Genomic DNA, 72,089 nt, shown 5'->3' on the forward strand with positions numbered 1-72,089 from the left:
GCATAACATATGTTGTGAAATGCTGCAGAATGAGTCACATAGAAATGTGTTTTTTTGTTTTACATTTGTTGTTCTGAGGATTAGTCATTTATTTTGATCCTTCTTTGATCCATCGACCCATTTTGTCTTTCTGGACTAAATTAAAATTCTACTGTGACATGGCAAAAGAAAGTTGTTTTTAAAATGCTGCCCTAAACAATAGTCTTGATGACCTGGACTGAGATCACTACATGTCTGTTACAGGAAGATTTATTAAAAGGGGCAGTGCACTCATCTTTACACGTTTGGTCTAGTTTACTTGTGACAATGAACACTATTAGCCCATGGATACAGTTGTAGGCTACACTGTTTTATGTTGCTATGAAAACAGATTTCCAAAGTTTCAAGCAATTATTACTCTGATGAAGGTAGAGTGACGTCATCAGGCTTATGACATCATAATCCTGTCATAGTTTTTTTGTCCTGACCCTGGGCCAACCCCTATGACAGCGCTTGGGCCTGAGCCGTCATTACAATCTGGAGGAGTCGTGGGGTTTTGAAAAGAAGCAAGCAATTAAGCAGGCATTGAAGATCCAATGAAAAGACAATATCGGGTTACAATAGGGGCTATACAGGATCCAGCATTTGTAAAGCATGACCCGCCCTTGAGCCTAAAAAATCTAATATCTGAGCTGCTGCTACAATTGTGTCCATTCCTTTTGAAATGTCTTATCTTGCGAGTCTCTAAAAATGTTGCGGGAGTGTAATAGAAAAAGGCAAAACCATTTCAGCTACTACTTCAACTAAAATCAATCCTACCTATAATAGCAAGGCCTTCCTCTGGACTGCCTACATCAGACACTTAGGGTAGAGCTGTTTGGCAAAGTGTTTAGTTACAGCACATGAAAAGAGGCATTCTGTTGTTCAGCTATGTTCTAACTACAGAATGTGATCAACATGGCCACCTAGAGGTCACATACAATAACACCAACATCTGCTCTCATTTTAAGGCAACACAGCAACCTAAATCCTCCTTAATAACAGGATCGTGCTTTTAAGAGTATTGGCAAAATAATCATAATTAACATAAATTATGAGGGTATTATGCCAACAGACTTCTAATCCACATGGGATCTGGTAACTGCACCCTACATATGTCTGATAACAGCAGTCAAAAACAATAATCCTATTCACATGTTTTAACCGCAGTTTTTTCCCAGCACCAGTGTTCACACTACATTACAACTATGTAGCATTATACATTCATGGTGCTGGATATTCCTGTACATGTACAAATTCACTCGACATGGCACATAGTGTGTGAGTTAATGCTTGACTGTGTTATGTAGAACAGAAACTGAACAAAGGTGAAATGAGTGAACGCATTAACAGGGTCTGTCTGACTGCTTTAGAAAATGAGACAACGTTATGGAATGAAACGTATGAGATTAACATGTCTATATTTACATTATGCAAAAAGGTGCATATGCACAGGTCTTAAAAATGCATTTTACTTATGTTTTTAAGAACACATTTGATCAGACAATTGACAACATAAGAACAAATCCGTCTGTTAAAACCTTTAGAATAGTGCTAAGCAGGATTATGTTGATGATGTTGTTGCACTGTAAGTTCTTTAGAAGCTGAGATTTTTGGTTCAGAGTATTAAAAAAAAATCATTTTGAGATAATGGCCGATCAGGATGGTTGCCAAGGGGCAAAATGCAGAGGTTTAGTCAAATTAACACATTTTGGACCTTAAATTTACACTTGTTTGAACGAAGACATGTTATGGAAGCAAAATAAACAAAAGAACTCAAAATTGACCGGTGCTTGAAAAAATATACAGTTTTGCCTGCAGTGTCTTGCCTCAATCATGTTCAATCAATCTGGCACAATAAATAGCTTACCCAATTAAAAGCTGTGTCGAGCTAGTAAAGTCAACAGTGGTATGGCCTGCACTTAATCTGGTGAAGGAAGCACTATCTGATGAAGTTCCTTTAATTGTAGCCTCAGAGTTAATAGTTAATGTTCCAAGCTACTTGGCATGAAATTATGCTATTGGTAGAGATGGAGGTTCTGCTAAAAAAACTGGGGGGGAAAGATGAGGGGCTCACCACTGCCAACCTCTGTATTAACACCTACCCAGCATGGTTGTGTCAACTTGTGAATTCATGTAGACTGATGGAAACTCTATACGAGGTTCATACATAACCACACTAAATAAATGACACCTGTCTGCTTGGGCAAAAGATCAATTTCCTTTACATATACATTTCTGCAATTTAGTCCGTACTCGTTCCCAGTACTGTGTCCACAGCCTCATGGTTATAACATGACAACAGCTATAGCTCCCCTGGTCATTTGATCCCTAGGAGCCATCTAGAGATTATGAGGTTGCATCTGACAAATTGTTAGAGTGGTTTACTTTGATTTTGAGGTTAGCGATTCCAAAAAAAAAAAACGATAAACTGATTAGTTCTGTCCTTATATTTGCAACAGATGGTCATGTTTGTAATATTTTGAGTGTTTCTCTTTTCTGAACACAGTCTGCTAAGTGTTATTTTCCAAGTTGCACATTTTCAGGATCATTTTTGGAAACGTTGCTCATGGGTAATTTTGTAATTGTTGTTGTCATTTTAAATATATAATAATAATAATAATATATAATATTTCCTGCATCATTACTCATTCTTAGTAACCATGTTAAAAGATATAGCTAACCAGCCTTTTACTTTGATGACACTACATGCTCATATGGTCTAAATGTACAGTCTACATGTGCATGTATTGTATGTAAGGTAATAGTATTCACTTGTTCATAAGCGAGGGGAATAACCCAATAAATAGCACATGTTCTGACAACATTAGTATTCACTCCGACCTCTTATTACATCTTTTAACACTGTCTCTGGCCATATGTAAAATATTTCCCAACCCACTGAAGCAGCAGCCATCTTTGAAAATGTCATATCTATAGAAATGCCGAAATATTCAAAATGAAATAAACATGAAACACAAAACAATGTATTTTTTTTCTCTTTTGTATAACTTTAGTAGAATAGGAAAACAAATACTCATACCACATACAATGAGCATTGTCTAGTTTTGTAACAGTCTGATGAACTTTGTCTCCCTCAAGTGGTCTATAGGTAACCTCACATCATTATACACACTGTTGTGTAGATCCAATTACAACCTCTTTTTATTTTCAAATGTTCTACATATAAATAGTTTTTTGTATAGTAGACACATCTACCGGTTATATAAGGAAAAGCACAAGTGTAAACATGTACTTTCCTGTAGCCATTATGTCAGTGTTATTAGTTATCAGAGGGCCATATTACAGAAACTTCCTATCTTAAGTCCTAAATTAAGATAGGAGAGTCTAAGATTGGACTTTTTCTGATTTGGTATTTCATAATGTGGGTCATTCCTTTCCATAGCCTTTCAGTAAATAAATTAACTCTGTCTCCATTGACTTAGTTTAAAAAAAGAAAAAATAGAAACACACCCATGAGTCTAGCAAAACAGTCAGGACAATGCACATTAATGAACATGTACAGCAGTACACGTAAATACACGTGCTGCTTGGTGGTCTGACGATACAAAATAAAAACACTCATTAACCATTTTAGCTATATTTGAATAGAAAGGCCAACTACCATCCAAGAATAGAGCTGAAACTAAACCACCAAGTATTGATCAAAGGAAGAACTTTGTTGCCAACTTTGGTGGATTGAAAGGGCAGACTATTTAAATACACAGTGATAGTGGCCTAGTGATTCTTTCTTCCGCTGCATAACTCAACCGAGTGGTAAAGATGAATCAGTCAGGTCAAGTGTAATAGGGTATACAGGGCTGGCCCATATACCATTTTACAGACTTCGATCAAAACCAACATTAATAATCCCAATGCACTCCCTGAAACAGAGTATGTGACCCGAGACAGCATGCTGCGTAGTTTGTTGATGCTTTAATAACTTTCGAACAGTAATAAAATCGAAGTTCCTTACTTTTTCCCCACAGCTGTTGTTCCGTTCCAAATCAGCTGTCCTCTGTGCCATCATCTACCTTTTACAGGAGCTTTTCAATTCATCCCGGAACGTGCATCTTTTCGGTGATTTATATATCCATACAAAGATCCAATATTGATAGACTTTTGTGTCCATATTATACCCATTATTGACCGAGTATTCCCATGATGCAAGAAGCAAGTCACAGTTGATGAGCATGGCAGCGCTGCATACCAAACGTACACAAACAGCTAAGCTAACGTTAGCATTTCACTGAACATTGCTTTTTTCCTTAGGAGTTTGCGCTAATGTTGTGTTATAAAGTTAAGAGACACATATTATATTCTTCCTCCATCTCTCTCTCCCTACTGAGCTTGGTGCAGCATTTAGTTTGCCTTGTTCTGGTAGCCTACAGCTGCTTCGCTTTGAAAGGTCAGGGGCAAACTAGGTCAAAGATCAAATAATTTGATGATGTTAAGTTGAGTGTTAAATTTGTATCTTAACAATTGTTTTATATATAACTTGTATATCTGAATATTATTTATTATTATTATTATTATTATTCTTTCGGACAATTCCACACAATACACAATTATCTCTTTCACATCATACTTTGTGTTGTCCGAAGGGTGACGGAAGAAGCCAAAGGCTTATTATCAGGTCCCGCCCCCATTTTCATCAGATTCAGATTCAGATACACATTTACTGTTACAGAAAAGAAGAAAAAAAAGAAAAGAAAAAACTATTTTTTTTTGATGATTTTGCTATTTTTTTTTGTTAAGCAGCTGCAGTCCAATACACAGTCAATTTTCATTCTCATTATTCATTGACCTTGCACAACTGACATGCTTTCCATTTTCCCAATGAATTTTAATTACTCATCGTTATCCTCTCTTTCCACTGTAGCCATTTTTACGATGTCTCCTTTGATATCAGCGATTCCAGCGATTTCTCCTTAGATAGCTGTGATGTCTCCTTTGATAGATGCAATACCGGATACAATTTTTGCTATCCCCTCCCGAACAGCAGTAATAGCCTGTTTTGTTCCATCCATACCTTTCGACGCTGTATATCTTCCATCTCTCCCTTCCGCTTGTGCAACAATGAGTTTCTTCAGTTTGCGATACAGAACATACAAAGCAAATCCCAAAGCAAGCATCCCCACAGTCATGCCAGCGAAGATGTATACATCTTCGACATCCTCAATGTCCATTATCTGACAACATATGTTGCAGTTTAAAATACTTTTGCGAAAAAATCAAAAAATACAAATATTCCGAATAGGCCTACTGAATTGAGCTTTGAATACTAATCGAATATTCGGATAATACGGGCGAGCCCCGATATGCCTACTACATCATGAATGTATCATGAACATGAAGTCAGTGTACGTTTACTTCACAACAGTATTTTATCCAGAAAACCAATTATGAAATTAATAAAACGTCCTATATGGTGCCATGTAAATCTGGGAGTTGAGCCCTGGGAATTTTTGGAAGACCCTGTATCATATGTACGATCGGACTATTGTATAAGCCTACATAGGAAGTCTTGTGATAAAGTGCTTTTTAGTTTACTAGACCAACCTTTCCAGCATAAATAATGGGCCATATTGGAGTCATATGCAGCATTTAATGGCTGTGGTGATGCATTTTTATATTGTGGCACTGGCATTAATGTGTTATGGCAAACTGATTAGGGGGTTGTGGTTTGGAAAACAACAAGCGGAGTAAACCCATTTATTAAATTACATTGACTTTAATAAAACTGGCAGTAAAAACAAACATCTTACAATGAAGGCTTTCCAAAGAGAAATGGAATCCAACTTTGAACCCTGGCAAAGTCCAAGGGGGTGGATATCGTTGATTCAATGCAATACATTGTAATCCTATTTAGAAATCTGTCTACACCTTTACAGTCTACACAACCCTTGAAAACAGGATAGCGGTCAAAGTCTGGGGAGCAGACATTTTACTAATAATACTACTACTACTATTAGCTTTTTACCCATTCACAGTCCGTGCACATCAAACCTGTTCCTTAAGCGGCAGAGATGTCCCATAGCATAGCTTTAAACCTTATTCCAGTTTTTTAAGATGGCCTCCGCTGCATCAAGAGTACTGTCTCGCTGTTGAAAAAAGGAAGACAATTGACGGTTACAAAACATATTGTGATTTTCAACCGAGTGCCCCTCCTCAGCCAACATCTAGCGTACCTTGATAATTTTTTATTTGCTTTGTTTTTTGTTTGTTAACAGACAGTTTTGGACTTACCTTTATGAAGCACAGGCGAATATATTTCTCAAACTGCTTCCTGGACTCATCTCCAACAAATGCGGTGACTGGAATAGCTGCTAGTTTCTAGGTATTAAAAGTGTTATTGTTAAGAAGATTGATAAAAGAAAAAAAAAGTATTGTACAGTTGTTGTATGGAACAAAATTTGAATGAACTCAGTTAATTTACCTTTTCTTTAATCATCCACTTGACAAACTTGTAGTCATAGGCTTCATCCTCGACCATGTGCGACAGGTCCAGATCTACAATGAACACACATTGAATAATCATTTTTAATATCCTCCTTGTTTAACAGGAAATACAACAACGATAAAGTATTTAATTGGTACACATTGTAAAGTTTTGTTCAAGCACACATATATGCCCAGGAGGAGTAATCTCTGAATTCCTCACATTAAAAGGTATTTCCTTTCAAACTTGTTTTACAAACACACTTTTTTGTTCTGTATTGCAGTAGTTATCCCCTAGCCTGGCTTCGCCCGCCTACCTACTTCCACCCAAATTTCATTTTCCCTTCAGTAGTCAGTCTGGGGCTAGGGTGTATTAGTGGGATCTAGCTGAGGAAAATTTCCGGCTGTCCAATCAGCGAACAGAGTGAGTGGCTGAGAACGATGACGTCGAAGTCGCGCTCCAGTTTCAGTTGAATGCTGCGTTCCTTTATACTCTGAGATTTCGGACTTGGTAGTTCCGAGTTAAGACCTGTCTGTGTTCCAGTGCATCTGCTCGCGAAAGTATGGACGCCTACAACCTTTCTCATCCAAATAACTAAACGTTAGTTAACTTTCTAGCAAGTTACCGTTGCTAGGTACCGGTAGATCCTTTGACTACAATTTGTAGTGAAGTCGGAAATTTCCGAGTTCCCAGTACAACCGGAACGCACCGTCAGAAGCCGGCTCATGACATACGTCACGACCAAACGTTATGCGATTGGTTGGCTGATCCAGAGTGGCACTAGGCAGATCCAATAGTTTTAAACTTCAACAGACACCCGCCTTCAAGTGAGTGAACGTTTGCCAAATAGAGCAGTTCCAGACCTTCTGTACAAATGAAATGAAGTACAATGGTCTGGTTGGACCAGGCTAGTTATCCCCTGGGCAAAACATGAGTTTAAAGCTTCATGAATGTCAATCATTGAGTCAATCACACATTTTTCAACTCCAAAATGAAAAAAGAGGGACTTCATATTAACTGATGCTTTCAAAGTCAAGTCAAGTTAAGATTTAATTATATAGCAGATTTAAAAACAACCTCACTTGCCCAAAGTGCTGTACAGGAGAGCAGCTAGTCATCGTTCACGGTTACAGAGACTCGCCTCTTTATAGCGCTCTGTCTCCTGATTGGATAAAAAGAGCTGGATACTCTAAATTTTAACTGGCAATCCTGCAAAGCTGAATGACTGGGAGACCTGTGTTATGAACTGTGCATACTGTTTAAGTGAATGCTGTATGAATATAGAGAGATTTAACACATATAATAACAAAAAGATTTCACTTACTTCCCCTTTAACATAACAAAGTTACAGTTGGAATGAGCGATTATAAGCTTTACTTGCACGCAGCACCAGTGTGAATGTTTTAGATGTGTCGGTCTAAATGTTCAGTTTACTCACTGAGAGATGTGACGTCCACGAGCATGAAGTAGCCTCCCTCTGGGATGACAGGAGTCATGCCAGCATCCTGCAGGATGGCAGCCATGCGGTCTCTCTTACCCTCCAGCTCCTGTGCCAGGGAGGAGAAGTAGCATTCTGGCTGACCCATCAACTCTACGTTATAGAGCAAGCCTTGAGCCACGGCCTCCTGAAGAGAAAAACATTATCAATTTTAAAAGGGGTGGTTCAGTATTTTTTAAGTGGGGTTGTATGGGTTACTTGAGCATAGTTAGTGTGTTACCTTATGGAGCTGGTGGTCGGCACAGTCACATGTCCCTGTAGCAGAAGTCAGCCTTGTATTGTTTCTCTACCTATACAGTATAAATCCTAACTTAAAACCTAGATATATGTTCAATTGTACGCTAAACTGAGATTTTTTTACCACAGCTTTAGTTTGCCACCAGACTTTTTTTCTTCTTCTATCACTCCTCCAATCAGCTTCTGGACTCAGATCTACTGCAGAGTATTCAAGGGACACAAGAAAACCAAAACAAACAGCTGTCTGGCTGCAAACAGTGGGGAAAAAATCTCAGTTTAGCGTTTAATTGAAGGGATATTTAGGTTTTAAGTTGCAACAGTACAAGGCAGACTTCTGCTACAGCAAAATCTTTCCCTCAACTCCTTAAAATGACTGCGTTGACAGCCAGCTCCATAAAGTTACATAATAACTTTGCCTGAGGACCCCATACAACCCACTTCAAAAACACTGGACTATCCCTTTAATACTAAAAATTTTATGAAATGATCCTTTGTCCTCTTTAGTGGATTTCAAATGGGCATTTGTAAGAGCTGTGCGTACTTGCCTGTAAAGGTGTTGGGCACGTGTACATAGTATTCTGCATGACGGTCTGGAGATGCTTTATCAGGTGCTCGGGTCCTACAGACCAACCAAGCTAGGAGACACACATTTCATCGACATGATGAGCAACTGAAGTGATGTTTGATATTAGAAAATGTTGTTCTAAAATTCATAGACGTCTTACCTTCCATCCCGTAACGCTAAATGTTTTGCCTGCACTGCTGATGGTGATCGTTCTATCCCACATTCCAGGGAGAGTGGCTATAGAGAGAGAAGTTGATAACAAACCTCAACTAGTTGAATATTACTTGAGAAAAACAAATGTCAGAGCCATATTGTATGGATTATCAGTGACAAATTTTTTTAAATTGTCAATGTTAACAATATAATTTCATTAGTCCACAATAGCACTAGCATTTCTAACAGTGACATTTCTGTTGTGTTTCTTCTATGAATTAAAATGGATGATTTTCTCTCCAGCCACTTCTTCCTCAAAAACAAGTATGTTAGGTTAAGGACGTACCAATCTTGATGTGTTGGTGTCCCCTGTAGATGAGCCACTCGTACACCTCATCACTGAAGCACAGAGTGTCATGTTTAATACAGAGGTCGGCAATCATCTGAAGCTCGTCTCTGGTGAAGACCTGCAGTAAACAGACAGGAAATACTCTAAGCTTTTTCTGTTATGTCAACTCACTGATACAATTTTTAGAAACTATAAGTGATTTCAGATTTTGCAGATATGTAAATTTAAGGCGGTTCACTGCAGGTGAATAGGGTAACGTTTTAACTTATAGACATCATCGTGAAAATGTGCCAGTTCATTACTTACATTAAAACAATTCTTCTTTGTATTACACATTTTTCAGAAATGTTTGTATAACTAGGCAAATGTGGCCATATCGAACTAATAATGCGTTCTTATAAAGTTCTTACAAATATATAGTTCTATATGATAAAAGAAATTAACAATAACAATAAAAGAGTACAATAAACAAACCATGCTTCTTATGTTATAACAGGCCAGCAATTGGGGGGGGGGGACAATACAAGTTTATTGCTAAGTGCTAAAATGCTAAGGTATTAAAGTGTTATTGCAGATTCCCATAATGCCTTATAGTGATGATTGTGCCGTATATACGTACCTTCCCAATAGGATTGTTGGGCGTGTTGATGATGATGGCCTTTGTCTTAGAGTTGAATTTACTTGCAAGCTCATCTGGGTCAAGGAACCAGTCGGCACTTGTGATCGTCTTATTTCCAGACTCCTTCTAAAATATTGCAGAAGACATAATGCGTCATGGCTCCTCAAATCTCCAAACAGCACACATGAAGACGTGCAGTAATTCAATGGACCATATGGAGCACGAATGACCAACAGCCATAGCTTTAAACTTACGAGGCGTAGCGGTATCAACACAGGCTTGGCGCCCGCCATTCGCACCATGGGCACATAGCAGTCGAAGAAAGGTTCTATTATGATGACCTGGAGAAAGAAACATTAAGTTCACTGGAAATATTGGGAGCATGTGTTGTGAATGTGTGTATATGATTGAGTCTTCACCTCATCTCCCTCTTCCACTAGGCCTTGCATGGTGCTGAATAAGGAACCATAACCTCCGACTGTCACCAGGATTTCTTTGAAAGGGTCAATTTGGCGCCCACACACCTTCCCATACACCTGAGAGAGGGCCTTCACCAGAGATGGATGACCCTGGCAAATCAACACAAGTTATAAAAAAAATCGGTCTGCTAATAGCTTAGGTTTGAACAAATACTTTACTATGATGTACATTTTAAGTTGAGCAGGTCAATCTATACACAACCTTTTTTTATACTGCTACTCAAACGAATGGAGGATGTCAGTTTATTATTGAGTGTGTCAGCCCTTACAAAGCCCCTGGTGTACTGGTTCATCCTGTCATCTGATGCAGCCGTCGCTAGCGCTTCCTTGACGTAAGAAGGAGGAGGGATGTCTGGAAAACCTTGGCCCAGGTTAACAATGGAAGGGTCTGCTGCCACTGACGTAAAGGCCACCCTGAACGCACCATGAAATAAAGCATTACTGGACAGGACAGAAACCACACCAAAAACCAAAAAGGTGAACAGCCACATGATATCACCAGCAACTAGTGAAGTGAAGTTCTCATTAACACTGATCTGAGTGTTGAATAATAATTAGACTGAGATAACCTAATTGGAAACATAATAAAAAAATAAATAAAACACTTCCTCGTTATGATTTCTAACGGAAACCTATTGCTTTGCTATTTCTGTGCAGTGAACCAGCTGTGTTTTCCTTGCATGCTGTTAATAGATTACTACATGCTAAGGTGAAACACTGCAGGCAAAGACAGTGTGTTGCCTTGATGGGAAATGACTAGGTGTAAACTGTAGAAGGTTGATAAAAAAATACATCAAGCATCTCATTTGATTTTACATTTCTCAACTACCTTTAAATTGGCTAAATTGATTACATCAAGAATATAGGGCCCTTAGTTGTACTTCACACCCTAGTAGCCAGACCAACTGTACTCTTGTATAACACCATACATCTGTCTGAACCTTAAATGTATTAGTACAACAATACAGTATGGTGATAAAATGGGCACCTGATCAGAGGTCAGAACTCCCCTTTACAAAGGCATTATTTTGTTGATCCATTCACATACCACACATTCTTGTCCAGTCCTTCAATTCTTTTGGAGTTTGTGTGCCGTGACATCATTAAATGCTGCAACAAAAAACCAACATACATCACACACACACACACACACACACAACCAAATCAACATCTCACTGTGTATTTACATTTTTACATTCTTTCTGCAATGACACAACTATTATTTTTAAGCCAACGAACTGCATGGTACAAGTCAAATACTTTATGGACCACTCACAGATGGTTCTGTAAATGAATATACTAAGACTTGACTCAGTGGTTTTGGACTGTTATGTATTGTTAAGACTTACAAGTTGTTTATTACAAGACTATATCATGTTTTTTTTTGAGCAAGCACTTACTTGTGAAGTACAGAACCTTCTTTTGCAGTGTATGTGAGCCGAGTGACATACGGACTTGGAGCAATTCAGGACGTGTCGTGCTATGTTCATGCTGTACAAAAAGAAAAAAAGAAAAAAAGATATATATACATACAATGAAAATTTGATTTACTTATCATGCTCTCCTGTGATAACTGGTGGTGTTCTGCATACATGATGATTTTCTCATATCTCACTTGGATTTTGACAGTATGTTGATGTGTATGGATTGGCTTGACATGACCCAAACCAACCACTGCCACCAAAACTCTTCTTTACTTTCAACCCATTTTCCAGGACTAAGGTCATGGCATAGCCTACAGTGTTGTTTAATGCATTAGCAACTCAAATAGTAGAAGCAAGCAAAGTTAATGACGATGCCCTTACCTTTGCATAAGTCCGAGGTGTATGCCAGTTATGAATGCCAGAGACAGGTTGGAATATAGCTGAATATCAAGCGTTTGTAGTAGCCTACTCGGACGGAAAAGGGGCAACCTTGGGCTTCAGGGAAAAGCGGGTGCTAATTGAATTTAGTACAGTAGATGGCGCCAGTGTGCTAGTCTTACATTAGTGCAGCACTGGCTCTTGACACAGATTCAGAAGCCCTGGGCAATCAGTGTTTTACCGTTACTGAGTGTTTATTAAGTGGGAAGTGTTTTCAACCCACAGTTTGCCCTCAGGGTTTTTTCTTGAAATAAAGTAAACATGAAGGTTGTGAGTGAACTATCGTTGTGCTATCGTTAGCTACAGCCACACACAAGCGTCATATAAAGCTAGCCGCTCGTGGATTTGTGCCAGCGGTAGCAACATTTTAGTTCGTCATGGCTGCAAAACGGACTTTCCATGAGTCACAAAGATAGCAGCTCCTGTCCTTAAGAAACACGTACCATGAAATGATAGAAGTTCAGCCAGTAGAGGGTCAGCAAACGTCACTTACTTGTCCTGCAGTTTATTTCCCAAACTGGCCTCCGGTGCAGTGCATGGACCTATTAACTGTACAATACTGTCAGGAGGAGGAGTCGACGTCACCACCGTGCTGCCTTCACTGTCCTCGGAAATTATCAATGCAATGGGGGTATACTATCTATATGGTGTGCACCGATCATTCCATGAAACCGACAAGACAAACGTGTCTTTCCATTCTTACCTACAGTAGGAATAGTCAACTCTATTGTGAACATCAAACGAATTGCAAATGCCAAATAGCATAATGCATTATTAATCTAGGCTATTTGATTGAATCCTTGATTTGGCTTGCAAGATAATATGAATTTAACATGTATGGCTGTACAATGTATGGTGATCTTGTTAAAAAAAACAATGGGAATCTCTCTGAAAAGAATGAAAGATTACTTTTTACTGATGCAGTTTATATTAACAAATGTCTAAAATGTATTAAAGGTGGGCTTTTTTAATGTCTGGTATTGACTTACAGATGGTCCCACATTCTTGGATCCAGCTCATGTTTCTTGGCTCAGTTACAGATGTGTTGACATTTACTTTGCATAAACCTTTTATACATCGAACTAGTGTGATGCAGTGGTCGCATCGTTCAGCATATTAAACTGTGATTAATAAGAGTAATTGTCTTTCGCTCCTAGTTGATGCATAGGCCTAAATTATAAGCGAAAGGCCACTTGTGTTCTAAAGTTATTTTAACCTTCTGTTTTTCCTCCTTCAGAAACTGATTGGCACGTACACATGTCCAATTGAAGGTGAGCTGATAAGCTGTACTGAGTACATGGATCTTAAATGATGCTCCATGCTATGATGATCAAACAGTTCAGCAGATTAAACTGTGACGAATGAGAGCAATTGTCTTTTGCTCCTAGCTGATGTGTCAACTTAAAAATATTCCTTCAACCCTTAAGATGTTTAAAACACCACACTGATATTTCTCTTGTCCCATCCAGACACTGTGAAACCCTGCCGTCAGAATTGGAAGTCAGCCTCGTTGGTATAAGCATTATGTCAGATTGAGGATGTGCAGATACAGTGAATCACTTCTTCTGATCTGGATTGTTTCAACAAAAGCACTCAATAATTGTTTTGCTTCAGTTTGCAGAGAAACTGGGGTCATGGCGGTCGCAAGCATTTTCACCAAGCATGGTAAATATAAATATGAGTGTTAGAAGCACCTCAGACACAGATGACAAGTGGTGTTTTATACTGATCTACTTTTTGAACACATTTTAGAATGGGGCGGAACCAATTTAATTCCTGCTATGATTTGGAAAAAGCATTTTCAGCACCATAGTTGCCTAACTTTGTGCCTAATTTCCCCCTGAACTGTCTCATATGGGCCTGAGCTGCACATTTACATGATTTGGGTTGCTTTTTACATGTACACCTTTAGATGTCTGAAGGCTGACCATGGTAATGACCGAGTAAAGACTGACAACAAACCATGGCCTCCGTTACATTAGCTCTAGCTGACATGGTTTGATATTTGCTGTGGACACTCATCTTATACTATTGTGTTTTCAGGTTCTGGTTGTTTTCCTTTGGCTTTGAATAGTGCAGATGAGATCAGGTGAGGTGAGGGTGCAAACACTACCACAATATCAAAATGACTCATGGTTTCAGTGATGTCTTGACAAATGTTGACCTGAACTTCCATCTTGCCATAATATTATCAAAAATATGGGTGGGGTGAAGGTCCAATGCCTGGTTGATACACAAGTATATCAGGGTGTTAAGCTGTTAACTAGGGGCTGACAGTATAGGCACTCCTTGGCATAGCTTGCCTCAGCTTTCATCTGGTAGGTTTTGTTTTAGTTTGGATTGCTATTTTAGATTAGATTGTGACTTTTAGACTTTATATATAAAATATTTTACCCTTACTTGGTTATCTTTGTTCATTTTGTACACTAATCATTTTTCATCTGCAGTTCAAGTTTATGCATAAATTAATTTACCAAATAATTAAATAAAGATTTGGTTTATTCTCTCGTCTCTGTCCATTCACTTAAACACATCTGCTTGCCTTATCAGCACTGTTGATGATATTCAACACAAAGGTAACATCCCATATGGTACTGTATTTCCTGGGGTGTAGTTCCCCTGGTGGCGTTGTCGGTTCTCCCCCTATTGCCCTCTCTACTTATTGTTTACTAGGTTGGTGTGTTTGTCGGAGAGCAAGCAAAGTAAGAATAGTATTGTAGCCTACAGTGCAACTGCCTGTTTACTGCACGCGACAATACTATCTTTAGCCACTTACGACCCACACTTTCTAATAAAGGTTTCCAGCATTTCTGGGAAAACATTCACCAAACTTTGTGTAAGAATCACCTGCCGTGTGTAGTGTCGCTCACAAATCTGAGAAGGCCATGCAGCTCTTCCTCAGTTGTCTCTCATATTTAGCCGTTTCTTTTTAAATAGCTTGACCTATGATGACCTATGACTTAAAAAAATGTCTCGCTTTTAGCAGAACAATAGGCTACATAAAGCTAAGGTCATACAACACCCTAATGATAGGCCTACAGTATTTGCTACCAGTGATGCTACTGACAATGTAACTCAAATCAGCCTGTTAAAAAGTCTTATTTTCTGTTAGTTGGGAATATGGTAAGAATTAGCAGAGAATAATTGCAACACAAAGCTATGAAGATTTTGGTTATAGGCTACTTTACAGTGCTGTTGAAATATGGGCACAGGATATATTTCACATTTCAATCCAAAATAAATGAATGTTTTGAACTGATAAAATGACTTTGTAGAGGGGGTCAGAGGGCAGGGCATTAGGCTCAAGGTAATGGATTCATCAGATTTTGGAGGTAGAAGTTGATGATTCTATAGGTATATTTTAATATGTTGAGCCCAAAGGCAGCACAGTAAGTCACAATAGTGCTTAGGAACGGTACGGAACTTAGTGTGAGTGCGTCCTTAAAGAGCTATGACGGAATTGTTTAAAGTAAAGGACACTTCCCATATGGTAATCAGTTAGATTCTACATTATCAATGTGCTACATTGGACCTGTACACTCTATGTTCTGCATATAGCAGCCTCAAAGGAGATATTCAAATGGCAGTCATACTATTATACTACTATTAGGTCATTATAGTCTGATAGCCCCAAACAGCTGTAAAAGCAAACAGTGCTCAAAACAGCTGGAAAGCTTCCTGCAGAGGGAGAGGTCAGGAAGGGGGAGTGTGAAGGAGTCAGTATTTCACAAACATGGAAACATCAGTCTGGAAAGCTGTTTAACATATTATCACATACATCTGGCATGATGCATGTACACACATCTACTGTAATCATCTATTCCATGTGTATTGATGTAATGAAAGTGTACTGCTACTTGGTAGTTTTCATGAGTATTGTTAACTTGTTATACAATGTTTAAAGGTATATTGAGAATCAACTGATTGCAACTGTTGCAATATTGACAAAAAAACTATTTGATAACCCAATTGTAGTCTTTAATTGATTTGGTAGTCATTAGGCACATTGTTTGAAATAATTAATATGTTTATGCATTTGAGCCCAGTGCTTTAAAACATTACATTAACTCGGAAACTTTAGTTCAGCTTGTTAAGAAAGGCATGGCTTTACTAGGATTCTGAGTAGTATACCCTTACACACTACTTTTACATAGTTGTCTTGGTACTTAAGAACAGGATATGAGTTATTCTTCCATTACATCACTAGAAGGCATACATACTCTTTTGCAGACTTGACCTAAATAAAATAGATATACTAGCAGATTGAAAACGCAAATGAGTAAACAGTGTCATGTACTGTAGGTGCATTTACTCCCGCACTGTAATGAAGTTTAATTTTGAGGCACTGATCTTCTCAGTCAACTTTAAACTTTGCAACACTGTAACATTTGGGAGGCACATGGTCACATAATAAACTTTGTACACCACATACATTGTATTCGATGGATACTCTGCAGATTCAATACAAAGTATCAATCAACTAATAATTAACGTTACATAATTATAGGCAAAGCTATACCCAGCGGTACTTAATCTAAATAAAGATATAGTCCCACCATTACCAGCTGCCACATAAAGGTATCCATCATTATAATCCAGAAATATAATGCAGATGGTTCTGAATTGGGGCATTCTGCACAATTAGTACTTTTTAACTTTTGGTATTATAGGTAGAGCCTGTAGCCTATTTGAGGTATGGTCATGATAGTAAATAATAGGGTATGGTTCTGTACTTTTAGTGAGTCAGATTTTGAATGCATGAATTCAACAGTGCACTGTATTGGTCAAATGTATGGATGCTTCCACCACTATATAGCTGCTCTTTCTTGTCCGTATGTTATTAGCAGAGAATTGTTGCAGTTTTGTTGGCCTTTAGTTTAGTTTAGTTTATTTATTTAGCACACATTAACAATTAATGGTGCAAGGAGGTAACGAAGCCCAATGGACTTGTACAGAGTTCCACCCCTATCAATAATCACAATGAATTCATATTCAGGCTAACAAATAAACTCTAGAAATTAAGGAGACAAGGTACATAAATACTCAAAATAATCAAAATTAAATGGAAAAAGATAATGAAAAAAAATAGAAAGAAAAAAGCAATGGAGAGGACAGGAGGTGATTAGAAGATTCACAAAAAGATAAGATGTCTTTTAAGCTGCTTTTTAAAGAGTGAGTGGGATGATATGGATCTTAAAAGGGGAGGTAAAACATTCCATAAAGCTGGGCCTCTATAATATATACTAAATTGATGATGTGATGTGCGGGAAAAGGGTAAAGATAAGTTGTTATTGTTGCTCTGTCTAGTGCGATGTCCATGTATGTTAAATGAATAAGTAAACAAAGTCTGAAAGCTTTCCGGGAGATCTTGGTTTCTGTAAATAAACTTGTGAATGAATAAACATATGTGATAGATATTCAATTTGTGAATTGGAAAAATATAAAAATTTATAAAAAGTGGTGCTGACGGAGCATATCTGTTTGAATGTGAGATGAATCTTAAAAATCGCTTCCGAATAATACATACTTTTTTGAGATGGTTGGGATATGAAGCTGCCCAGACCAGATTACAGTAGTTCAGGAAAGGAAACAAAAAACTATAGTATAAAGTTAAATGGGCAGAAGGATGAATTAAAGGACAAACTTTCCTTAATATGGCCATCATCTTCGTGGACCTTTTGCAAACCAGGTCTATGTGATTTGACCAGTTAAGTCTTTCGTCAACTAAAATTCCCAAAAATTTGGTAGCCTTTACTTGCATAATTTCTGATCCGTTAATAAGTACTTTTGCTTGTTCTTTGGGGTAAGACTTGTTTATGTTGGAAAAGATCACAAAGTTAAATTTCTTCACATTAAGTGTTAATTTATTAATTAGAAACCATTTGGCAATAGAGCATAATTCATCATTCACACAGTCAATCAAATAATTAAAGTCATTATGAGTTGCTATGAGATTAGTGTCATCAGCAAATAAAACAGGAAAAAGATGTTTGCAAGACATGGCTAAATCGTTTATATAGATCAAAAATAGTAAAGGGCCCAGTATTGAGGCCTGTGGCACCCCATGTATAATTCTGGACTTGGTAGAAGAATAGCCATTAAGCGACACATATTGTTCTCTGTTTGTTAAGTAATTCTTAAACCAGTTCAGGGCAATATCCTCCACTCCATATCTATTTAATTTGCTAATCAGAATACTGTGGTTAACAGTATCGAACGCTTTGCTTAGGTCCAAAAATATCCCAATGGCAAACTCACCATTGTCCATACTAGACTAGTATGGACAATGGTGAGTTTGCCATAGCAGTTGAAATGATGTTAGTTATCTGGAGTAATCCATGCTATGTTGAATGTTTTTTACGGAATCCTGGTGAGCATATAGGATCTTATTATCAGTTAAGTGCTTGGATATTCTTGCATAAACTAATTTCTCCAATAATTTAGAGATGCAAGGCAGGATTGATATAGGTCTATAGTTTCCGAAATCATCAATAGCACCTGTTTTAAAAATAGGGATAACTTTAGCAATTTTAAGATGGAGGGGAATAATTCCAGATTGGAGTGATAAAGAAAGAATATGGGTTAACGGTTGAATTAAATGATCAGTGGTTTCTTTTAACAAAATGCTCTTTATGCCATCATGACCTGGGACTGAATTCTTTAATTCCATGATGATATTATGGACCTCCTGTAGTTGGAGATACAAAGGTATTGAGAGGAGGATATTGCCCCTTAATCAAGTTACAAGGGTTCTCATTTGTACCCAAGATACTTGATGCCAGATCACAGCCAACATTAACAAAAAAATTATTAAAGCCATCAGCTATTTCGATGGGGTTTGAGGGCTTTCCCCTCCGCAGCTGTCTCATAAACAACAGACAACACAAACAGTGAGTAGTAGGCTATAGCCAAAGTAAGTCTCAGCCTTCATGGGCTTTTTCTTCAGAAGTCCACGCCCCTGCTTCTGTGGCTGTCACAGTACATGCCTGCACGCTCTGGGGCAAAGGATCCAGGAAGGTTAGCGGACGGAAAAGAAGACGGGGGACTGAGCAGCGCACATCATGAGCCCGACGCTCCTCGCATGAAAGCCGAACACTCACATCCTCAACTCCAGCTCCCATCTAAAGCAAAGGTAATTCACCATCACTGCTACGATATACACAGTACAGTATAGAGAAGCATACTTCTGACGTAGATGGTAACTAGCAGTCGGCAGAGCGTCTCACCCAACTAGTTTTCACTGAGATTACCGTTAGTTTACCTGGGATATATATTACAAAACAGTGATTTGTGAATAACCTACGCATTGGTTTGCCCTAGGCTACGTGAGAGACGTTACAACTGCGATCAACTGCGTATAGCCCACAACACTCAGTCGTGCCAGACAGAGTTCACCCCTAAATGTATCCTCAAACGGGGAACTCAGAGCTTGACTTATTAATGTAAAGTGTTGATAACTGGATGAATCGCTCGCTCCTCTGACTGTAGATTCGCACTTTTCTAAGGAGCAAATCACGTCTCGCGACAAAGACTCCCCAAAAAGTGCGCCTCATACATATAACACCCAATATAGCCGACTATATTTTTCTTCTGCATTGCGGTGTAGTTTTTTTCCATGTCCTCATCGAGACAGGACTTTTCTGTGTGCGCCCTGTCGGCTGGGTGTGTTCCAAACATGTCTGTTTTTGGATATCTGGGATTCAGACAAATTTCCTGTCAGGAAGGGACAAGGATATGGCCTGGTCAGCTCAACTCAATGGGCTGACTCATCCAGAGGAAAAGACAGGCTTTTTCCTAAGGGGCACTATAGTAGTAGTCTAACAAACTGCAGACTTCAGCTACTGACCCAAATGCATTGTAACCCCTATTTTCTCTGTGTTTTTTTCTTTTCTTTACGAATTATTATTATATTGTATATAATATATATATAAAAAAAGTTAATCTTATCTCTGTTCTTCTTCTTTATCCATCTCAATGGAAGTGCCCGTTTTAAATCCGGTAAATGCATCTTTAATAGTAATTAAGTCCTTTTTTTGTGGGGAGCCTCCTTTGTTTACATACCATTTGTGTACATACCAGTTTACAGAGCCTAGGCTGTGAATTAGAACCAAATTTCCACAAGGAAAAGCATGATTCAGTTAACAAACAAAAAAAAGGAGAAAGCTGTCACACCCTAACAAAAATATACAGATTTTGAGCTTAAGTAGGTGGAGATAACCGGTCACTTCCTGTGAGCATTCAGCAGTCTGCAGTCTGTGCGAGGAGGACACTATCACACTATGGGCAAGAGGTCAGGAAATAACTGATAATAGTCTTCGGTTCAGTTGGGAAGCCCTGATTGTTGAGTTAATAGAGACGACCTCTTCCGTCAAAAGTAGTTCCATTGAGAACTTTTTCACTGAGATGTCTGCTGAAAATCCAGAGCAAGTGTAACAATTGTTCTGGATACAAAAGGTCGCCGGTGGGGTTTTTTGACGCCAGAAAAAAAGTTCCATTGACATTTGATATCTCAAAGTGTGAAAATGTTTTTTTTTTGTTGTGATTTGGCTGAACTGACCCTTTAAAGTCAACAAACCAATCAGTGGACAGTTTAGTTTAAACATCCGCCCGATCCCCTGAAAAGCTACTCTCCATCATTCCTGTTATTATCAGAAACTGAGATTGAAGAATCAATTAAGACATTTTGTGTTGAAGAACTTAATTGAACAATCAACAATGTAATTTCTCTAAAAGCACAGGCTTTCAACAACATATTCAACAATACCTTACAGCCAAACTCATTAATAATGAACTAAAGTGTGCGTGTTAGATGTTCAGCTATCACTTTATCGTACTGAAACTACATTATGGTCTGGTACCTTGTGATTATTAATTATATCTATTTAGACTTTTAGACATGTATAGTATTTAGAATGTTATCTTATTCTTTCAACCTGTCCATGATATACATTGTTCAATGGTCACGATGCAATCATGCTAGATGTTTTCCTTTAAGAAATCACCAGTCCTTATGCAGACCTTTCATGGTGTATACACCTTTCAATTTGAATGACACTGCTGCCAACCTATACTGCCAGATAGATATTGGAAATGGGATACTTAGAGCTGTAGTAAGCACTTTACAGAAGGTGACCACTGAGTGTGAGCACAAAGCATGCATCTACGATATAGCCTATATAGCACTCTCGTCCATGCTGCTGCTGTGTACAAAGACACATTTTTAAGAGTGTTCATCTTCAAGTCATGTTAAGTGTGTTGTCATGCTAACCTTTGCTAATTATAAGCCAACACAGAGGACAGCCAACAACTTTTTAATCATCACTGGGTTTCATCATGAAAATTGTTGTAAGCGCACAGGGAAAATGTAATAATTTTGGGGCCTAACGCAAGCACAGACAGACTTGTTCGCACTTTTTGAAAAACCCTTCATGTATGTAAGGAAGTCCTGTGTGTATCTTATCATCTTCTTATTCAACCCTATTCCTGCTAATAGCATGCTCGTATGCTCATAACGTGCTAAAATGCTGGTGCTAGGATAGATATAATGTTTACCGACTTCACCATTTTTAAAATGCTAACATTTGGAAAAACAGTCACTGGACACAAAGTACAATTCATCTTGAGGAGGACATAAATGATGGCTATCATCGGGAGTAAAATATAGCGCTAATAAATACTGTCACTGTTTGATGTTTGATGAAGCAACGTGCTCCCATTGTATTGATCATGTGTCATACTTTTTGTGACAGGCATCATGATTCCTGTGATGGAATTCCGGCAGTTCTCAGAACAGCAGCCAGCGTTCAGAGTGCTGAAGCCCTGGTGGGATGTGTTCACCGACTACCTGTCTGTAATCATGCTCATGATTGGAGTCTTTGGATGCACTCTTCAGGTCAGTAAACAATGTCTCACCACGATGCCTCTTCTCAAAGGAACAGGCTCTACCTTTAAAGAGTTGCTATAGGTGTTGTAGTAGTGGCCTGCTTGTCTTTCCACCTTTCAACTGTAACCACAGATTTTAAAAGGTGGAGTCTGTGATTCTGGAGAATGCTTGCTCAAAATCAGTGAATATCTCTTCACGATTCGCTACCTGTCCGTACCGTTTGTGCGCTGAAGAAACATCTGGTGTTAATACACAGCCTATAGGCTCTGTAAACTGGTATGTATATAATAAGGGTATGTAAGCAAAGGGGGCCAACCATAGCTAGCATCATGCCCGTTTACAGAGCCTAGGCTGTTCATTAACACTGGATTTTCTTTTCAGCGTACACACAGTATACGGATAGGTCGCCGATCGTGAGGAGGCATTCACTGATTTTGACAAAGATTTTTCTTTAGAATTGTTGACTCTAGCTAATGCACACACACAAGTTTGAACTTCAACAAGTTATTCAATCAAATGATTTGCCTTACTACAGTATTACTATGAATGACTCCCATTACATAGTTATTTAATGAACAACAGCAAGCCTATAAGCTCTGATGCAACATAACTGCCATGCCTCCTTAATTGGCACCAGCTCAGAAGCAATAATTCTCTGCTTTTACAACCTGGACTGTGTGCAGCAAAGGAAGCATTCAGCTCATCAGGCCTTTACCAGTGGAAACACTTCCCCCAACCCAACCCCTCTTAGTAAACATAGGATTCCACACTCCTCCGGTTTTGGCGCTTAACATCTTTCCCCCTAATGGAGTAGCACAGTGTTTTGGCTCTCGCAGAACTCTGTATAGTATAAACTGTGCAATTTATACCCAAACATGTTTAGAAAAACTGTTAACAGGATATTTATCAGGGTTAGGAGCAGCCATTGTTTCCCGCTCTCCCTTAAACAGTGTTTGGACATAAGATAACTGTTACTAAATGGAGTGGATAATAAATTGTGTAAAGGTAACTTTTTAAGTCAGATTGTTATTCATAATAGCCATTTTGGGGGGGAATTACTGTACTTGCCTCATACAATACAATGATAACTGCATTTAGAGTCAAAAGGGAAAAATGCAAAGAGAGACCGAGTTTGTACATTTCCGCAGATCTGCTATTCAGAGCAGGCCGGACAGCTGCAACTACAACTGTATGTGATAATGTCATTATTTTTCTTCACATTTACATATTTAAAAAGTTTCATGTTTGCCAAAGTTCAAACACTTTGATGTGCCGAGTTAGATGTCAGGCAGCTGACCAGAGAGCACAACATGTCTTGTCCCTTCAGGCCTACGACTTTTGAATCAAAGTGCCCCATTTCCTGTTATTAGCGCAGCAGCTATTTCATTATTTACACCACAAGTACATCCTAAAGACATTTGTTGTTTACTTGTGCCGGGTTTTGGCCAGCACTCATTTTGTTTTGTTTACGTGCACTCACACAGTAAACAAGGCTATTCAGAGATTCTGAAAACAGTTTGTGTGCTCTGGATAACCTGCACACACAAGTATCAAAGGTATAATAACTGCTTACAAGGTATTTCTGTCCAAACACAACTGAAGGATCACAATATAAGAAACCAATAATTAATTAAAAAGTAGACAGATAGATCCCTCATTCATCCATTCAAGGCCAAATGTATTGCTAAAGTAGCCAAACATATCAATACCAAGTCACTTTCCACATCAGATTGGAAGAAGGTATGCAACATCTTGTTACACCTTGAACTACTTAAGCTTCTTCAACAGGTAAAAAGTATCTTAACATAGCTGCTATAAAGTCCATGATCTCGTCCACACTGTGTATTAGGGATTTCAGTGAACTATTATGAATTCAGAATGAGTTGTGGGCTCAGGGTATAGTATCCTAATCTGAATTTCTATGGTAATTAATGTTACTGTGAATGTGAAGATGATTCTGAGAGCTTTGTGGTCGGCAATGCCAGAGGTTGTAGTGAATGCTGTGTTCCACCAGGGGGAGAGAGTGTATCTAAGGTGGAGGGGGGGTCTCTGAGGAATGCCCATGCTTTGTTCTAGCTCTGCTTGTTGTACAGAGACTAAATGCTTGGGAGACATGTGCCACTGATTCCTTGTGACGTTTTTAAATCTGTCTGGAGTGCTTTCTTTTTACTTTGAGTGGTGTTATCTAACAACAGTCATTCCTTGATTTAGGTCAGTAAACAGATGACCCTCCCGTCCCAACCTTATTTTGAAATTATCATTTATTTGTTTTACATGTTGTGATGGTGCAATAAGCCTGCCCTAAAGACAGTACTGATAGTGACTCGTGTTCATACATTCATAGCAGTAAACATGTAGGTTTACTTGCTATATATCAAAATAGATAAATGAATAATAGTGATTCCGTGCACAGACTGAGTGGCACTAAGACACTTTCTTTTTTTCTGATTTTTGTATTAAGTATTGACGTTCATGATATTGCGTCGCCAAGCTTCGATGGTAATGGCAACAACAACATGCACACCAGTATCTTCATTAAAGTAAATGCATAAATCAAATAATAATAGCAACATTTTACCTACCTTTTTAAGGGGAGCCAAGCCACATCTGGCACCTCTGTAGTTTGCACCTTACTGGTTATTTCAGTTCATCAAAACACATCGATTGTCTCCAGGTTTACGAATGTCCACTTCAATCCTTTTGCTAATCTATTTTATTTACTTTTTTTTTTTTAGGTCATGCAAGATAAAATCATATGCCTTCCTCAGAGAATATCATCGCCTCCAGAGAACACAAGTGAAATGGAAGTGAAATCGCTGTTACACCTGCAATCCAATAGTTCAGCAATACCCAGAGAAATGACAGGCCTGAAAACCGATTTGGATCTTCAACAATACAGTTTCATCAACCAGATGTGTTATGAGAAGGCTCTTCACTGGTATGCCAAGTACTTTCCTTATTTGGTTCTAATACACACACTAGTTTTCATGGTGTGTAGCAACTTCTGGTTCAAATTCCCTGGCTCAAGCTCTAAAATAGAGCATTTTATCTCCATGCTTGGCAAGTGTTTCGACTCTCCCTGGACTACGCGAGCCTTGTCGGAGGTGTCCGGAGAAAACCCTGAAGAAAAGGACCATAAAAAGAGCAACACTTGTAGATCCAACATCGCTGTGTCTCCTGGAGAAGGAAGTTTGGAGAAGACACAGTCCCTCAAGTCTATCCCGGAAAAAATTGTGGTTGACAAGCCATCAGCAAGTGTTCTGGACAAGAAAGAGGGCGAACAAGCTAAAGCTCTGTTTGAAAAGGTCAAAAAGTTCCGTTTGCATGTTGAGGAAGGAGACATCCTCTATATTATGTATGTTCGCCAGACAGTGTTCAAGGTGTTTAAATTCCTCCTGATCATTGCCTACAATAGTTCTCTGGTGAATAAAGTGCGGAATAGAGTACACTGCGAAGTCGAGATCCAGGACATGACGGGCTACAAAGACTTTGAATGCAATCACACTATGGCTCATTTGTTCTCCAAGCTTTCCTACTGCTACCTGTGTTTGGTGGCTGTCTATGGATTGACAAGCCTTTACACCTCCTACTGGCTGTTTTACCGCTCACTGAAAGAATACTCCTTTGAGTATGTTCGACAGGAAACGGGTATCAATGACATTCCAGATGTCAAGAATGACTTTGCCTTCATGTTGCACATGATCGACCAGTATGACCCGCTGTATTCAAAGAGATTTGCAGTCTTTCTATCGGAGGTCAGTGAGAACAAACTGAAACAGCTCAACCTCAACCACGAGTGGACCGCAGAAAAACTGCGTCAGAGACTCCAGACTAACACCAAAGACCGATTAGAACTGCAGCTGTTCATGCTCCCCGGCTTACCCGACACAGTCTTTGAGTTGACCGAGCTGCAGTCACTCAAGCTGGAGATCATCAACAATGTCACCATCCCGGCCTCAATATCGCAGCTGTTAGACCTTCAGGAACTGTCTCTTTACCAATGCTCCTTAAAGTTGCACACAACGGCTACCTCCTTCCTCAAAGAGAACCTGAAAGTGCTCCGCGTGAAGTTTGACGATAACAGGGAGCTTCCACACTGGATGTACGGCCTGCGCAACTTAGAGGAACTGTACCTTACTGGATCTCTAAGCCCCGATGCCTCCAAAAACATAGTTCTTGAGTCACTGCGGGATATGAAGTGTTTGAAAACTCTCTCCCTCAAGAGTAATTTGACCAAGATACTCCAGTCCATAGTGGACGTCTCCAGCCATCTGCAGCGCTTGTACTTACACAACGACGGCACCAAGCTAGTAATGCTCAACAACCTGAAAAAGATGTCCAATCTGATCGAGTTGGAGCTTGTCCGTTGTGATCTGGAACGCATTCCACATGCCATTTTCAGCCTGACAAACCTGCAAGAGCTTGACCTGAAAGAAAACAACCTTCGCTCCATAGAGGAGATCATCAGCTTCCAACACCTTCGGAAACTCACTTGTCTCAAACTGTGGTACAATGGCATCATGTATATCCCCGAGCATATCAAGAAGCTGGGAAGCCTAGAGCGCCTCTACTTCAGCAACAACAAGATAGAGATATTGCCTTCACACCTGTTCTTGTGCAACAAGCTGCGCTACCTGGACCTGTCCTACAACGACATCAGATTCATTCCTCCGGAGATTGGAGTCCTTCAGAGTCTACAGTATTTCTCTGTCACCTGTAACAAAATCGAAAATCTACCAGATGAGCTCTTCTTTTGCAAGAAGCTAAAAACACTGAAGCTTGGCAAAAACTCGCTGTCCATAATCTCACCAAAGATTTCCTACCTAGCTCTACTGACGTACTTGGAGCTCAAGAGCAACCACTTTGAGGTTCTGCCACAAGAGCTTGGTTGCTGCCGTGCTCTGAAGCGCACTGGCCTTATAGTAGAAGAGATACTGTTTGAAACTCTGCCTTCAGATGTCAGGGACCAAATGAAGGCGGATTGAGATGCCTTATTGTAGCCACAGTGCCTGCTGTTTGTTCTGTCTATGAATTCATAGAACTTGTTTTGAATGAACTCATTACCATTCTTAAGTTTAACACTAAGTTTAAAAAAAAGCTTAGAGTTATGTCTATAGTTTCCTTGACGGACTGAAAAAAAAAATTCATATATTTTCATATGGAGTATGGCTTAAAATGGGTTGCCTGCTCGAGTATTATTAACTTTTTACATATCATCTAGCCACAAATCATTCAGCTTTTTCTTCCTGAGAGTAAGATGAGAAAATTGATAGAAAATATATCATATTTGCACCTATGTCTGTACGTTAAACATAAACCTACAGCCAGAAGGCAATAAGCTTAGCTTAGCAAAAAGACTGGAAGAGGGACTAAAAAGCTAGCTTGATTATGTCCAAAGGTGAAACAAGACATTCTGCACGCAAACTACATCCTTTTTATGATCAGCTGTAGTATGAAGAAAGAGTATGCGATTGAAAATGACAAGTTGTGGTTTCAACATGCTGAACTATTTGTTGGCCCTGGTACTGTTCTCATAGTCTCTTGATTAGGCTGAGGTACTGCTAGGTGTATTTTTTAATCATTGGAAAGAGCCATGCTAACTCTTTTTCCATGCTTCCAGTCTTTATGCTAAGTCAACTGTCTGCTGGCTATATTTTACACACAGACATGACAGTTATATGTATTTTCTCACTTAACTCAGAAAAAAAGTTAAACAAAGCCTAAAATGTTGAACTATTTTCAAAGCACATTTCCTTTAAGTGATACATGAAATAATTTGATTATTGAATGTATGTATAAACTAATGACCTCACTTAAGTTTATGTATGATGTATTTTTATATATTTTATGTTGCCTTATAAGTGTTTGTTTTCTTAAAGAGAATGTTAGTTCAAATGGACCACAGCAGCAGAAAATCCCTAAAACAAAGGGTATACATAAGAACATATAATGCCTTGGCTAAACAATTCTGCTGTAATACAGAAGGATGAAATTTAAAGTATTACACTTAAAGGACCATGCCATACTTGGGTTTTTCTTTAGCTCTTACAATATGCACACAAAGTAGGCAGCCTACTGCAAACACATATGTTGTTATTATTTGGTAATGTAATGACTTGGGCACAAAGAGAACGCATTTGCATTTTTTAACAGATTTTGACAAATAAAAAACACCATTGGTTTAAAAAGATCAGTGATGCTGTATTGTGAAAACAAAAGTACTGAATTGACTACAATTTTAGATAAAAGGCCTAATTAGATCGATTGTCTTTCTTGATATCTGAATATGGTAACTGTATACTTGCAGGTTCTCTATTGTGTTGTGGGATAAGATGAGCTGCTGTGTGGGGAGGATTAATAGAAGACAAAGAAGATTAGTCTATTTTGCATACAGGAGGCACCGGTGGGAAACAAAGTTGGTCTGAAGAGTCTAACAAAAATTCATAATTATATTTGAGAAAACAAAACAAGGATAGCTCATTTGAACACAATGCATACCATTTCCTCCACAATTTGGAGGCTGCTATAGGATCAGTATGATAATTTACCAAATACACGCATAGAAGGAAGGAAAGGAACATTTAGTGACTTGAAATGATTATAGTATGTAGTAATGCTTACTAGGCCAATATGTAGGAACACTACTAACGTAAATATAATTAATTAATATACCAGAAATGTTCTTATGAATATCTTCAATTAAGATTGTTTTTGCTATTTCCTTTTTTATTTTATTTATTTATTTTCTAAAGGAAGAATGTAGCCTACATTGATCAACGCCTGAAACGGTTTTAGCCAAATTGCTAACTTTTGTCTCTTGTTGAATTACTGTGGGATGCCAAGAAAATAAATACTATGGTGTTTGGAAATAACCTTGGCAATATGATAAAATAAAATGACTATGAGCTATTCAGCAGGAGAGAAAGCGGTTCTTGGAAAATATTTAATGTATTTGACCTTAAACATTGTGCAAAGAATGCGATGTGACCCCCACAGCCCTAAAACGCTATACCGATTCCATCTGTCAGTAACTAGAGGCTATGTTTTTGCACTGTTTATCAAAATGTTGTTTTTCCTATTATTTTAATTTAAGTAATTGTAGCCTATCTTTTTTATTTCATTTCAAGCGTTTTTGGTCTAAGGTTGTAGGCTATGAACCAAGTGTATCATCATTAACCTGATATAACACTATAAATAAATATAAAAAAATGGCTTATAGAAAATAGGCCTATGGATCTCCAATGGGAGACTCTTGGATCGTTCTTCCAGTGAAATGTGTATTGTTACGCTTTGGAATAACAGAACAAGGCAGTGTGCTCTTACTTCACTTGTCATCCTTTTTGCACTTTTACGACGGTCCCTTACTCCAGCGGGTCATCTCCCTCCCAATCCGTGCCGGGCTTTCAAAGCGATATACTGTTATGTAGCCTACATCAGCACCTGACTGGAAATAAACAAAACCGGTGCAGCATTGCATAAGGCGAGACTTATTCTGCACACCTGATGCTCGTGATTTAAACGTGTTGAGGATCAGTCTCGGTGAGTGTGTGAATAGCATCAAACGGAGGACACTTCGATCAGCAGCTGGTGTGGAGCCGACCATCTGAAGGGAGTGGGGGTAGTCCGCTTTAAACTGCTTACAGCCCGGCCAGCAGGCCCACGGTTGAACTGGTGCAAAGAATGGACGACTTCATCACCGCAGCGAAGCATGGCATATAAAAAGAGGCGTTGTTGTTCGCTACTGCTGGCATCGACATAACTGGACCAGGCCTCCTGAAGGTGCGTATCTGTGCGTTACAGTGCTGATCTAGTATCCTATAGCCTATTATTCAATACCGCTATGCTCTGGCCCTAAAGTAGCCCACCAGCAGGAATTTCAATAGTGCAGTGGACAAAAATAGCGGTTCAGCAGTTCATTTAGTGCACCGATCTTAACCGGTGAGGATTTCCTTTAACGGAACCGAGATTGCGCGTTTAAATGCTTCACGGACATCAGGTCCACCTCTTGTGTTGTGTCTCTGGATGCGTCTTGCTCATAGATAGTATTAAGGTCTTGCTACTGTAGCCGGTGTAAGACTGCTCTGCAGCCTCATTGAAAATATAGACATAGTGACCTTCATGCTTTCAACACACGCACACAATAATTTAGTCGCAGTGGTGGCTCACAGTTATTTGTTCTCATTATGTAATATGTTTGTAAGCAATTGTTTTGTTATAATAACTAACCCATGAAACACTACATTAGACCGATCTATAGCATAGCCAGCATCAGATCTAGTTTCATGTGATGTGCCTCGGCACATGCTTGTAGGCTACTCTGAACAAGAAAGCCATTTTTTTAAAAGGTTGTATTATGGTCAATTCAGACAAGTATATTTAGGTTTGCAAAATGTCTGTGGCACATGGCGTGACATTACATGGCATGCACTGTCCCTACAGAGTACAGACACCTTATGTGCTCTTTCACACTTAAAGGGCCAGCGTCCTCTCTAAAGACAAAGCAATGTGATAAGCCTCCTCCACACGTGCCTGGAAAATGTGGCCTTGTCCAAAATTGGAGGACTGGACCCACAACCAGTGCATCCATACAGTCATCAGTGTCACTAAAGTCCATGGTGAAGAAAAACATAGACACATACAATGTAATGCGATGAAATACAGCAGTAGCCGAATACAGTAAAATTCTATAACTAAAATGTTCTCGGTTCCGTTTTGACTAATACTGCTACTGCCGTTTGATATGTATATGTTGAGTCTGTACTTGAAATAAAGTGTCTGTAAGAATACTTCTAGTATTTTGTCCATGGTATTAACATTTGGATAACAAATTAAATGTGAACACGATTCAATACGACTACAGTGCGACAGTTGTACAATTGAAAGTGTATTAGAGGATAGCCCTTTGAGATGAGCAATCTCGTTTTCAAGGGGTCCAACAATACAATAAAATAATCAGCCACAGGGCCGGTTAAAAATCTTTAGTGTCTTAAACAGCATGACATATTACAAGACTGTTGTATTTGATTGCAACATATTACACGGCTTTGTTCAGTTTGTCCTTACACTAGATATTTACATGAATTCATGTTCTGCAAAACTAATTTGTACACACTTCTGGTCAGTTGCTTAGACAATGACAGCAATCGTTGGAATTAAATTAGAGGTTGGAAAGTGCATATATACTGTATTTTTTTTTATAACCTACTGGGATTATACTCTTTTTGTAGTGAGAACATTCAAGTGTTATGTTAACTCTTAACTCCTATTGTCTGTTGCAGGGATGTTCACCCTTACAGAAGTAGCCTCCCTGAATGACATCCAGCCAACCTATCGGATACTCAAACCATGGTGGGATGTCTTCATGGATTACCTTGGTATTGTCATGTTGATGCTGGCCATATTTTCTGGAACGATGCAGTTTACTCGGGACCAAGTTGTTTGCCTTCCCGTTCTGGAACAAACTCCTGAGGATGGCGGGGGCTTTTCAGCACCCCAACCACCAGAGACAGCTGACAGTTTATGGAACAAAGAAAGTGCCATTGGAGAGCAAGCCGCTCCTTTAATGGCTAAAAGGCCTCCCGATGGAATCCCCCCTACCATTCACTTTACACAGCCAGCTGCTTTGGGGCAGCCTGAACCCACAGGTGTCAGGACCAAACTGGATTTTCAGCAGTATGTGTTTGTTAATCAAATGTGCTACCATGTTGCGCTTCCTTGGTATTCCAAATATTTCCCATACCTCGCTCTCATCCACACTATCGTGTTAATGGTCAGCAGCAACTTCTGGTTCAAGTATCCAAAGACGAGTTCCAAAATAGAACATTTTGTGTCCATTCTGGGAAAATGTTTCGAATCGCCTTGGACTACCAAAGCACTGTCGGAGACCGCATGCGAGGACTCAGAGGCCAACAAGCATAGACTTGCTGGTGTGTCCACCCTCCTGAAGCATCTGTCCACAAGCAGCGAGGAGGGGAGTCCAAACCAATCCGCCCCAATGCTGACTAAATCTGGGGTCACATTTTCAGCCGAGAAGCTTGTGAGTGAAATTCCCTCCATGACCATACTGGATAAGAAAGATGGCGAGCAGGCAAAAGCCCTGTTCGAGAAAGTTCGGAAATTCCGTGCCCACGTGGAAGACAGTGACTTGATTTACAGACTGTATGCTATGCAGACGGTCATAAAAACAGTCAAATTCATTTTGATTCTGTGCTACACTATGACGTTTGTTGCCTCTATAGACTTTGACCACGTGTGTGAGCCTGAAATAAAGCACTTGACTGGATACAGCAAGTTCCAGTGTACACACAACATGGCGTTCATGTTAAAAAAGCTCCTTGTGAGTTACATTGCTCTCATATGTGTTTATGGCGTAATCTGTATATACACCCTGTTCTGGCTTTTTCGGCGACCACTTAAAGAGTATTCCTTCGAGAAAGTCAGAGAGGAGAGCAGCTTCAGTGACATTCCAGATGTGAAGAATGACTTTGCGTTTCTCCTCCACATGGTGGATCAGTACGACCAGCTGTATTCAAAGCGTTTTGGGGTCTTTCTATCCGAGGTTAGCGAGAACAAACTTCGGGAGATCAGCCTGAACCAAGAGTGGACCTTTGAGAAGTTGCGGCAGCACGTGACGCGCAATTCTCAAGACAAGTTGGAACTCCATCTCTTTATGCTTTCTGGAGTGCCAGAAGCTGCGTTCGATCTCACAGACTTGGAAATCCTTAAACTAGAATTGATCCCAGAGGCCAGAATAACAGCTAAGATCACACAAATGACAAACCTCCAGGAGCTGCACTTCTATCACTGTCCGGCTAAAGTTGAACAGACAGCTTTTATTTTTCTTCGCGATCACCTCCGGTGCCTACATGTCAAATTCACAGACGTTAATGAGATTCCTAGCTGGGTCTATTTGTTAAAAAGTTTACGGGAACTCTACTTGGTGGGTAACCTGAACTCTGAAAACAACAAAATGATCGGACTCGAGTCTCTGCGAGACCTCAGGCACCTAAAGATTCTGCACCTCAAAAGCAACCTCACAAAGATACCTACCAACATAACAGACCTGTCTCCGCATCTCATCAAGTTGGTTGTTCATAATGACGGTACAAAACTCTTAGTGCTGAATAATCTGAAGAAAATCATGAATCTCACAGACCTGGAGCTTCTTAACTGTGAGCTGGAGCGAATCCCTCATGCTATCTTCAGCTTGAATAACCTTCAGGAACTGGATCTAAAATCCAACAACATTCGTACCATCGAGGAGGTCATCAGCTTTCAGCACCTGAAGAGACTGACGTGCCTCAAACTTTGGCACAACAAGATCATCGCCATTCCAGTGTCAATTAGCCATGTCAAAAGCCTTGAGTCGCTCTATCTCTCACACAACAAGCTTGAGTCCCTACCCGCATCGTTATTCACCCTTCTCAAGTTGAGGTACCTGGACGTTGGTCACAACTCCATATCAGTAATACCATTGGAGGTCGGCTTTCTGCAGAACCTTCAACATTTTGCCATTGCCGGCAACAAAGTCGAGGTAGTTCCTAAGCAACTGTTCAAATGCACCAAACTGAGGACCTTATGTCTCGGCCACAACTGCATCTCCTCCATTCCAGAGAAAATCTTCCAACTCTCGCAGCTAACACATCTGGAACTGAAGGGAAACTGTCTGGATCGTCTCCCGGCTCAACTGGGTCAATGCGGCCTTCTGCGCAGGGGCTGCCTGATTGTGGAGGATCATCTCTTTGACTCACTCCCTATCGAGGTCAAAGAGAGCATCAATCAGGATTCTAGTGTTCCTTTTCCCAATGGGTGCAAGTGTCTAAGTGATGGCCGGTAGTCACATCCTATGTGGCATCAAATGTCAGGCATTTCATGTTAGACATAAAGAAGCCAATAGGATCATTTCATGCCTTTATGCCATATCACGCCATTAGAAACAGTAGTTCCGAGTACAGTATTGGTACGCCTCATGATGTTTTAGTAACATGTATTCCGAACAAAACACAGCATGAAGGTTTTTTTTTATTTGTTTACCTTGCATATGCAAACATATCTATAAGGGTCCACAGAGATTTGTATTATTTTGAAATGATTCACTTTTTTGTATAGATTAATTAGATAGGTGGGATTCGCTTCAACTTAAAGGGACTGTTCACTCCGCTTAGAAAAAAACCTCTCTGGTATCTAGCCAAGCCGATAGTTTTGGTATTACCGGCCCAAGTTTGCCTACACCAAAAGAGAAAGATTCAGATCAAATGTTGTCTTTAGTGCTCACAGTAACAAAATACAATGTTTTCTTTCTTTTTTTAAAGATTTTCTTTTGGTATGTTCAAGCTTTTTTGATAGTGTAGAGAGACAGAGATGAAATGGAGTATAGAGGGGAATGATATGCAGAGAATGACCCGGGCAGGATTCTAACCCGGGTCTGCTGTGACGAGGACTGAGCCTCCAAATACGATGTTTTTAACAGTGACATTTCTTTCCAAAAACAGTGTCCCCACTACACTGGATATGACCTTGCAGATTTCATTACACCTGCCTTTGATCAAAGAAATATTCCTATTGCAAACTGTTTACAGCAAGTGTGTGGTTTATCCACAGTGAACGGGACATTGCTTCTGGAAAACCTGAACAAATAAAAACTAAACTATCTGGAGGTCTAGACACTGTATATATGTTTTCACTTACCAAAGTCCTGTCTAATGTCCTTTGACAAATGAGAAATGTTTATTTTTATTTTGTTGAATGGAACCTTTATTCAAAAGATCTTAAATCAAAGTCAAATTGGCCTCTTTGCCCATCATTTGGTATAAACAGACAACCTATAGTAAACTACCGCTGGAAGGAAGAAAACTTTAGAATAGAAAAATACTGTAGGTGAACTGTGAGTGAAGATTCTTACTGCTTCAAAGGTATTTCAATCCACTTGACCAGTACCACTGCAGTATAGACCACCAGCAGTGACATTTGAAGAATTGTATTGTCATTAACCTATGCATCCCAAAACAAATATAACTGTGATACATTTCATGTTACACGTCAAAATGATGAAATTTCCCATTTGATCCTTATTCTGTTATTTCTTGAAAAGTCTTGAGTCATGCCATTATTTTTGATACTGTTGTTTTTCAAAGGGGCAGAGAGTAGATTGTTTATTTTATTGTGTACCACCAACCCACATTTACTTTTTCCTAAATCACACTGTACTTTAGATCTTTTTATTCTTGTAAAATATATATTTGTGCTATGTGTTTTTATGTCTTCTGTGTATGCATTTATTATGTCATTTATTATTTTTTCACTTTTATTTGTTCTTCTCTCTGCACAGCACTTTGTAAACCCAATTTTAAAATGTGATGTAGGAATAAAAGAATTGCCACTCTATTGTACTTTTATTATATTACTTACAATTATTCAGAGCCAGAAATGAACTGCAAAGCTGATTTTGCACCTAAAACAAGTTTAATTATTCTATATATTTGTACAGTTAAACCATATGGAATGATTATTGGAATGGAGTTATTTTTATTGTTTAATAACAGCATTCTATAAATATGTTCTCAGCAATTTGCATATGACTTTCTGCTTAAAAACAATGTGTAAAGAGACAGTCTGCCCAGCATGGTTAACTCTGTCATTGGGACCACATCATAACTTTAGAAATAAACTTCAATAATCACAGCATTTAACTTCAAACTGAAATAATAATACAAAGAGATAGCCTTATGCATTTTTCACGATTTCAATACCTTGCAAACAAATTGCAAAACAACTCCATGTACTCCATAAAACAAAAACATATTTACAAAAGATTACATTTGTAAAGTTAATGTTATTCAGTGTTTGGACTTTACAGTTCTCTTAGTGCTCCTATACTAAACTAATAAGGGTTGCTTCAAAATATAACTTATAAATGGCATAATTGTTTTCTAAAACATATTAGTGTAGGTCGTTCGTACCGTGTTTTATTTTCATTTAATATATTAAGTTCACTTTCCTACTGACCATGTATGACAATCTGTGTGAGAGACAGACACAGGCAGAGATGTTTGAACATGAACATTGAGTCGCATCGACACATTTCACTAGAATCAACATGAATTACTATAAATCGTCATCTTTTTTGTGATGGCTGTCAGATTAAATTTAACAAATGAATATTTATCAGATAATATATGTGAAAACGGTAATTATATGCCTCTATATTTGTACACGAAAATGAAACATATCCTTTTATACATGTAGTTTAAACCATTAATTGTCCTTAAGATTATAAAACTTGATATCGTAAGTAAAGCCTGTTTCTGTCAGTAGAGTGCCATCATTTAAAACTAAACTTATTTCTTGGATGGTACTGCCCTCTGCTGGAACTAAATTGTTACTACATATTATAATTCTAAAATATTTACTTTTGATTTGTATGCATTGTTTGGGACATTTTGCAGGTTAAATTATAGTTTCCACTTGCCAACCGGACACATGTTTTGCACAGTATGTTATTCATTAATCTCCTGTACTTGTTTCACTGTTAATACTAGCTGTAAGCGAGATAGCTACTCTGATATATCATTGGGTATGAGGCTAAGTTTACACCAAAGGCCCATGTTAATGGAAGGTCAGCCTCAGTCAGCAAAGTACATAGCATAACAGCAGGGAACTACTTGCAGCAATATTCTGATCAGAATTTATACACACCCATGTGCTGGAAGGCAGGGAAACAACAGGAGGAGTTGCAAATAATCATTTATTAATTTATTATCAACTGACTGAAAATATCCTAATTTACCATAGGATTTGTATTTTTATCTTGCATGTATGAAACCATCTCATAGTTATATAATTAAAAATTTGGTAATATGACTAACACACAACAGTCAAACTGTGCTGTAACAGCACGTACCTCAAATCAGAGTTCTATTTTAGTTTTTTAGTTCTCCAGAATAAATTAAATTATTGCCAGGCTTTTTTAGAATGTCCACATGGGACTGCAGCACAAGACAGGACCACGGCACACGACAGAATACAGCTTCTACAATCAAAAATATTATTTCACATGACTCCATATTAAACAACGTTTATACCAAGGCCGTTTCTCAATACCAATTAAGCCAAGTTCAGACTTGCGTTCTAGGAGGTTTAAACTTGGCAAGTTTGGCTCTGTAGTACAGTCAATCGTTTATAACAAAGTATAATGTAATTACAAGCAGTTCTAAGGACTTTAAGTCTTTTTTTCTGTCAAGAACTACTAATTATCTTACATCACATGCATGTAGCTACTGTATAAACAGCTACTGAATGCTTGGTAACATAACATATTATGCTACCATTATACATACACACTCACCTGCCACTTTATTGGGTACACCAGTTCAATTGTTTGTTAACACATATAACTAATCAGCCAATCACATGGCAGCAACTCAATGCATTTATGCATGTTATGTAGACCTGGACAGAATGGGGAAGAAAGGGGGTTTAAGTGACTTTGAACGTGGCATGTTTGATGGTGCCAGACGGGCTGGTCTGAGTATTTCAGAAACTGCTGATCTACTGGGATTTTCACGCACATCCATCTGTAGGGTTTACAGAGAATGGTCCGAAAGCGAAAAACAGAATATATCCAGTGAGCGGCAGTTGTGTGGACGTAAAATGCCTTGTTGAAGTCAGAGATCAGTGGAGTATGGGCAGACTGGTTCGAGATGATAGAAAGGCAACAGTAACTCAAATAACCACTCGTTACAACCAAGGTATGCAGAATACCATCTCTGAACGCAAAACACGTCCAATTAAGCAGGTGGGCTACAGCAACAGAAGACCCCACCGGGTGCCACTCCTGTCACCTAAGCACCACAATTGGACAATATAAGATTGAAAAAATCTTGCCTGGTCTGATGAGTATCGATTTCAGGTGCAACATTCAGATTGTAGGGTCAGAATTTGGTGTAAACAACATGAAAGCATGTTCAAAGTCACTTAAAGCCCCTTTCTTACACATTCCGATGCTCGGTTTGAACGTGGCTGATTAGCTATTTGTTTTTACAAAAAATTTAACAGGTGTACCTACTAAAGTGGCCGGTGAGGCCACTTTATTATATATATATATATATAATATATAATATATATATATAATAAAGCCAAGCTAACTGTGTCCTTTGACTGTTGCTTTATAGCCATGATGATTCTGTGTAATAATTATATTTAGCTTTTAGCACCAAAACAATACTAACAATTCATGTATTACAATGTATTAATGACTCTCTCCAACATGATTTTTGAAAGTGTGGGCGTTTTATTTTAGCCTAGCATGATTTAAGCCAATATGTTCTGCCTCTATAGCATGTAGGCCTACAATGTAAACAAACACTGAAATACATATGGAGCGTGTAAGGAGCTGAGAGGAGTATGCACACATGTCTCTTGGTAACCGTGGACTGGGCAGTGTAGACAGAGGCTGTGTGACTGTGAGCCGGCCTGACACTGGGCCTTGTTAGAAGTCTTGTGTCATCAGGTGGAATGCACTGTAGAGAAACACAGCGCCTACGGTCAGTCTTCATTACTTCCTTTGGGATCAAGCAATAGCCTTAGCCACTCGTCACACACACTTTCCCCTTACAGGACTCACACTGCCAGACAAAATCTGTATAAGGTGATCATCATAGAAACCAATGGCCATCAACCTATGTCGCAACCATGGGGGACAGGACTAACTTGATGTCAATTTGAGAAGGTTGACTGGCCTTCTCAATCTGTGCTGCATCTGTGTTTTTTTTTAAAGAGCACATATACGGTTTGACACGTCAGCCGAAGCAGACAAGTTATTGCTTTAACGACCTGCTGCTGTGCATTGTGGGCCTTTTTTCTGGTTTGATGAGTGCTGCCCCGCCGCCTGGTTTGTCCTTGGCCGACAACATATGTTTGAACAAATACTGGTGTTTATGGAGGCTAATAAGCGCTCACAAAGCTAGGCAACGTAACAGCAAGACAAAATCCATCTGAATTTGGCCCTAATATTTTTCTTCCTGGTATATCTCTGGTGGTAACAAGACATACGCATTTATTCAGTGCAAGTGGGCTGCTATAGGCTATAGTCTGTCTGTGCTGGGAGTTTTTTTTGGATCCGTTCGTGGCCTGCTACTTCTCTGGCTGACGCCCCGAGGACAGGCGGCAGATCTTCAGCGACAGCACTTTGTGAGCACTCGCACAGCTGATGAGCTGTAATTATCTTTTAATTATTTCTGTAGGGCATCATTCTCTCCCGACGACGTGAACAACCCCCCTTCCCACCCCCCACCCTCTCCCCACTCCTCGCAAATGAAGACATTCGCTATTTTGAAAACATTTGCTGATGAAATCTCTCGCTCTCTCTCTCTCTGTCTGTTTATCTCTCTCTCTCTCTGTGTCTCTGTCTCTCTCTCTGCATACTAGTCCACTAATTACTGCACACAGCCTGGTGTCAGCGCCCATGGAAGGCAGCTTTGATGTCTGCTGCCCAGGATGGTAATCAAGGGCACGGATCGCATGTGATTGGCTGTAATTGGGACAAGTTGTTTAAAAAAAGGGGCACCGCATGACTTTGACGGCTACCCCCCTACACCACCCCCACCCCCCCCTTTATTCTGTGCCCACGGGGTGAGGAAGCCTTGTCACTTATTAAGGAGGCTGTTGCCACAAAGTGACAGATGTCCTGATGTGATCCGTCTGCATCTTTGGCCTCCATCTGTCTTGTTACCGCAAATAGTTAAGGATGGTGTGAGGAGAGAGAGAGCTGTGTTGTTCTTTCATATATGTTAAATGTATTGGAAGCAGTGGTGGTGGGGGAAAGTGCAGTGTGTAGTATTGGTGACCTTCTAGGACAAAAAGCTAGTTACTAAAGATGGCATCATCCACCACTGCCTCAAGTCTTTCCACAATATATCAAGTGATGAGGTGTACAGTGGAGGAAATAAGTATTTGATCCCTCACTGATTTTGTAAGTTTGCCCACTTACAATGAAATGAACGGTCTATCATTTTAATGCTAGGTTTATTTTAACAGTGATAGACCGAATATCACTCTTTTCCCTTGCAAAAGAGTCTTCGGACTCAATGGGATTTACCTGTATAAATAAAGGTTAAAAAAAAAAAAAAAAAAAAAAGAAAATCCAGAAAATCACATAAAAAAAGATATACATTATTTTGCATTTCATTGAGTGAAATAAGTATTGTATCCCCTATCAAAACATTGCTTAGTACTTGGCGGAGAAACCCTTGTTGGCAAGTACAGAGGTCAGACGTGTCTTGTAGTTGATGACCAGGTTTGCACACATCTCAGGAGGATATTTGGACCACTCCTCTTTGCAGATCCTCTCCTAATCTTTAAGGTTTTCGAGGCTGTCGCTTGAGCTTCAGTTCCCTCCACAGATCTATTGGATTAAGGTCCGAAGACAGGCTAGGCCACTCCATGACCTTAATGTGCTTCTTCTTGAGCCACTCCTTTGTTGCCTTTGCTGTATTTTTAGAGTCATTGACGTGCTGAAAGACCTATCCATGACCCATTTTTACGGACCTGGCTGAGAGAAAGAGCATGTCACCCAGTATTTCATGGTACATGGTCCCATCCATATTTCCTTTGATGCAGTGAAGTCCACCTGTCCCCTTAGAAGAGAAACACCCCCAATGCATAATGCTTCAACCTCCCTGTTTGACTGTGGGGATGGTGTTCTTGGGGTCATAGTCAGAATTCATCTTCCTCCAAGCATGGCGCGTCACTATGATACCAAATAACTTGATTTTGTTCTAATCTGACCACATCACCTTCTCCCCAGCATTCTCTGAATCGTTCAGGTGTTCATTGGCAAACTTCAGACGGTTCTGTACATGTCCCTTCATGAGCAGGGGGACCTTACGGGCACTACAGGATTTCAATCCATTACGGCATAGTGTGTTACCAATGTTTTCTTGGTGACTGTGGACCCAGCTGCTGTGGGATCATACACAAGCTCTTCCCGTGTAGATCTGGGCTGATCCCTCACATTTCTCATCATCATTGATACCCCACAAGGTGTGATCTTGTATGGAGCCCCAGACCGAGGGAGATTGATGGTCATTTTGTGTTTCTTTAATTTTTGAATGATCGCACCAACAGTTGTCTCCTTCTCACCCAGCTTCTCACCAATGGTCTTGTAGTCTATTCCGGCCTACAATCTTGTCCTCCTTGATGTCCTTAGACAGCTCTTTGGTCTTGCCCATGATGGAGATGTTGGAGTTTGATTTATTGACTCTGTAGACAGGTGTCTTTTATACAGGTAACAAGTTGAGACAGGTGTCTTTTATACAGGAAACTAGTTGAGATTAGGAGTACTTTAAAAAAAAAAACAAGGACTAATCTGTGTGAGCCAGAATTATCTATGGTTGGTAGGGGATCAAATACTTATTTCACTCAATAAAATTCAAAATAATTTATATCTTTTTTTTAATGTGATTTTCTGGATTTTCTTTTTGATATTCTGTCTATCACTGTTAAAATAAACGTAGCTTTAAAATGATAGACCGCTCATTTCTTTGTAAGTGGGCAAACTTACAAAATCGGTGAGGGATCAAATACTTATTTCCTCCACTGTAGATGTATTCTGTTATTTATTCTGTAGTGCTTCTTCTTGGTCTTCCAACAGGTGCATTTCCACAGGACGCCCACAATATAAAAACTCGTAGGGCCGTTAAGTTTGTCAGTTTATTGCTACTGTAGAGACATGTCGGTGCATCATGGCGGCATCAGTGCCCCTCTCAAATGTAGATATACAGTAAAAGGCTCATTCTGAGGTCATACAAGAAACAGATTTTATTTTGAAGCGACCATACACGACTAATTTAAACATACTTGAATATTATATTACATTTCTACCAAGTCTGCTACTGAAACATGGCAATACATTCTGAACACTGCACCTTTAAGTAAAAAGTACTAATAGAAAACAGACTTATTATATTTCATATTCTGACATTATTATTACTCACCATTAATGTTGAAGCAGAATTTGTAGCTGGAGGAGGTGGGTTTTGTTCAGGACTGAAACTAATGAATATTTTCAATATAGATTAATCTAATTATGTTGGTATTGATGAATGTATTGTTTGGTTTGTTAAAAATAAAATATATATACAGTATATTAAAATGAAAAACAGCAAATCGTCACACGTGAGAAGCTCGAACCATGAAATCTTGTTCACATTTGCATTAAAAAATTACTTAAACTATTATTAAAAAAAAAAAGTCAATAGCCAACTCATTTTCTGATTATTTTTTTCAGCTGTACTCGCATGAACTTGGGGGATGTTAAATTTGGTTCAAATTGAAATTGTCAAGTCCCAAGAAATTAAAAGTATAAGGTAACATAAAAAGATAATACTCAAGTAAAGCAGAAGTACCTCAAATGTGTACTAGTAGTACAGTTCTTGACTTAACATACTGAGTTAAATTCCACTGGAAGCTGAAGCTATTGCTCTTCTGGCAGTCTCTCCAAAACAAATCTCTCAGCTCTTCTTTTACAGCCCCATTTTTGTTTTTGTTTTCAACGTTTCTTTGCCTCCTCCTCCACCACTCCTACCGGCCCTGCTGTTTAGGGTTTAGTGCCACTCAAACACATGTGAACCTCCATGTTTTGCTGTTCTTTGCTCCCTGCTTGGTAGAGAAAGGATCAGGGTGTGAGGGGTCCTGAGGTGCTGTATCCCACCCTCTATCTGGTCCTCACACCCTCCTTCTCCCTCTCTCTCTCTCTCTCTATCTATCTCTCTTCAGCCCTTCCTCAGAGATTCCAATCCTTTTAGCTTCTTCCTCAGGTAAAAATTGCCAAGGACCTTGTGAGCCCTGGGTTCCCCTGGAGGTAAAATCTATAATGGAGTTTTGATTTGAGCGAGAGCAGCCTTGAAAATGGACTCCTTTAAAACCAGGTATGCTGCCTACTGCAAGAAGGTCAACGGTATTCTCAGGGTGGACACAACACGGCCACAACCTTGTAAGAAAAAAAAAAGAGGCAGAAACAAAGGAACAGTTTAATTCCACACAGAGTCGCCTGCTGTAGACACTGTTATAAATAAAGAATCAAAAGTGATGCATCGCTGTTAAGATAATGTTTCTACCCTGAAATATTCAGCATGGAGCGCCTTGGTAACCCAGTGGTTACACAGTGCATGATCCCACATGTTCGCAAAGGATCCATTCCAGTGGTTGACCTTTATCGCAAGTCATCCCCCCCACCCCCCCCCTCTCCCCACATTTCCTGTCCATACTCCAGTTTTACATTATCCATAAAATGCCCCATAAAACATCTAAAAAACAAAAAAAAAAGTGTGTAGGCCTAAGTGAACCAACCAGGTAGTAAGCAGAATTTTCACTTATTTATCTTTTTGCACGGTGGGAGTGTGTGAGTGTGTTTTTGTTAATATGTACAGTATATATGCTGCTGCTGGATGTAAGAATGATTGATCTATCTATCTATCTATCTATCTATCTATCTATCTATCTATCTATCTATCTATCTATCTATCTATCTATCTATCTATCTATCTATCTATCTATCTATCTATCTATCTATCTATCTATCCATCCATCCATCCTATGCAATGACTAAATCGAATTACAAATGACTCCGAATGTATGACATTGCCTTGAATGGGTTGAGCACTTTACATTTGTTATTTTGTTTTTGCCACCTTGACTCAAAGATAGAGGGCACCAAAGCCTCACTTTTGAAAGGAATACTGTGGGAACATCAGACCAGAGAAGCTGCTTTTTCTATTTAGTGTTGAGTGTGTTTTTTAAACACACATTTTTTCAGACTTACCCCCTAGACAACAGAGATAAGACATAATCGAAACATGATTTTCAATAATTTAGGTGAAGGTGCATGCCATAACTACATGACATTAAAAATCAGGTGCCAATTTTAACTACAACAATTATAATAATATTATAATTCACAATTAATTGAAGACACATTACAGTTGTGACAGTGTAGTAATATTGAGATTGTTATAATTTTATTTATTTATTATTCTTTTGTTTGGAATTATTTGTGGACATTTACAATGGAAAAAGGTGGCATTTAAAGGACCACATCAACATACACTAACACCAGATAGTATAGGCTACTGCTGCTCCAAGAGGGACAGAGTTTTTCCAATTAGAAACATTTCACACAAATATGCTTCATTACCACTTTATTGATGTACCCTCTGCTGACTCTCAATTATTCATCAGCCACTCCAAAAAAAACACACACACACACAAAAAAAAACTGTTTGCTCTGCCTCAAATGTATGCTCCGTATCAAAACACAAATCACATTCCCCGCCACAGTTTATAATCTTAGTTAATCAGCATCATTTATTGCACTTAGCAGCAACTCTTTTAAATTCAAACGAAACACTTGGGCGCTATCAAGCGATCGCCCGCCGCTGCCCTAGTTCTCATCGATGGTGGGGTTTGTGTAGGAAAAAAAAAAATGATGCAATTGGTCATTACCTCACATCAGACGCCTCCTAGACATAATTCTGCCTGACAGTTGGGGATTTCTAGCTTTTTGACAGCCTCAAACTTGTTGAGGTTTTTCTCTAAATACTTAGCCATTGCAATGAGTTAAACATCCCCCGGAGGCACCGCTGAGTATTTTCCTTTTGAACAAACATCCCGGGGGAGCGACGCCAAGCAAGCTGGGACTTCAACCAGGAACCGGAGGTCTTATACGGAGAGAGAGAGAGAAAGGGCTGTTTGGGTTTATCTAATGGTACAATGGGTAATTTCTTCTGCCACTGCAAAAAGGGAGGGGAATAAAAAAGAAAAGAGAAGAAGACAGTATGTTTAAGAGAGAGAGAGAGTGAGAGAATCTTTATCTGGGCTTAATATCCCATGCTCGAGAAAGAGTGGGGGATTTTTTTGGTTGTTACAGATCTCTTTTGTCAGATCCTACTAGTACCTACCCATGGAAGACCCAGGGGCACTCCCAAGAACATACGCATCACCTAGATTTGCCTTCCAGCCCACTTTCTCTCCAGCGATTGCACTGCACCCCTCTCTCTCTCTCTCTCCCTCTCTGTCTCTCTCTCTCTCCCCGCCGGCTTCTTTGTGTAGAAGAAGACGAGCAAGCGTTTTGGAAATCAAATCTCAGTTTGTCGAAGTTAAAAAAACTGGAGCAGACTTCAATTTGAATACGTTTATTTCTACATAATTGTTGTGAGCACATACTACATGATGCGCGAGAGAGCCCTCAGTTTTTTTTTTCCTGCGCCTCTGCCTGGATTGTGATGCAAAATGGGACTGAATGGAACCACTGTGAACAAATACTGTTGTATATGTCTCCTTGGCTGTATACCATTGAGAATCACCTTCAGAATGGCAAACCTAATCCATCACCAAATGTGTATTTCTGAGCAAATGAATCACAATTTCAGGCCCAGGTTCCTGAACAAAATGACATGGGAAGGCATTAGTCGAGATTAAAGGGTGGGGTGCACCAGTTAGCAGGCTTACATTAGCTACAGTGGGCGGCAACAGCAACGCAAAATAACATTGAAGTTACACAGATGATGGCGATGTCGTTAATGTTTTGAAACCATGCGAGCTAGAACATTTTCAAGTGTGTTAAGAGTTTCATCTGATCCATGGTAATAATATCAAACTAGTCACATGGTCACCCTAAAAGGCAGCATTACATCACAGTTGCATTACAATTGTTTCCGTTTGTGTATTTATCGTTATTGCAATTACATTGATATTCAGTTGGGGGTGCAATGCATGCTTATGCACCCCTGTTGAACCGGGGTCTGCACAATTACAATCTAAAATCTCAGAGTCTTCTGGCATGATCTCCTCCATGCCGATATTGTTTTTTCTTGTATAATCAACTGTTCATGTCTTTCCAACACGATGAGAGGCCCCAGCACTCGAAACACAGAGCTTTTCCTTGGTCTCTGAAGGGCCCAAGCCACTTTGCAAGGGAGAATTCAGGGCAGGTACGGCAGTCATCATTGTCAAAAAGGAGTGCACAACACTGCTGGGACAAAGGGAAGGTGCTGGGGAAAACAGGAGGTGAGTGGAACAGGGGCTGAGGTGGAGATGGGTTGGTGGGGAGGGGGTGGGGGGGTCCCAGAGCGCCCTGCCAGTGATGACCAGAGTGTCCATCAGCACGGTCTCACGGGTGCCCACTGAAAACAGCAGCGCTAGGCAGAACTAGATAAAAACACCCACCCTGGGAAAGTGCTTTTTCTCCCGCCAGACGTGGAGTGATGGATTGGGCCTGGCCAGCACACACAATGCATTTGTGAAGAGTGAGAGGGTAAGGGATGGTAGGGAGGGCGTGGGGGGGGGTTAGTGGAGGGTTGGGGGGGGACAAGGTCTGTCAGAAAAACACTTCCACTTTACTCCTAGAATGCACTGAAATATTTAAGAGTTCGATCTTTATTTCATAACACAGGTTGGATGTGCGAATGGACGTACACACAAATGGAAGCATACAACAAAAGGTTTAAAGTCACACCCTGTTACTGTGCGGTTCGCTCAAGTCGTTGGAAGAGAAGACAAAGAAAAAAGGCACGGATTAATATTTCAACAGGTTTATCTCGACTAATACCAATAAAAACGACACGTTAAAAAAGTGGAGTCAGTGATTCTGGAGAACGATTGTTGTCAAAATCAATGACTATCTCCTCACGATCCTGCTGCCTGTTTCTACTATGTGTGCACTGAAAAAAAAATCCAGTGTTGATACACAGCCTAGGCTCTGTAAACGGGTATGTTGCTAACTGAGCCCCCCTTTTGTTTACATACCCTTTGTTTACATCAACACTGGATTTTTTTCCCCCCCAGCACACAAACAGTATGGACAGGCAGCAAGATCGTGAGCAGATATTCACTGATTTTGACCAAAAAGTGATTTTGACAACAAGCATTCTCCAGAATTGCTGACGTCCACCTTTAACTATGATAAAACACTTGGAACGACAACTGAGGGCATTGGGAAGTTGGCAGTAGATTCCTGTAGCTTGGTCAGTCAGGTTGTGTTTTTTCTTCTTTCTTTGACTGATGGAAAACGTTTCTATACTGAGAGCATCGCGCTAAAGAACGCACCTTGCCAACCTCCAGAGTCAACATTATTGATTAAACCGCCGCATCCTCTCAAATCCATCCCCATTTCCTTTGAAGGCCAAAATCATCCTTGATATCTGCCAACAGCTTACTTACTTAGGGAATTTCTTCCCTTTCCATCTAGGGTTGTATTAATTAATGCATGCTTTTCTTAAATTAGCCCTCTGAGGAGCTATAACTCAAATTCCTGTATTTATGAACGTAATAGGTCGGGGGGAAGAAGAAAAAAAAAAAAAAAGAAAGAAGCTAAACTGAAATAATTATGCAGTCCAACACTTTGCTTTTGAGAATAAACTGCGAGAAAAAGCTGATGAAATATGAATGTGCGTTTGGGTGCAAAGAGTGTTAAATATTTACAATTCTGTGTTAGTCTACAACCCCGGTAAAAGATGCTAGTCAACTGCAATAATTGCTTTACTGCAAAACCTTGCACTTGATGCATGGGATTACGCGGGGGTGTTACACAAGTTCGGAACACTTTTTCTTTTTTAATGTATCCCCATTAAAATATGTATATTTTTTAAAACAGCCAGTGCAAGCCCATATGCGATCCAATTTTTTTCTTTAACTGAATATAATCAGGCAGATATAGTTGCATCCCAAGCAGCAGCACCAAACTGTAGTTATGGAAGGGTACACACACTGCAGTAAGATGTCGAGGGAGCCCCCCTCAGGGACTGATCTTATATCAGGAGACTGTATATTTCTACGCTAAAGAGGCTATTCAAACCCACCAATGCTTGAATTATTAAAGACACTGTATGTTTTTTTTTCCAGAGCCTTGATTTTGCTTCTTTAAGGGCTGGGGATGTGAGTTGTGTCGGTGGTGATGGTGTAGCCAGGGGTTGGGGATAGTAGGGAGAGAAGGGAGGGAGGGGTGGCAGTTGTGGACTATCCAGGCTATATTGTCTAAGTGTAAAATGGCCTTTTACTTTCTAAGCATAGGCTTTTACTGCCTTCTGAAGGGATATTTTTGTTGATGAAAAGGATACGCCGCCTCGGTTTAAAGCCAACCCCTGCCCCTATTCACAAGGTTGTTTAATACTTTAGCCCCAGTTTGCCTTATAAATTTATCATCAGTAAAGTATACCAGTGGTCTCATGGTCGTAGTACAGGCCTCAACCTAAGTGGCTATGGGTTGAGTGAGTGAACAAAGGACACAGATAGAGAGAGAGAGAGAGAGAGAGAGAGAGAGAGAGAGAGAGAGAGAAACTGAGAGGGGAAGAACGAGAGAAAACGTCTGGTTTAACAGTGGTTGATCCCGTTCTGGAGTAGGGGAGCTTCTACTCCAGGTTTTTAAGACGTTAAAAGTCTTAAATTGGCTTTATCGATGACTCTCTTGATTCCTAGATACAGTACAGAGGCCCCACTTGTTAACAACTTGTATGTTAATGACTTGTATTAGGACTGATCAATCTGCTTTGAATGCCAGCGTTTTCCCACCGCTTTGAAGTGGACGCATTGATTGGTGAGAATATAACAGAATGAAACAATTGGTTTCTCCTAAGTGCTGAGAGGAGCCGTCTGTTATGGTAAGCCTGCTTTCCTCTCTATTAATAGATGGCAAAACAACAGGCCTAGTAGAGCACAGATTACCATATTGGCATTGTAGGAAGGATTGGGTTAAGCTCAACACTCTGTGCAGGTCACTCAAATTCATCCCATCCCAAATGTAGGTATTGGAGAATGCCGTAAAACACCCTGGATTACTCAACAACATTGTTGTAAATTAAAGAATTCTTTCTTTTCGAAAATATCTGTGAATACTGCATAGCAACTGTAAGTATAACTAAGGATAATAAAATATCATGGATTGGACAAATAAAAGGTATTTAATAAGGTATGTTCTAGGTTGGTGGTTAGTGTTAATGATTTAAGTGTAACGTATGTGGTTACGTTTGGGTGAAAACAAGAGAACAGTCCATTTTAGTCAAACAAGCTACATGCTAATCCACCACCAAAATCTCAATTTGGGGTTGGAATCGAATCATCCACTATGAATGGAATTCCTGTTGATACTGAGCTGGTTCCCTCTTCATGGACCTTTCTTTGTGCAGAGGGGCATCATCTGAAACTTCACCAAACTGTTGCTAAATTGTAAGAATACAACAATAGTCTAAAATAGAATTGTCTGCTGTAGCATTAAAGCTGCACTGATCATTATTATTTTTTATTAAGCAATGACAGTGACTGAAAGGACTTTTTGATTTTGATAAGGGGGTCAAGTCACTCATAGTGTCAAACCCACTGGCAATGATCACCCATCTCTGCTCTTCCTTAGCACTGGGGAGTGTTTTAGCATCTTTAAGCTAACTGTGTTTACTCATTCTCCTGCTCTTAGCAACCATTTTTTTTTCTCCAAATGCAACAGGTGGTTTGTTTAAAGCAAAACAAGCTCTTAAAGCCACACGCCCGCTCTTTAAAGGAAACACTTTCTACACAGTAGTTGTTCGGATTGTTTATTATTATTTGTAATATAAGTAATGCTTTGGCAATACACGTTTTTTCTTCAATAGTCATGCCAATAAAAATGTAGGGGAGACCGGGGCTAGTAGGCACACTTTTTACTCTAGTGAGAATTGCTCATCACCTAAACATCTTTCAATAGTCATTCCTACATTAGATCGAAGCTTAAGGTGTTGGCTTGAAATGTATACCCCTCACTTTTTCTAACTTATTGTAATAAAGAAGAAATAATCATCAAAGACACCCTTACACATGACAAACAACCCCATCAAGGGGTCGGTTGTCACACACTATGGGGTTGTTTGTCACAATGTTATCTTAATGGGAATAATCTTAAAAAGAAGGCAAGAAAGTAGAACTAAAGATGAAAGTTTAATTGCATTGTCAAGGTGACAAATAGGCCTACACAACTTACTGTAGCCTTGGCAGCGGGTCTAGTTTGGGATGCACTGGATTGTTTTGATTTTGTTGCCCTTTTTTCTTTTAAATGCTAGCTGCCTTTTCTTATTCTATTCTCTCCTACTCTGGGGTGTCAGTGAGGATACAGCTTGACAATTTCTTTCGTTATTGGGTTCCTTTTCTGGCTGCAGCCTTTCGATAACATGTGACAGTCAACCCCCCAAAAATGTGATGACCAACCCCAACTTGAATTTCTTGCTAGAATCAAGGCCAACAACCATCTGACAACTAATTAGCTTTCTAACAACAATCTAAATTATAACATACCCTTCACACTTTTTTAGGGTAACACGTGTTTTGTTATAAACCTATTGTGTGAAAGCCTAGAAGAAAAATACTGAGGAGCTAAATATTTTCAATTTGTCATGAAAAACACAAACAGTCCTCTCACCTCAAATTCAGCAGTCTAACTCCAAGGAAAACTATGTAGATGACCTCTGATCCCAATTCTGGATATTTACATACCAAAATTTCACAGACAGTTCCTTCTGGTTCCGAGATATAACGATTGTGACAACCAACCTGTGTGACATATAACCCCCTTTCTCCCCTATATACAGTAGGACTTACATTCTTTAGGTTGCCTGAAACATGACTCCTATGGAATGCCAGTGTTTTCTAACGATTTGTACATAGCCTACTGTATCACGCAACGCCATTTCACCTTTGTAGTTTAAATACATATCAATGTCGTAAGCAAGTTTAAGATTTATATGAAGTGAAACAAAGGGGCCAAGCCCAAACCATGGCAAAAAGCCATACAATAAAACAATAGGGAAATTAACATATTAATAACCAAACTAGTCTATTGTATTATGCTAGTGTGTGCATTATACATCTCTGCTCTCCCCACGTGACCAAAACTTAAGGTTAAAGATCATAGAAGGTACTTGGGACCTGGCCTTACCGGCGGTTAAAACTAAAAGATCCTGTACATAAACATAACCTCAAGCTGCACCACCTCTGCACTCTGTTCCCTGCTTGTTAGCATTGGGCGATAAGGACTGGGATGCTGTTTATGGATGCTATTCCAGATGGAATATTGCTGATGCACATGCCCACCAAACAGATGTCTCCCCTGAATTAGTTACCTCCGGGTTCCTCCCTGAATACCAAATCAGGGGAAACATATACAAATTGTGCACAATTCTGATTTATTCATCCAGTCTGTGCCTCATGCTTAGACAAACGCATGCAAATCAATGGCATTCATCACCACTACATGCTTACATGGCATACAGTCATATGGATATAGCAAGTTGTGATGCTTTGTTGATTTGTCACTCCCACGTGGATATCATGGATAAATAATTGATGCGGCCTTGACTTAATGTCGGTGATGCCTGTCTGTCTGACACCAACACCAGAGGCTGATGGGATTTAAATGACCGGTAGGGAAATCTCTGGGCTCACAAACAGAAAACAGGTATAGTACTATACGTAGCAGGGGCATGACTATGGTCTAGACTCTTTCTCTGTTACATCATTTCATCTCTTACAATGGGAGGGCCATGAAAACAAGTGGAACTGCATGATATCAGCCCTTCTCCTCCTCCTCCTTTATCCGACCACACGGCCAAGCCTTCTCTTTTATTGATAGCATGCCTGACAAAAGCAGGGGCTAATTAAAGCAATAGTGCCGGTTGGGTTTCATTGATAAAGATTGGACTGGATGCACCTCTCTCTCTGTGGTGTGTGTGTCAGCAGGCAGAGAGGAGCTCCCGTCCCCAGGATCCCTGCTTTGGCCTTTCATCTCCCCCCCCCCTCGCCCCCCTCCCACTCAGCCATGAAAAATTCATCCCAAGACCTCCAGAAATATTTATTGTAAAATCTTAGGGAGAAGTGGTAGCACTGAAAAATTCATGGCCCTTATTCGCCTCCAACAGCTGTGGACCCCCTTAATTAATTTGATTGCTCGCATTACACAATAAATTCATGTATACAATATTCATCCGTCCTTTCCCTCAACTTGGTCTAATCAAACAGACACACACACACACACACAAAGCGAGTGTGTTTTTTCGCAGTATATTTCTGTATTAATTTGGTTGTTCAGCCAATATGTTTTCCTTTCACACTATGCCACTGTGTGAAAACCCCATTGTGTAGATGTGATTGGACTACACAGAAAAGCTATGTGAAACAGCTACACCAGATCATGTGATGTCACTGGAATATTAGCCCATATTTTAATCAGATGATTCAAATAAACACTCGCCTCAGTATTCTGAAGTAAAGTATTTTGTAACGGACCAGTATAAAAATCTGTTATGCTAATATTATAATGCTAACAGGCTCACACAACATGCTTATGATTAGCAAACACATGGAGTCAGCAATTCTTGAGATAGTTTTTTGTCAAAATCAGTGATTTATTTTCCTCACGATCCGCTACCTGTCCTGTGTGTGCGCTGAAACAAAATCTGCACTCTGTAAATGAGTATCTTAAATGTAGGGGGGCCACCGACATGCCCGTTTACAGAGGCTAGGCTGGCTGTATCAAGGCAATTCTTACGGTATAGTTCCTGAGTTGTTTCAGTCTGGACCAAGTTGTGAAATGACCAACAGACTGAGTGATGGACCAACACTGGTAATATGGCAAAATAAGTCCTTTAGGGGTAACCTGGAACATTACAATAGGTCAGTTATTTATAATTTCAACATGATTTAATTTTTTGTGTGATAGACTGTTAGATAGATTGTTATAACGACCATGTGCTATATGGGGCCTTATACATCAGCTGCATGGGATGTCCATTATTTTGCGTCGTTTGATGTGTGTTTTTCTTCTTTCACGTGTAAAGCTTGACACGCATCAGTGGAGCTGCTGTTCATAATGGTGAGTGGTGACAGTCAACTTGCTTTGTTTAGCGTTCAAATGTGTCATCACAACTAATCTAATGCTGATATATACAGCAGGACCAACATTTCATGCAGCAGTTCACACTTCCCTTTCTCTCATTTTAACAGCAACTAGGAGCTACAGAAACAGTTTCATCCAAAAAAAAAACTCCTACTTGGAATAATAAATATTCACCATGTACCGTAGCCCCAAATACATCCAAAATGATTTTTAAACAGCTTTCAGGAGCCTGTAAATCGTTTTGCCTCCTAAGGCTGCAACATTTTGTTTCTGAAATTGGTATTTTGGTATACACAAACATAACATTTTACACTTCAAGATTAGGTTTTTATCATTTCTTTCCCCCCTTAGCATTCATGTGAGCAAGCAAACAATATGTAGGAAGCCTTGACAGCTAGTAACAGCTCCGTGTGACAGGTGTCTTCCTCCGCTATGTAATCACAGTGTGAGGAACCATGCTGTGCAAAACAGACAACAGTTTTTATAATGATGGAATATCTACAGTGTGCACACTTAAATCGAGGACACTTGGTGCTTGAGATGCACTATTGAATTGCATTTTTTATTGTGAGACACTTGAGATGAATAGGGTAAATGTTTTAGAATATTTTTTTAAGATGACTTTTTAGAGTTTCCGCGAGTTGATATGGGGCAAAGAGGGGAAGACATGCAGAGAACTGACCACAAGTCGGATTTGAACCAACCAACTCTAGGGGGATGCTCTATCCACTAAGCCACGGGAGCCCCAGGATACACTTTTTTAATGTATATATATCATCATGAACCTTTACGTACTAACATCAAAACTATTTTTTTTTCCAGAAATGTTTTGATAAATATGCAATTGTAGCGTGTAAATTGTGTACATTTGCATCTCTAGAAGATGTTTGATTAAGCCAGACAGAAGAGCTTTAGAAGTTGAGATCTTTGGTTCAGAATCTAGAAAAAAATAACACATTTTGAGATAATGGACATTACAAATGGTTGTATATGAGAAACATACAGACGCACACAGACAAGGTTTAGTCAAATAAACACCTAAAAGTACAATTCAGACCTTATTGATTTATTCTAGTATGAAACACAACATCTTATGGAAGCAAAAAAGATAAAACTCAAATTGACTAGTGCTTGAAAAAACTATATGTTCTGTCTACGGTGTCTCAAGTCTTAAGTCTACGGCAATACAAGAAGCAAAACCCCGTTATAATAATAACTGACTGTCTTCTAAAAGGTTGCACTTACAGTTATAGTGAATTAGAGTAGATTAAAGATAATAGGGCCCATGAGCAGACCATTCATTACCCTTGGACCCAGGTATTCAGTCTTTTGCTTCCCCACTGAGACTTGGTACCGGTCCAGTCCTGCAGCAGATGTATGCCTGAGGTCAGGGTTAATGGTGCTATAGCGTGGTACCATGTTCTGCTCTGTTGAAGGCTTGCCCTGTCACCCTGCCAACACAGCTCAGAGGTCGGGGTGTGTGTGTGTGTGTGGGGGGGGGGGCATTTAGTCTGCTTAATTACAGGGCTCCTCTATGGGGATGTGTGGATGGCAGCTCATGCCTGGGACTAGCCCTCATCTGCACCCTTCTGTCTTTTCACAGTATATAAGCCACCACGGGCCCTGCTGCCATATGCCCAGCTCTGGTTAGGTTAGGTCCAAGGAAAAAGAGAGAGAAGGTTATTCTTGACTTCTTCAGTTGTTTTAGACCCAGGGGTGTAAAGAGAACTGAAAACCATGCTTGAGTAAGAGTAGAGATACCTTAGAAGAAGATGTTTGAATTAGTTTTGCTTTTGAAGTCGGATAAGCCAAAAGTTATTGGTAAAATAGGTGACTTTTCGCAAAATGTTCTATCATTGTTTAAGTTATATTTTCTTATTTTGTCCATGCCGTATAACATTGTTTTGAAATCCAGACTCAATGCTGGCACATTTAGATTAGCTCCGAATACTGGTCTGGGCATGATCCATTGGCGCTCGTTAACTATGTTGGAAAATTCTGAGCTACCAATCAAATTGTACTTTCAGATTTGGGCGGGCCTATTTCTGGGGCGGGCAGAACCGGATGACGACAGTGTTGTTGCGCATGCACCATCAAAGTGGTGATAGTAAACAACAAGGAAGGCTGCAGATAAGTTGTTTGAGTTTGAAATGGCTTTGGCCTCGACACATGTTCTGTTTTGCCGACCATCCACAGCGAAAGTTCAATTTACCAGTTAACCCCGCTGCTCGCTAAAACAAACTGGGCTAAATACGTCACCTTGATCATTGCTCTGATTGGTCGTAGGTGCTATCCAATTGCATGCAGTGGTATTTAAAATGCATGAGTTGGTGCCGCCCCTTGAGTTGGGAAGGTCTATTGCTCAACGCAAAACTCACATCGTTCTAGATGTGGGTCTGGATTTCCAGGCTACTATACCATGGTATTATGGTCACAAGCCGTAATAAATGAAATACAGTGACTCTGTTACAAGTTACAAGACACATATCATGATGCCACTTAAGAGTAAAAGTACAAAAGCATCTGATTTTAAGGGGATTGAAGTATCAAGGGTATTTGGATCATATCAAATGTAATTCCTCAAAGCAACAAAAAAAATAGTAGTAAGTAAAAGTTCTGCATTTAAACCTTATCTTTGTGAAATTCTGGAAGTTTAATCATGGTAAATGTACTTACAGTATTAGAAATCTTCATTTCGTAAAGTTACTCGTATCTTAAGTTATCATTTAAATCAATTTGAGTAAAAATTTTAAATATTTCTCACTGAATTAAGTAGATGTACAAAGTAGGATGAAAATAAAACACCCAAGTAAAGAACAAATACCTCAAACTTGTACCTGGGCACAGTACTCGAGAGTAAATGTACTTAGTTACATTCCACCACTGATAGACGGATATTCTTGCCTCAGTGCCTTCCCCAGCCAGTTTAGACATATGTCAAGTCAACACATATCCACACCCCGACATCGCTCGCTTGGTCCTCGCTCTCTAACACCAAGCTCCACAATTTTGCACGCTGACAGGCCCCTATTTTCTGCTAAGAGAAAAAGCTCTCTGTTACAGGTCCTTTGCACTGTTATGGATGGAGTGGGTGGCCTTATGACATTGCCTTTGGCCTCCATCGCCTGTTTGTTGTTGTGTGTGAGACAAGCTCTTCTAGCGCTGGCCGCGGCGCTGCCTGCCTGCTGGGCGAGGTGTCAAGAATGATGATTGCTTTCTGACCTTGGCCGGCTCTCCCATTACATCCATAATGAAAGCTGCTGCACTGCCTCTACTACAGCTGCCTCTAAATGGTAAAAAGGGCCTTTGCTGTGTGTCTTCTTCAGACTTTGATTTCATGTGGTTGCTGCCTGGCATTTGATCCTTAATGCGTTTTTCCTCTTTTTGGGGGCGACAGTGCACCCTTTGGGACCTGCTGAACATTGTGGCAGCATAGTTGGGTGGGTGGGGGCCTTCCTTTCATTCATCTGTGGCGTTGTCTTTGATTAGACTCTTTGAACAACTAGCAGGAACCTTTAAGACAACATCATCTCTTAGGGCTTAGTATAGAGCAAGCCTGTGTGACCCTAATGTGAAAAACTAACCTCGCTAGATTTCAAAGAACCTTTTTTTCCCCCACTTAAAAAAAAGACTATAAACAAAATGTCACTGGGTTTCTGGATCGTTCCAATATGGCTTTTCATTTTCTATAAATGTATCTCTGTAAGTGTACATGTTTTCTTTTGCAGTTTGCATTTGGTCAAATACAGCCTGTGTTACATTAGCGGTGTTGCCATGACTCAATACAACTTTAGGCTAGTGATGGCTCATTTAACAGCGGTGCAATGCAAAATCATATTGTAAATGGGCCTAAGCGAACCAAAATGCTTTTTTTTCATTTAGTCCCATGACGAATGGTCAGTCTGAAAACAAAGTAGCCAATTGAAGCAGTTGAGTAGTTGTCAGTCACACTTGTGCTGACAATGACAAACCGCTTGTTAATCATGTCTAGCAAGGGTTTGACATTGGTCTGATGACTACAGGTGTAAAATCTTTTACTTAACAGCTACCTAGTAAGCTAAGTGCTATACGGACTATCTGAAAATAACCTGAGCCCAATAAAATGTTAATCTAGAGAAATATTTAGACTTCTCTTATAGACATACCACTGTTAATTTTCTTAGAATATTTATTACTATCAACTAGTATTAACATGAGCTATAGCTAAAGCAGACATTTTTCTTATTGTTTTTTTAGCCGGTAAAATGGACTAACTGTAACTTTCTCCAAAGGCTGATATAGCTAAGGTAGTGTTAATGTAAGGTGCAATGATATTAAAATGGCAGCTTTTGGCGATTTTGTCCTCCTCAGCCTCTGTAACATTGACTTCTTCTTCTTCTTTCTAAGGAATCACGTCTTAAAACAAAACCCTGGCACAGGCAGGTCAAGGTTTTTCCAATGCTGTATGTGGTGCCATCTTGCCGTCTTGTCTAGTGCTTTTTGGAGACAGAGAAAACGAGCTGAGTGGTTATTAACAAGTGAGAAAGTGGAAAGGGGAGCCTCTTTTGAGCGGCGCAGAGGTACCATCCCATAACTTCTCTGCACACAGGGCCTGTCTGAGGAGGCCCATTGATCAGCTCCGGAGTCTCTTGTTCCTTCGCTAACCGCTATCCCTCATCCCACAAACTGTCACAAAGCCATCAAGATCAAATCCCTGCTGCTACATGGCAGGCCTGAGAGCAGCGTTTTCCCTCTGATACCATACAGCCCCCCCAATAGACAGGGGAGCAATAGAAAGAGCCCAGCAGAAACACTCCAAACTGATGCCACGTTCTTTGGCAACCATTACTGCCTTTTCTTTTTCTTTTTTTTTTAGCTACACGGTTTTTTGATATGTCACCTTCTGATCTGAAGCCGGTTTCTCGCTGGTCTCGCCTCGAGGGGGTCGGGGGGGTAGGCTGCTCTTGCACAAAAAGTCGGCGAGAAAACGAGCACTTTGCATTCAATTGCTCCCCGTTTGGTACTTCTTTCCCCAATGCGAGAGAGCAGACAAACAGATATCCAGAGGAGCTCTCTCTCCTTTTTCATCTCCATTGTCAAGGTAATTTACAGCCTAAATCTTCACCCCGGACTGCAGGATGCCTTGTGTGTGAGTTATTGATTATTTTTTTTTCCCTCTCTCCCTCTCCGAGCCATCATCCACCAAGCCTTGATGGAACAATGAGGGGAGGGTCTGGGGCCCCCAGAGGAGTGCTATGTACAACTCTGTACACGCCACTTTACACTTGTAGTCACTGTCGGGAACATACAGCGGAATTCAATTTACACTGCTCTTAGACAAATGTAAACATAGCCTAGCGCACGCAACACCGCGCTAGTTCAAATCTCAGCGGTGCGGGAGTCATCTGATGCAGGCAGGCAAGGCAGGAATGTGGGCCGACTTACACTAAAGGATGTGTCAATTAGAAAAAAAGGAGTGGATAGGTTTGGGGAAATGTAAAACAATCTCAACAATGGCTGTGAAAACACCTTTTTAATGGACCATTTGTATTGAAAAAGAAAGAAAATATAATTTAATAACAGCAATATGACTAGAATGCAACTGGCATGTATTTCTCACACATTGACGCGTGGTTTCGGACGCAATGCGGATCTTCCTTTAGAGTTTTTGTTCATTTGAAAGATCATTAAAACCAATTTGCTCCCTGGAGAATGACAGACTGCGAGAGTATATCAGGGGAAAGAGAGTGAAGCTTCGGGGGCAAAGTGAGGACCCGGTGGAGCACTGCCAGAATGTCAAAAAGCCTCCACCGACTCCACTAATCCCCCCCCCCCCCCCCCCGCCTATGAAGTAGTCCCTCCTGTGATTAGCTGTCTAATGAACATGCACAAAGAGAGCAAATGAAATAGGTCAGAATAATGCTTCTCAGGCACTTTGCTAAGTTTGTCCTCTGATGTTGTTCAGACTAAACATTTTTGCCGATTTTCCCCGGAGCCAAACATTTAACCGAACGATTAGGGAAAATAAAACACTTGGCACACTCCAATCCCGCTATGCCAGAAATCGTTGTTCGTTAAAGGTGCAGTCAGCGATTCTGGAGAACGCTTGTTGTCAAAATCACTTTTTTTGTGAAAAATCTGTGAACACCTGTATGCACTGTGTGTGAGCAAAAAATAAATAGCGGCTCAAGAATTGCTGATTCCACCTTTAAATTGGAGCTGTCGCTTAAAAACAATTGCTAAAGAAACACTTTTTTCCAGCAAATGTTCTCCGTAAAATGTTGATTTGACCCATTTGCACCCACTCATTCTCATCTCAGATGAACAATGCAATAGTGAATTTGTGTCCCATGATTGTAGCCTACTAGCCTATAGCACATTTCAAGCTGTGGTTGTACATCTGTGTTTTGCTAACAGTTGGCTCAATCGGTTTTTATACTGTGTCATCAAAGGAAAATCAAACAGAGGGATTGTAGCTTTTGATGTGAACAGATTAAACCATCAAAGATTTTAATTGTTTCTAAAACGCTTTCAGATCTTTAGTATTCCCTTTGCTGATACTGTCTTCCATCTGTTTCACAAACGCTGTACCATGAAGGGGGATGCAACCCACGCACACACACACACACACACACACACACACACACACACACACACACACACACACACACACACACACACACACACACACACACACACACACACACACACACACACACTGTATATGGTATAGATCATAGGATAACAATGTCATCCTAGATTAATTCTTGTCACATAACTGCCGGAGATGATGACACTTAAGGAAGATGACCACTCCCCTTTTAAAAGATTAACTTGTGAATTAAAGGTGGACTCACCAATTCTGGACAATGCTTGTTGTCAAATTCAGTGAATATCTCCTCACGATCCATTAAATGTTGGTACTTTGTGTGCCCTGAAAAAAGAATCAGGTGTTACAGTAATAAACAGCCTATGCTCTGTAAATGGGCATGTTGCTAGCTACAGTGGTCCCCTTTGTTTATATTACTTTTGATACTGAGTAAAAGGAATAGTTCAGGAAAACATGCTTGTTACTAAGAGTGCAATACAAATACTAAAACATGTCATATTTGTGCATTTCATACAGGGATGGAGCCGGGAGGGTGTGATTAGCTAGTTTATTTTAGTTTAGCAAAGATACTGGAGTTTGGGGGAAAAGCTAGCTTTGGCCAAGGATAGCTCCAACAACAACATGCCCCTAAAATCAGAAATAGTGTTCTCCTTTTATGTTCATGTATCCAGCTGTTTCCTCCTTCTTGTTTATGCTTAGCTACGGTAAACACATTCTGACTCCATTATAACTTCACTTTTATTTTCACATCTGTCCTACGATACAAGACATAAGAAAAACTTGCACCATCAAACATCGATCAAACTGCTAAACTAAACATTACATTTTTACAACGTAATTTCACAAATATAAAAGCAAGAACGCCTTTATTAAGATTGACTCAATGGTTCCCCTAACCCTAACCCATCTCTACTGCCTTTTTTTGGCCTCTAACCTTAATTTCATTACTTTGAACATATCTGAAGATATACTCATTAGTTAATTTATTTTAACCTATTAAACCGGGAATTGATTTTAAGCATTGTCCCACTACATAGTTAAACTATTCCTATTGTAGCCTATAGCACATAATCTCACTCTGACTGGGGATGTGTGCTAGCCCTCTCCCTCCTCTATAAATAAGAGCCAAATTGGGGCAATTAGGAAAGGTAAAAGTTGCTGGAGTGGTAGAGGTGCCAGAAGTTGGGGCGCTGGCAGTAATCTTGGGGCTTCACAGCGGTGCCTTGGCCCGGGCTTCAACCTCTAGTCTTTTATCTTCCCCCCCTTGTGTTGGCGTGGCAGCGTTGAGACAGAGGGTTCAACATTCAGCATCTCCTCCCTTTACCACAAAGATGATTGCCTTCTAGTAAGACAAGCCTCTGCCCCGCATCAGTGTACCCACCATCAGCACTATATACCTCAGCCCAACCTCTCATAACCCCCCCCCCCACCCCTTTCTCCCTTGTTCCCTTGCTTCTATGCTTAGCAAACATCAAAGGGACCTATCATACCCCGATGGCTTAAATCTTTTAACAGGGAATAACAGCCGGAGTACATCCAGACCCCCTTTGCTTTCCCACAGTCATGTCACCATCACCAGGGGAGAGAGAGAGAGAGAGAGGGCTCTGGCCGGGCGGCTGGAGATCCTTCTCTGGTGGTGCGTGTTCTCTCTGCAGGACCATGAGTGAGTGAGTGAGGGAGGGAGGGAGGAGGGAGGAGGGCCCCAACCCGACACTGTGATCAGGGGCCAGGCCAAATTCTGTTTGAAATGTGAATGGGCTAATTTTATTATCAGGGCTCCCCTCCCATGCTAGGGAAAGGTCCCAGGTGCCACAGCATGCCAAGGGTCATCATTAAAAGACAGCCGCCTTCAAAACAAATATACTGTATATAAAAAAAGAACCGAGCGGGGCACGCCACTGCATCTTGTGGCAATGTTTCTCTTTTATTCTTCATAGTGTTTTCTATTGTTAAATTCATAAACATTAATGAACTAAAATGTACACAACCCCACGCGCTCCTTTCTTTCTGTGAGCCTTCCACTCCACACATCTTCACGCTATTTTCTTTATCTTGATTTCTTTCTTCTTCTTCTTTTCTATTTCAACCTTTTTTTCTTCTCCCTTGGCTGACTGTATCAACAAACAAAATAGTGACTGAAAAAAAAAAAAAAAACGTGGAGACGACCTAGCTCCAGATATACGGGTGGGATGTGTGTGTGTGTGTGTGTGTGTGTGTGTGTGTGTGTGTGTGTGTGTGTGTGTGTGTGTGTGTGTGTGTGTGTGTGTTGGGGGGGGGGGGTCATATCGAGATTTGAAATTCAGATGGATTCCATGATCAAAGGAGGTTCAATATCTCTCAGCCGTTTCAAAGGGACTCTGTATAAAACAAATGTGATGTGACCGAGTGTGTAGGGGAGCACTCATTAAGAACTAACGCAGATAATGACAGGTACGCTGAGGAGACGGCACCACGCTCTAATTCTCTCCCCCCACTGAACAGGCATTTGTTTGCTTTGGCACGTGTATGTGTTTGTGTGTGTGTGTGTGTGTGTCTTCCTCGCGCCTTTTGCGTTTTCTGTTGCTTTTGATATTGATTAGGGAGGGAATAGGAGAAGAGGTACATGAGGGGTTCACTCACACACACACACACACACACACACACACACACACACACACACACACACACACACACACACACACACACACACACACACATAGACACACACACACACTAACACATAGACACACACACAGTTATATCCTGCTCCCTTTTGTCAGAGACAGCCCCGGAGTTCTTGCTGTTGTTCTGTGCTATGCGTGCGCCAGCTGAGCGTGGGGAGTTTGGGGTTGCTTTGCACACAAAGTCACTAGGAGCTAAACGCCTTCCCTTTTAGGGTCTGCAGGGTATAAACCCCCCCTATTGTTTTTCTCTTTTGTGTTGTTAGGAGAAGTGAGCTGCTAATGTGAATTTTACGCCCACCTTGTCAAAGATTTCTGCAATAGGGAGAAACTTTATGCGTTTCTACAACTAAAAGTAAAATACATCAATACAATGAACCAAGTTGATCTGCTCTGGAGAGAATGGGAGTCTCAAGTGATGTGCTGTTAAAGTTATAGTGCGCAACTTCTGTCACCCCACACAATGAATTACCAGTAATTACAACAACACCGTCGGCGCATCCACATGAGGAAAGCCTTTGGTGATTGCCAATGGACTATATATCTTCTGCTGCACCTCCAAAGAAAGTATTGTGGAGCTGATAGGCTTGATCAACTTTGTGTCAACTCATTTGGGCAATGGCACGAATGTAACCGACATATGAAAAAAGTTACAAATTATAGCTATAAAAAAACAAAAAAAAAACAATACATGCATCTAATGCTCCAAGCTTATAAGATAAGCCAAAAGAAAACCGACTAAATCCAGGAAAACATTATTAAGCTTTAAATACATGTTTTGATATTTGCTCTTTTGGCCCTCCTGCCTCTCTGTGTTCAGGTCCTGACCTTCAGCTAGGAACACCGCTCCAAATGAGCCAGGTCAGTTTTGTAGTCTTTTTGTTGCTTGGAGGAGCCATGAAATATTCAGTGCTTAGTGCTTCCCTGAGACCATGGCTGGTGGCTGTGGCTTTGTTAGCCCGCCTGCCTTAACCCTGCACTCCTGTCCACTCTGCATCTATACAACCAAGCCTCTTCAGTGGGGTCCGCTCCCTACCAAACATAATGTCCCATTTTTTGGTTTTAACCCCGCATTACTCAACAAGAGATCTCTATGCAATTCCGTCCACATCACATTGCCTTGCTAGTAGTATTACTACTTGTGTGTGTATGGCTATTTCCAGCATCGGTAAGGGTGCGGGATATAGCCCCCTATGTGGACTTTGTCAATTCATGACCAATGGCGAGGTCCTGCATTATACACTAAGCTGAGGCAGGAGAGCAGCTTTTTGTTTTATTCACAACCTTGTGGATTCAAACAGATTGCTCAGACGGGGGAATTGATAGCAAGATACTAGCATACAGGTCCAGGTACATGGGGGGAGAACAGGTAGGAATCAACTATGTATAAAAGCACTGGTAAGCTTCAGCCTGAGGCAAAAGCTACACGGGGCTACAATGTTACCCTCCTCCCCAAAGCCACAATCAATTCTCGGGTGCACGCTATATCCAAATGTTTATTTTTTGCCAGAGCTGAAGTAGTATAATGACACGTCGTTGTGAAATACTATTGTGTACACCTTGGCCTCGCATTGGTATCAAAGAACTGCTTGGTTTGATTTACCTTGGCTTTTGGGATGAGTTCAGAGCTCTAAACACTGAGAGTTTGAGTCTTCTCAGTTTGATAGATAGATAGATAGATAGATAGATAGATAGATAGATAGATAGATAGATAGATAGATAGATAGATAGATAGATAGATAGATAGATAGATAGATAGATAGATAGATAGATAGATAGATAGATAGATTTTCATCCCCTTGGGCAAACAGTCACATGTAGCACAATCTAACCAACCACGTGCACGGTAATGTATTTCCACGTGTGGAGTTAACGCCCAACCAATTTCAACGATTCAAATCACTCCAGATTTCCAAATCCCTGCATGTCAGAGCTAACAGGTGTAACATATTACCGCTCTATCCCTCCCTCTATAAAATAATGCCCCCCATCACATCCCAAAAAAAAAAGATTACCATCTCATTCAAATTCATAACACTGATGGCTTTCAAGCATCATCTATATAATCCCGGGAATAATTTCCCCCCAATGTGTCTGACCGTATCTGCCGCAGTCATAAATAACTGTTCCGTGACAAAATCCTTTGTAAAAAGGGCAGGATGTATATGTGTGGATATGCGCGTGCTGTGTGATATTATATAGAGCCAGGGTATCTGCTTTGCTGTAGCCTGACATGCTCTTAATCCTGCCCGGCGATAGGGATGCGCTCTGTCGGTTAGCGGGGGCTTCACCGAGGCGGCAGGCAGACCTAGAAAGCCCAAATCCCACCTCCACCCCAATCTCTCCCTCAGCCCTGGACACACTACATCCATAAGTATTCTATTAACCCCAGTCCTAACTGTCTGAAGAGCTGAACACCACTATGTGTGTATGTGTGTGTGTGTGTGTGTGTGTGTGTGTGTGTGTCTGCTCATAGGAGCTTTGTACTGTTTGTGTCTTTGTTTATGTTCATGGTTCATACCTATACAAATGGGAATATGCGTATCTCTCTGAGAGGCCTACACCTGTCTTTTCACCTTTAGAATTATTGCTACTGGTTCTTTTGTCAGCTTCAAGAGCCTGCTGTAAAACATTGCTTATTAGATTGAGCTCCTTGGCTGCGGATACGCCCCTACGTCTTGGCTCCTTTACAGCAGGCCTCCTGTGGGCCTTCTTGCAGGCTGCGGTCCCCCCCGCAAAACAGCATGGGGTCCCGGGCTAGGGCTGGGGGATACACCTGCCTGGAGCTGGTATTACCTTATAGGGGCTGAGTAAAAAATGAATACATCACACACACTGCTATGCACACAAATAAGTATTAAATGTGTTTGTGTACACAATGGTCAACAGAGCAGCATGTTGGAAAATTGCTTTAAGTTTGCATTCTTTCATTGGATTATTTTAGTTGACACACTTACCTATGCCTGGCCCTATCACCTAGTCCATCTGTTGCTGAATTTGACTGCAGTCAAGCACATTTGTGAAAGAAATGTCTCCCTCATAGACAAGCTATCCCCCCCTAGTCAACTGCTAGTTAGTCAAATGCTGTCCTTTTGTGGCATTTGTTCAGAAACGCACATGAAAGCACGCACTACTTAAGCACAATTTGAGATAATCATGCATGTTCCCATGTACCTATATGCATTATTTCATCTTAGGTACGATAGATGTCTTAAGTACAGCAGCAGACCCTCTCCCAGAGGAGCAGGGCTGCCAGACGAGCACTGATTTATACCTGTATTACTTCACTCTCACACTAGGGGGCAGTATGTGACTTAAAAACACTACACTGATGGAGCCAATGCCTTGACAGGGCCCATGTGCTTTACTTCAAAAAATGAAATGAAAATGTAAAGTCAAATTGATGTTATCCTCTCTAAAAGCAATCCTCACAGCACACATCAGCAACATTCCTGAGAGCCATGCGCATATTACGTGTGAATCTAACCACCTCTCAATAATCATATGTTCTGCCATACATTGACTCCTCATAATGAAATATAACACATAGTACCTGAGCAGGATTAGTGGCTAGTCCCTTGTCTTTTTACAGCATACTTTTACAAATATTCATTCACCGTTGTGTTGTGAGAACTAGATCCCAGAAAGGTAGCACTCTTCAGGGGGATGTACACACATGATGAGGCCGCGCTACAGATGAAAATTGTGTTTCAAATCTTAGAACTGTCCACAGTCTTACACTAATGTATTTGAGTCTCTAAACAAATGTGCATTTTTATCTTTAGTTTTTATTTAATTTATAATACTTTTAGTGACTGCTATTTTCTTGATCTGTCACTTTACACCTTTGTTATTGCCTTAAGTTGACATTGTCTATGTATAAACACTGTTGCTGAGGCCCATTCAAATCAGTGCATCTTTTACTTCATGTTACGTGTTAAAAAGGATATTGCCTAAATTCCCTCCATTTTGAAGAGCCCAGCATTTTTAACATGAAAATGAGTCCAACTTGATCTGGTTGAACGGTTAAAAAAAAAAACTACACCAAACGATCAACGGCACAACACATCCATTTACCTCCCCCCCCCCCCCCCCCCCATTTAAAATGCAGGTGGGCATGACCACGGCGCTGACACATGCACCGGCCTATGAACAGAGTCAATTAGGAGCGGGCTGCAGATTATTTCTTAATTAAATAGGGGGGGCTACCTTAACCACAGAGGTACAGCAGCTCACACCTCACAGTGCAACACTAACAGCTGCCAGGCCTTGTTCTGCCCAGGGAAAAGGGAGGGGGGGGGCTGTTCATTAAGCAGCGCTATCTCTCCTGGGCTTGTCCACCTGCCTTGATCACGTTTGCATTAATAATGCATGGCCGAGTGCAGTAATACAACCATTACATTCACCGCTCTCCTCAGCCTCTCTCGCTGGCAGCTCTGCCACCTCGACATGGGGGGAAAATTGTAATCTTTTTTTTTTCTCCTTTATCCTGGGCTCCTCTTACATTGCCACCCCAGAGAACACACTTTCTGCTTGCTGCTGTGTACACACACACACACACACACACACACACACACACACACACACACACACACACACACACACACACACACACACACACACACACACACACACACACACACACACACACACACACACACACACACACACACACACACACACACACACACACACACACACACACACACCAAAATGGCTTTACCCTTTCTCTCTTAGGTTCACTACACTGTGAAAACAATACAGTACACACTCCTTCCACCAGATGAAAGTTGACCATTTGCAGCCAGTCACACAGTCTGGAGAATGTTCATTCTTTCATAATTCCTTATCTGGTATGATATAGGCTACATTGTAGCAGCTAAAAGAACAAGAGTGTTTGTTTCACAGGGAGAAAGAGAGAGACAGAGAGAGAGAGAGAGAGAGAGAGAGAGAGAGAGAGAAAGTGAAGGGCCGACTGATAGGATTCACAGCTGCAGACATGCCTTTCAAGGTGACCATGAATTTTAATGGTAGCAGGAAATGTTTGGGAAGATCCTCCTCAATTATTGGGCTTGGCCTGATAGGAATAGCTTGGAGGAGATTTGCATAGATTTCAAAACCACCTGTAATGAAATCTAAATGTGGCGTGGCCTATCTCAAACAGCGGGCTTTACATCGGAAGAGGACCAAAAAAAAACAAGAAGAAGACACCATTTCCAAAGGGATCAGACTCTTGTTAAAAATTCACAGAATGATTGTCTTTGTATAGGATGAACAGTATATATCCAAACAGTCAATAGGAGAAATTGAACCAGTTGCGGAGGGGCTGAGCACCCACGACTGCTCGCTGGGTTGGGTAAATATTACTTATTATTTTCTAATGGAACACTCCCTTAAGCCACCAGGCTCACATTTCCATTTGGAGGCAAACATTAAGGAGATTCAGGAGCCCCCATCAAAAGTGGCCAAGTAATTAATGTTACCACGCACGCCCAAGATATTAGAATGTTAACAGTGTTGGAGCCATGTGATTCCGAATACAGAGTGAGGGCTTTATTACTGCGGCCCAGACAGGGGGGTGACATCCCTCCTAATTGGGGACATCAGAGATCCTGCTGCTGCGTCTTATCCTCGGTTCAGAACGCTTCTTTTTCTTTTAATTTATTCACTTTTTCCCTTCTCCCCCCTTTCTCTCAGTCTCTCTCTCTCTCTCTCTCGCTCTATCTCACACTCCTTATCACTAGGATCTGCTCTCATTAGCAGTCGTTGCGGCCCCCCTCGTTTGCATTTCAAGTGTGCAGTATAGCGGCCCCGCGTTAGAAAGAGAGAGAGAGAAAGAGAGAGAGGGAAAGAAAGAGAGAGAGAGAGAGCAGGAGCTGTTGTAAGCAGTTGATGCTTCATCACGGCAACCGCACATCCCCGACATCTGGGGCCGTCTTCTTCTTCTCTTTTTTTTCCCATGAGCACCGGCGTGTCATTAACAGGATTAATCTGGGCCCCCTAATTTCCTAATGATCGCTGTTTTAATGTATGTGAACGAGTGCAGTCTCTTGACTCATTACCACCAATTTGCCCGAGACACACATAATCAGACTCTCTAACAAGCCACCAACATTTATTTTTGCTAATATGATATTTTTTTTTCTATCTTTCTCTCTCTCTCTCTCTCCCTCTCTCTCTTCCACTGTGGATAGAGCAAACACAGTTTATTTCTGGCTGAGTGGATTCCCAATCAGTGCTGACTATACGCTTTACCAACGCTATAGTACGGCATGCAAATGATAATAATGTGTGTTAAGGTGGAGTCAGCCATTCTGGGGAACGCTGGTTGTCAAAGACAGAAAATCTGTTGTTAGTTTGCAGCCTAAACGTGCATTATGTTAGATACGGCACGTCCCCCTTTGTTAACATACCAGTTTACAGAGACTAGGCGGATCGTGAGGAGATATTCACTGATTTTGACAACAAGCATTCTCCAGAATGCTAACTGTATCTGTAAGCCCAACAAGAGGCCGTTCAATGTATTTCCTTATATTATTAAGTAGGCTGCATATGATACTGACCGAACAGCCCCTAACTGTGCTATGCAACAATTCAATATATGACCTCCTGTTATAAAGTTTTAGTGTCAACTCCACTCTTACGGGCAAGAACATACATCACAGCATAACTTAACATAAGGAGCTAGAACACTCACTATGCTGATGGTGGAAACTAGCAAACCCGTTTAGAAATGAACATCGAGTGCACCATTGACTTTGGGGGAAATGGTCGTGGTTTTGTGGCTGTAGTGGAACCACACCATCCCAATAAACACACATAGATGTATTCAAGCCCCGGGGCGGCTGCAGGGCAAGGCCTGTGAAACCCAGGCCATGGTTTTCTTTGGGTTTGAGGGGAGAAGTCTGGAGGATGTCTTCACCCAGGAGGCTCCTCTGTGGCTCCTGGGACAGTTGACCCCTGACCCCTGCTCCCCCAGCCTCGGCCTGGGCTGAGAGGAAGAGAAGTTGTGGTTCAAGTCGCAGCTTTGCAGGTCAGCAGCCATTTGGCACATTCAATAGGCTTCGTATGAAGATAGACTGATAAACAGTTGCAATGGAAGTGTTATTACACCTGAAGATACTATCATACTCTGAGGGATTTAGTATTTAAATGTTGTAAAAGGCAGACAGACATACACATCATGATAAACAGTGAATAAAAAAAATGCATGGGCAAAAGAAAAAAGAAACAGAAACAGCCAGAACAGACCCGCTCAAATATATGCTATATTTATATTCACATAAAATACGGCATGTATCAACTTTGTTACTGTGCCACGGTATGCACACAGCGCGTGTGCAGATGTGAGCTGTGTGTCAACAGAGGAAGCTAAATCTCCCAACCTGCTGACGCACAGCTGCCAATAATGCAACACTCAAGACCCCCGGATTTGAAAAACTGGTGTGAAAGGCATTTAAAACCTAATTGATATCGGATTTTCATCTGTGACGAGATATTAATTAAAGTCCATTTAAATGCCAGCCTTGCTAATTGCTTTGCACCTGCATACGAGAAGCAGATTTCATGATTAATACCATACCCCCCCCAACCCACCCCTCTATCCACGGTAAAAACTCCCGGTACAAGTAGAGGAGTGCAGGGTAAATATTGAATCTGGGACTAAACTCCTGCCGTAGACTCTGCAGAGCACTGGGGAAGAGAAAAATGTGTGAGAGTTGAGAAAGCCGTCCTAATTAAGAAGCTGTAATCAGGCTCGGAGCTAAGGGGGCAACTCCCTGGGTGTCATTTGTGATATTAAAACCAACGCTGTCCTCTCCTCCCTCTGTTTGTTGTGCCTGGCTGGCTGGAGCTAATCCCTTTTAATATAGCCGCAGATATGCAAATGACCATTTCAATATACCAAAAACCTTCCCCCAGCTATCCTCCTTTAATTCAACTAAAGTTAAGAGCAGGACCTTGTCAGTCAAACTCCATCTTATTTTCTCCCACTCATAACAATGCTAATGTTTTCCCATTAGGCACAGTCCAACTAATTAAGGCCAAGTTTGAGGGTGAAGATGGATTTGCCTGTTCCCAGGAGACTGAAGGACATGGCTCTTTCTTCACTTCTGAAGGGCTTGGCCTCGGGGCAGTGATCTGAAAGTTGTTTGCCTACACTCATCAAATCTTCATAAAATAATCCCAAAACTGGAAGTGCACATAACAAGCGGGGTGCGAATCAGGGTTTAGACCAGCTCCCCATGGCAAGACGGCAATATATACTATCCACCAGAGCAGTGCTGGAATGAAAAGCTCAGCATCCACTGTCTGTGAATAGATGGCGCAGTTTGTGAGCTGGAGGGGTTCGAAAGGCCAAGTACCCCCACAATAAGATAACGGCATTTATATCCTCGCGACACAATTCATAAATAATGGATGACTCTGTAAATCTCCAGCAACCCTGCGCATCTACATGTCACAAGTGACTCAATGATGATACCATAAAGCACAAGCTAAAGTGGTTTAAGGTCTATTCTGTGGAAGTCTGGGGATAAAGAGGGCTAAGAGAACCCAGGGACATACTTCCTCCCAGTATTCCCCTGCCGCCTGTGGGGAATACTAGATGAAGAAAAACCACTGCTTTCAGCTGCTTAACCTCACAGCTAAAATCAAAGCACAAGAACACTGTTTACTGCCCATAGATGGTGGGAGCTTCACACAAGCACCAGCCCGGGCTGTGGTGGAATTCACGCCTCGTTTGGGTAATGAAGTCTGGGTGCATCGGTGGACAAAACATAGCATACCAACATCGTCCTCCTAAAGCATTTCGAGACAGATCAGTACAGTGGCATTGGGGAAGTAGCTTTGTTATAGGTTGGGTTCCGGTGGCCCAGAGAGCTCAATTCCACCTGATAGGAAAATTCATGGAAATAAGACAAAACCCAATCCAGTGAAGAAGAGGTCTTCAGTACTTCACTACACAGAATGGCGTGATTTGCACCACACAAAGCAGTTCTTATATAAAAAATAAATTGTTACTTGATATTTACAGCCAGTAACTACCAGCTGTGTAGCTAATAAAACCATATTCAAAAATAACCTATAAGCTTCGTTATACATTCACTTTTCTAGAGTTAACGAACCTTTGTATAATAACCCGACATACCTCAAATAAGAAATATGTATATATACGTAATACAAGTGTATGGACACTACAAACTCAGAAAAACACCCGTGTCTATATATACAGACATACTGTAAGTACATCTTACATTATCAAACAAAATCTATTTCAAACTTTCATTTTTGGAAGTTATTTAAGCTGGTAATGTGACTAACTGCCTGTCTGTGTGAATGCCAATCTGTTAAATGTTAACAACAGTCAATACAATTGTCATTTGGGTCATTCAATAGGCTTCTTGTAAGCAGCTATCATGTTGTATCATGTCTCTGCATTTAGCTCTGTTTTTTGTACTTTGCACTGCGTTTCGTTATGCTGCATTTACGTGTTGTGTCAAATTGGTGAAGTATTTCCTTCACTTGCTTGTGTTTTGTCCTCTAGTCTTTGTTTGATTGCTTGCAGGAAGACATTACATCGCCATAAAGCCTGACTGAATTCACGGTTAGCCTCAATCACAGTGAGATGCTAATGGGCATTACGCCTGACTTGACAGTTGCTTGAAGGTGTTACTGCTAGTGGAGTGCAATGCTGGGCTATGACCTGTTGTTAATAGTAGTCAGATGCATCCCTATAGGTGCGAATGAGGTGAAAATGAGGACGGGATTGAAACGGCTGAGACCATGTATTTACCATGTGTGTTCGTACCTTGTGTGCTGCTCAAACAGATT

General features: G+C 40.4%; 3 protein-coding genes across 3 annotated transcripts; 2 read left to right on the forward strand and 1 right to left on the reverse strand.

Moving 5' to 3' along the window:
* Positions 1-5,822: 5,822 nt before the first annotated feature.
* LOC307254100 (kynurenine--oxoglutarate transaminase 3-like) lies at positions 5,823-12,244 on the reverse strand. Its single transcript, XM_080032345.1, has 14 exons — positions 12,166-12,244; positions 11,761-11,851; positions 11,409-11,470; positions 10,630-10,774; positions 10,301-10,450; positions 10,136-10,222; positions 9,882-10,007; positions 9,260-9,380; positions 8,921-8,997; positions 8,741-8,830; positions 7,899-8,085; positions 6,458-6,531; positions 6,268-6,354; positions 5,823-6,122 (listed from the first exon to the last, which is right to left on the reverse strand). Exons 1-14 carry the CDS (start codon positions 12,171-12,173, stop codon positions 6,066-6,068), a joined length of 1,362 nt encoding a protein of 453 aa, XP_079888471.1. The 5' UTR covers positions 12,174-12,244; the 3' UTR covers positions 5,823-6,065.
* A 6,990-nt stretch (positions 12,245-19,234) lies between these two features.
* Positions 19,235-28,999, forward strand: lrrc8c (leucine rich repeat containing 8 VRAC subunit C). The gene is made up of 3 exons (XM_080032626.1): positions 19,235-19,354; positions 21,972-22,114; positions 24,841-28,999. The coding sequence occupies exons 2-3, from the start codon at positions 21,977-21,979 to the stop codon at positions 27,088-27,090; spliced, it is 2,388 nt and encodes a 795-aa protein (XP_079888752.1). The 5' UTR covers positions 19,235-19,354; positions 21,972-21,976; the 3' UTR covers positions 27,091-28,999.
* Positions 29,000-31,385: 2,386 nt separating this feature from the next.
* On the forward strand, positions 31,386-33,941 carry lrrc8db (leucine rich repeat containing 8 VRAC subunit Db; the record flags this gene model as incomplete). The annotated part of the gene is made up of 1 exon (XM_080032621.1): positions 31,386-33,941. One exon carries the CDS (start codon positions 31,386-31,388, stop codon positions 33,939-33,941), a length of 2,556 nt encoding a protein of 851 aa, XP_079888747.1.
* Positions 33,942-72,089: the final 38,148 nt, after the last annotated feature.

The sequence above is a fragment of the Ammodytes marinus genome (genome assembly GCF_949987685.1).
Source record: "Ammodytes marinus genome assembly, chromosome: 8".
In the NCBI taxonomy this organism is placed as follows: Eukaryota; Metazoa; Chordata; class Actinopteri; order Uranoscopiformes; family Ammodytidae; genus Ammodytes; species Ammodytes marinus.

What these genes read in the sequence shown, in the direction of transcription:
- LOC307254100 (XM_080032345.1), bottom strand. An exon ending in GGACTGGACAAGAATGTGTG is followed by an intron (nt 10,775 to 11,408) that starts GTATGTGAATGG and finishes TGGTGCGTTCAG; the next exon opens with GGTGGCCTTTACGTCAGTGG. An exon ending in CGTGCCCAACACCTTTACAG is followed by an intron (nt 8,086 to 8,740) that starts GCAAGTACGCAC and finishes TTTTCTCTTCAG; the next exon opens with GAGGCCGTGGCTCAAGGCTT.
- lrrc8c (XM_080032626.1), top strand. Translation starts at nt 21,977, where the DNA reads ATGATTCCTGTGATGGAATTCCGGCAGTTCTCAGAACAGCAGCCAGCG. An exon ending in TCTTTGGATGCACTCTTCAG is followed by an intron (nt 22,115 to 24,840) that starts GTCAGTAAACAA and finishes TTTTTTTTTTAG; the next exon opens with GTCATGCAAGATAAAATCAT.